The 60,948-nt window shown below is 33.0% G+C and overlaps 4 protein-coding genes, 1 long non-coding RNA gene and 1 other non-coding gene across 6 annotated transcripts; 3 read left to right on the top strand and 3 right to left on the bottom strand.

Moving 5' to 3' along the window:
* The first annotated feature begins 1,122 nt into the window (after window positions 1–1,122).
* On the top strand, window positions 1,123–1,937 carry LOC135151306 (uncharacterized). Its single transcript, XR_010290012.1, has 2 exons — window positions 1,123–1,408; window positions 1,646–1,937. It is a non-coding gene; the product is annotated as an uncharacterized LOC135151306 (long non-coding RNA).
* Window positions 1,938–6,813: 4,876 nt separating this feature from the next.
* Window positions 6,814–8,516, bottom strand: LOC108213348 (uncharacterized). Its single transcript, XM_017385135.2, has one exon. It carries the CDS (start codon window positions 8,182–8,184, stop codon window positions 7,120–7,122), a length of 1,065 nt encoding a protein of 354 aa, XP_017240624.2. The 5' UTR covers window positions 8,185–8,516; the 3' UTR covers window positions 6,814–7,119.
* Window positions 8,517–11,609: 3,093 nt separating this feature from the next.
* TRNAE-CUC (transfer RNA glutamic acid (anticodon CUC)) lies at window positions 11,610–11,682 on the top strand. Its single transcript has one exon. It is a non-coding gene; the product is annotated as a tRNA-Glu (tRNA).
* A 12,627-nt stretch (window positions 11,683–24,309) lies between these two features.
* Window positions 24,310–27,180, bottom strand: LOC108214639 (tubulin alpha chain). Its single transcript, XM_017386762.2, has 4 exons — window positions 26,909–27,180; window positions 25,677–25,911; window positions 25,216–25,586; window positions 24,310–25,135 (listed from the first exon to the last, which is right to left on the bottom strand). The coding sequence occupies exons 1-4, from the start codon at window positions 26,999–27,001 to the stop codon at window positions 24,479–24,481; spliced, it is 1,356 nt and encodes a 451-aa protein (XP_017242251.1). The 5' UTR covers window positions 27,002–27,180; the 3' UTR covers window positions 24,310–24,478.
* A 14,304-nt stretch (window positions 27,181–41,484) lies between these two features.
* LOC108210669 (malate dehydrogenase 1, peroxisomal) lies at window positions 41,485–46,569 on the top strand. The gene is made up of 9 exons (XM_017382051.2): window positions 41,485–41,706; window positions 41,810–42,028; window positions 43,422–43,736; window positions 44,200–44,289; window positions 44,399–44,482; window positions 45,657–45,692; window positions 45,782–45,871; window positions 45,972–46,066; window positions 46,152–46,569. The coding sequence occupies exons 1-9, from the start codon at window positions 41,644–41,646 to the stop codon at window positions 46,222–46,224; spliced, it is 1,065 nt and encodes a 354-aa protein (XP_017237540.1). The 5' UTR covers window positions 41,485–41,643; the 3' UTR covers window positions 46,225–46,569.
* Window positions 46,570–47,979: 1,410 nt separating this feature from the next.
* On the bottom strand, window positions 47,980–51,894 carry LOC108214902 (leucine-rich repeat receptor-like serine/threonine-protein kinase BAM1). The gene is made up of 2 exons (XM_064088910.1): window positions 49,173–51,894; window positions 47,980–48,625 (listed from the first exon to the last, which is right to left on the bottom strand). Exons 1-2 carry the CDS (start codon window positions 51,751–51,753, stop codon window positions 48,189–48,191), a joined length of 3,018 nt encoding a protein of 1,005 aa, XP_063944980.1. The 5' UTR covers window positions 51,754–51,894; the 3' UTR covers window positions 47,980–48,188.
* Between the last annotated feature and the right edge of the window lie 9,054 nt (window positions 51,895–60,948).

Raw genomic sequence — 60,948 nt, 5'->3', positions numbered from 1 at the left:
CATGTAAATCGACTGTAAATCTATATACTATATAAAATCATATGATATTAAGATTTTGATAAATCTCATGTCTCGTAAAAAAAATTAATCAAATTAAAATATAATAATTTGGGACCGATTTTGAATTTTTCAATCCAATGAAGATCCGTATATTTATTAACTTGACTATGGAACAAAAATTTTGATGTGAATTACTTTTTCGAAATGGTTATATCGACTTTTAATATATTTTTATTTCTTCATTAATCTTTAATTACAATTTATATGTTTGATGAATATTTGCAGCAAACAATGAAGAAAATGCTCTAAGAAATCTGAAGACTCCGATCCAGGTACCGAATATGTGTGTGTGTGTGTCTGTGTGTGTGTTTATATGTATGTATATGTGTGTGTGTCTGTGTTTGTGTGTTTGTGTGTGTATTGTGTTTTTTTTTATTTTTATGTAATTAACATTATTTTTATATTATTGTGGAATACATAGACTTAATAATGATTAAAATTAACTTGTTAGCATTACAAATGATTATTTCGGAAGTGAGACACATATGTATCTCATCAATAGATATATTCATAACTGTTTGATGAATAACTTTATTTTCGCAAGACCTCCACTAGTTAAGTCGTAAATATAGTTATATATTATTTTAGTAATTTAATTATTTAAGAAAAACATTATTTTTAAATATTTCTAGATAATAAAAGATATTCATTGAATCAATATTAGTTTTAATACCTTCTTTCTTCTATCCAATATTATTATATTATTTATGCAACGCTATTGTATATATATTACATTTAATTATAATTATTACTTTTAAAGAACAACTTTATTTTGAAATAAAGGATTTTACAATAGTTACTAAATGAAAGGATTAAAGTAGTTACATGAAAATGAATAAAGGCCTTTACATGAAAACTATAGAGATAATAACTGAATTAGTTCATCGTTTCACGAATCTAATATTCTAACAATAACGCTATGCAGCTGGAACTACAGAGGCAAGATCTCTTTCAGTGATGAGAGCAAGAGTGCATACAGCTCTGAAGCCTTTAGGAATTTACCAGGATGGGCTACCGGAGGTTTGAATGTCATTTTTAGATAATTTGATTAAAGATATATTGGTTGTGAGCGCAAACTGCCAGTCAAGTGTTAAATATTATCAAGTATATTTATTTATAAATTTGCAATTAATAAATCTTTCATAATAATATGATCACATAGTTACGAATTTCGATTAATAAACTGGAATTTTATCATGTAGATGGGGCTTCAGCATCAACAGGGATGCATTGAACATATATCTCCAGGAATGGTTCTGGCATTGATGAGTTGGGAATGGTTCTGGCATTGATGAGTTGGGCACTTTAGGCTGTTATAACATGTGTCTGCATTAGATTCATTATTTGTGTAAGTGTTATACATACATACATACATACATACATACATACATACATACATACATACATACATACATACATACATACATACATATATATATATATATATATATATATATATGTATACGCACATACATATTTTCATTTTATAACGGTTTATATAAGAAGTTAAGATTTTATGTTGTATTATTAAACTATAAAAAAAAATTTAAGAATAAATAATCTAATTATTTTTTCTTTGGATTAGGGGTTGCTGATCATGCATGACGTTATAATTGAGGTGAAGTAGATCATTGCATATTGCAGTAGATGAATCTTGACAGCCAACGATGGAGTATCATTGGCCTTTTCCGCAATAATGTATTTTCTCTTATTCCTAACAAGTAATAATTCTTACTAAACAATATAACACATTGTAAAATATAGAAGTATTAGCTTCTGAACACTTTGTAAGTTGACATATAAGGAAGAAGATGATTTTCGAATATATCTTTGTACTGTAAATCTTATTCTAGTAATGAAAAAAATTGTTTTATTTAGATTTAATGTTTAATTTAATGTTTCAGTAGCCTTTTTTGTGTACCAATATTATATATTTAATTTAACGAGTTTTATGTTATCATATTGTTCTAGACTTTGGTGGTCGATGGACAAAAGTGTATGTTGGTTAAAATTACAACGAGAGTAGAAAGGTGGAAAAATTAAATATATACTATATGTTTTTTAAAATAATAATAATGCGCTTATAAATTTTCAATTGTTGTCATTTTCAATTTGATTATTTATAAAGTGGAAGGAAGGAAAAAAAAAAAGACAACAAGTACTCGAGTAAACCGTGCTGAAGAAAAGAGCGGTAAATTTCAAAAATAAAAAATAAACACTTCTTTCTCTCTATGTACTCTATTAGAATTGAGAACTAAGGCTAAATTTTAATATATTTTTTCGTAATATTTACATGAGATTGGAATAGTGGATGAGTTATTTTGATAAATAAAAGTAAGCAGTTTATGGATCCCGTGTTCTTATTATTTTATAGTTTCTAACTATTATAAGTCTAAAATTATTAAATCAACTGTTAAAATATCTTTAGAGGATTTCATTGATTTCCTTTCTCACTTACACTCCTGCAGTGGAAGTGTTACAATGTTAATTTTCTGAGATTTTTTAATAAATAATTATTTATAAACGATCGCTTAAATTCAAGTAGTAAATTGTTGATAATGATAATTAGAGTTACAAAATGACCTGAATTCGAAGTGAGATGACCTCCTTAAAGAAAATTGAAAGAACATACATTAATAGTAGTGATGTAATGCTTCAATCAAAACTTAACACATATTTTTTTGAAAGATTTTATACTCAATTTTATGCCTATAGCATTTTCCTATATGAATCATATTTCCTCTTCCCTTTTATCTATCTTATTAAATTTGTTTTACCCTTTAGTTGACAAGTTAACACTAATCTATGATCCCATTAATTCCTTGCATATAAGTTTTTAGTTTGTGTTCACTTGGATCGAATAGAATGGAGGGAGGATGGAATAAAATTTGTACTCTAAATAAATGTCTATAATTTTCAATACTTCAATCATTTCATTCCAACTATTTGAACTAGAAATCTAACCCAAGTGTTTTAGAAGGGTTGTTTATTCCACTCCTTCATCAGGTTTTCCTATCATCTTGGTCATAAGAAATTTAAACTCATTCATATTTGGTTTTTATTGTCTTATACTTTCTTTTTTCTAATTTTTCATTTCATTCCATCCAAGGCAACGCAACCTAGAGTCTCTAACCATGCCCATGAATAAGACAGTTCTTAAAGGAAACTAACTTGCCATTGCCATATGTAGCCATTGTTATCGCACTGCAACTATCTAAGCTGCATCAGAGCTCATCGCTCACTGTAATTAGTCGAAAACCATTTTATCATATTATCATTATGGAGGCGAAGAAATAATTATAATCCACGCGGAATGTTGGGCTCTGGAGTGATTCTTCTTAAATTAGTGATTAATATATTTTGGTGTATTTATATGGTGTCCGGTATATATTGCCAATGCCTCTAGTATAACTACGGATGAGAAGTAAAATGCAATCAGTTTCTAATATTTATTTAAATTGCCAAGATGTACCATCACATAAAATTCAAGATGGACTCCTATTAGTTGCTTTTGGGGACACTCAGTTGTCCAAAGGGTTTGATAAAATGATTAAGGATGAGATAAGGGAAGAGAAATCGGAGTTATAAGTGTGACAGTCAAAGCTAGAGGTTGGGAATGTCATTTCTCAGCTGCGGTGTTGGCGCCTAAGGATTATAACGTGTCACAGGAAGTTGTTACTTCTGCGATTGAGGAATAAGATAATATATCTGAATTACTTGAGAACATCCTGGTTAATGTGTAGTTAACCTATGGTATTAGAGTTATTCTGTGTGTATTCTCTGCCTTCGGGTCTGTGTAGGACTCTTAAGCATCAATATGATCTTGTTTGTTTGGTTGCGAAAAGAGATTACTATTTTGTATGTGACTAAGAGATACGGATGTCAGATAGTATCTTTTATCTCTCTTATAATTTCAGATATTTAGGAAATGATGAAAAAGTGGAATCGAACAGCCCTTCTAAAACACGCACCACGTGAGTTAGAATTCTAGTCAGAATTTCTAAGAGATGCATTCAATAAACTACCCATTAATTGCAGCTTTTCGCCAATCCACCATAATAAGCAAGCAGCAATTTCTTATGGCATATACCTCTCATCATGCTTAGCCAGCATCTCAAGTGAGGTATGATAAGATTTATCCCGTCTTCCATCGTCCAACATATAGCCCTTAGGGCCGTCACTCTTTTCTTTCTTTTTTGTTTTCCTTTTTTTTTAGGAAATGCGGATTTCATTAAAACACCAAACTGTCGGACAAGAGTGTCTCCAACAAATAACTCGGAGGAGACGGTATTACAATCAAGCTATTAAGCTCACACGGAATTCTAGCAAGTTTATGCGCTACCCTGTTCGCTTGCTTTCTAACAAATTTAAGTGAGAGACGATCATTACTACTCAAAATACTTCTGCAATGATTCATCAGGTGACCAGACTCCATCAGATTCTCCTGGCCTTCCTGTACTGCATGAATGCTCAGCTTCGAGTCACTCTCAACCACCACTCCATCAGCTGCAACTTCTTGAGCCCATAACAATGCTTCTAGGATGCCTGTCAATTCTGCTTCCATAACCGAGACAGAACCTGCAAATCTCATCGTTCTACCTGTAATATAGCACCCTTGATGATTTCTGAGGACTATTCCTATGGCAAATGTGTTTTGTCCATCTATCACAGATGCATCTACATTAATTTTCAAACAGCCTACCTCTGGCACTTGCCAATGAAGATCATTTTCCAGACCTGCACTCCTCACATTAGACACAGTCGAGTTTTTCTTATTTGCCAGTTGCCATTCTTCTTATGGCCGACTGCTCGAAGTTGAGGACCTATATCAACATAAACAAAATGGTGTCTCAGTATACTAAGATTAAATATATACGAGTATCATTTAAACTCGAGTGTAGATGAATGCACTTGAATATTCTATAAACAATCAACAACATGATTCGAGTATAAATATAAAATTTAAACCTCAAAAGTTCCAGCATATGTAACTACATATCCAGTGATTGCATAAACAACAGATAGTATAATCCATATCATAAGTAATATGTCTGTAAGACCGAAATTCAAAAACTAGCTTTGAAACTATTTCCTTGTTACCCGAAAATTTTAAAACTGGTCATAAAATCTTTTCTTTTAGTTCTGTATAGAGAAAATAGAACAAACAATGAAAAAGACTTTAAACATGAAATGCAGAGAGTACCGATCAAGGGTGCTGATGTCATAGGAAGGTCCAAATGGATCTGATGCTATATTTCAACACCCTCCGTCACTTGAAATCCCATTTCCCCCTCTCTCATCAGGTCAAACGATACCATGTTTAGAACCAGACATTTAAAATTTTAAGGTATTAAATGAAGGTTCAAATGATTCTTATGCTATATTGAACAACATTATCATACTCACCCTCATCTTCTCTTGGTCTACTAACAAGCTCAACAACCATGGAGTGTCCCTTGCGAAACATGTCCGGGAATGATCCTTCAAATCTATGTTCATTTTCTTCATTGAAACTTCCTTTAAAGCCTCCAACTCAGGTTTTTTCTGGCACTCTGTAAAAGACTGTCAACCCTGTTGCTGCTATGCAACCATATGTCAGGGCGTAAGGCCAAATGCGTGGCCTATCTACAAAGTTACTAGTAATAAATAGATTTACGATTATATTATTTTAGTTTCTTTTTTATAATTATATGATATTTTTTAATTGTACGACTCATCATTTGAGTTTTTGATGAAAAAATGTAAGTACTTAACAACTTAAGATTTTATGTTATAAACTTATTTGAAGATACATCTAATATATTATCAAAAAAAAAAAGAAGATACATCTAATATTAAGAAATAAATAATTAGTTTTTATACATGGGAGGCATGACATTACATGGAGTTTAAACTGTTTGGTAAGAACTAAAGCATTACCGGCCTATGTGAAGAAATTCTGTGTTCAAAAGACTGGGTAAATGGCAACTAGACAAGAAAACACTCTTGGAAAACTGGGGTAAATTTGATAGATTTAAATTATATTGGATGTCACAAACTTTGCATCTCCATGTCTGGACAATGATGCCATTTCTTGTGTCTTCGGTTAAAGACTAATAAGAAAACATGTACTGAGGTTTTCTGGATTGGCTGAGGAACTAGAATGTTGTAGCTATGTCTTGCACAAAAGTTTATTGAGCTTTTTAGTTGTATTATGTGACTTTGTTTTCAAAGTCGAATTGTTAAATTATTGAGTCAATTTGTTATGAGGGATCCCATTGCGATCTTTGCACCCCTGTTCTGGAGTAGTCAATTTGTTGTTACAGATTACTGAGTTATACTGGGACTACTTACTAATGTTGGAGTCTATCTGAAAGTTGGTCACAAAAAAGATAACATCTTTGTGTGATTTAAAGAGCGAGTCGGTAGTCAAGAATCTCTCGTACATTATTGCCACAGGTCTTGCTCATTACACATTTTAATTGGGGCCATTCATTTTTTCCACTTCCAACTAGAATTTTGAAATTTAATAATGAGTTTTCCGACTGAAATAATTTTTGTAACAGAAAAAGTATTTTCTAGCTCTAAATTGTTTTAAAAATTTTCCAAAATATTATAAGTCCACTTCCCTTTCCATAAAGAGTTTGTTAAATATAAATAATTTATAAATAGAAAACAATTTTAAAAGATAGAGAATGAAAAGTAATACCAAAGGTCCAAAACACACAAGACTTTAAACATCATATATTCCATAACCTCATTACTAAAATGAACTAAGTGCGAAAAGCGTGTTATTATAGCAGATACCCGCAACCACAACAATGAAAATGTTGATGATATTAGACTTTTTATACACATAATCAACCACAAAGTTTAGCAGGGACCCCAGAAACATATGGGCTAATTATTGAATATTACATTTTCGAATTTTGCCTACCAAAAACTCACATCAACAAATAATCACTAACTTTAATATGTCACCTAATTCAACTCAAACCAATGTCTTTTGAAACAAAGAATTTTACCAACCAATGAGTATGCAATATGTTATATGATCAAAACTGCCAGTAGAAATATGTACTACACTTTCGTCAAACAAGTGTTATTTACACTAAAGTCTTCTTTTTTGTTAAAGTCTAACCAGTTTGTGTTATCATCTTGGAACCCAAGCAACTCCATCACATCTTCGCTGCTCCATCCCGCACGCAACAAAGTCCCCGAAAGCACTCTCACATGCAACTCCACCTCATCCTTCATGCACGTGCTGTTACTACTACTATCATCTTGATCAAGTGGTGACGATGATGAAGATGACCATGATAACTTTTCATCGGAGCCGTCCATTATCATCATCTCTCGGACATCATCTTCTTTCCATCCTCCCTCCTTTAATTTTTCATACACTTGTTCCAAACACCCTCCCAGCTCCCCACTCCACCACCCGCGCGTGTCCTCACGCGCTCCCCCAATCTCCCCACGCGCCTCCCCCTTCCCCTCCGATAAATCCGTCCAGAACGCTATCCTCCTCGCCTCCGTGGCAGCCCACGCCGGCGCGTCAAACAAGTTCGACAACGACGTCGGCCGCCTCGAAACCTCCCCATTGCCACCAAACTCAACCTGTTGAAAAAACCCTGACACGTCAAAACTCCAAACCCTAATCTCACCGCCATGCACATAAAAAACCGGGTTTCCCGCCAAACCCGGACTCGCCGGAATGTAACAGTGCCGGTATATAGGCACAAGAACCGGCGCATTTCTCAACAACCCTTTAGCCAAATCAACAGCCTCATCATCATCCCGAGGCCTAATCCCCCAAGAATCCAACCAAAACTCTCTCCTCGAAACCTGCCTGCACAAATTCAAAACCGGCAAGTCCACAAGAATCTGAAGCTGCTGAGTCGAAGATGATCGCCAGTTCGGAAACCCCGCATCCACCGGAAGCCCTTCCCGGAGAATCGATCTCAGATCAGGCGGAAATGTGAACCCAAACGTGGATTCAATACACGAAAACTCAGAATCCGTGAGGCCATGTGTCACCTGAACATTGGAGTTGATTAACGTGTCAATGAGATTCTTGGCGTAGGCTGCGAATGAGAAGCAGACACGTCCTGGTTTTAGGGTTTCTCTGTTTCTTGTTGTCGCCATTAATGATCAAGAAAAGGGCTGCGTTGCATGCAAATAATAGAATGTTGGGGAGAAATATATGAGATGAGGAGGGGGAGATAAGGATAGATGATGATGTTTTGATGGGGAGGAGATTTTGTGTATGTAATGTATGTATAGATTAGAGATGGTGATGATGATGATTCTATATATAAATTGCGGAGAGTGAACAAGTCGTTAGTACGAGAGATACAAGGACTCCTTTGACCGTTTTGTGTGAGAGATTTATCTATATCCTCTACACGTTTTAAGCTTTGGAATTTTTAGTGTTTAATTTCTAATATATTGTACCGTTAACTATTATTGATTATTTGTGCATTTTATGATCGGGTTCATAATATCTTATCTTTTCTCCTGCTCGAATTTTATGGGATTGTTTTTTAATATTTCGAAATGGAATATCATGGCATCTTTAGTGTTCTATATAAGTACTTTAATTGAATCTTTAGTTTGTTCTCTATTGTTTATGATAAACTGATGACAAGATGATTCATCACCATTAGTGTAACTTTTAAGGAATAAATCATTTTGTTAATGAAATTCTCGTGTATTTTATTGAAATTAAAAAGATATAAGGGAATATTGGATATTTTAATAAGATTTTAAATCATCCTTAAAACTATAATGATATCGTAGTATTCGAAAATCTGATTATATTTATTTGAGATTATTTAGAAGATACGAGAATTTGAGGTATTATAAGTCAGTGACTTTTTAGACGTTATAAAATGATATTTTTCTTAAATGTTAGTTATTTTATTTTTTTAGAAATCTCTTCGCAATAGATGAGATTTTGAGTGATTGTGAATCATAAGTACTTATATCAATTCTTAAATTATTTTTTACTTTGCTGGATTCCGCGCAAAATTAAATATATTATAATTTATTAAAATTTAATAATTATTATTTATTCGATTAAATCTGAATTGAATATATCCCATAAAAATGAATATATAGATGTTTAAATTATCTTTTAAGAATCTATTGTCTAGAGAACAGAAATATCTTCCAACATAATTATCTATACGGTTCATGCATGTAATTTACAAATATCAATCATTTATTTTGTACGATCTTCTTCAATTAAAATGTTCTTGTGATTTAAATAAATAATAAAAGTAAGAAGAAAATGACTTCTATTTGGTTGGAAAGGGTAATTGTACAATGAATCGAAGCTATATACAAAATTGAAAAGACGAATAGACCGTGCCCCTTTCTTATTCACTAAACGATAAATATAATCACATTAATTCAAGTTAACAAAAAACGAAAATGAAAGTCACATCTAACCCGAAAACAAGAAATTAAAAAATAAAAAAAGAGAAACAAAGAGTAGAGAGTGACGGGCCTCTTGTCATGAGTGTCTTGTTTGCTTTACAAACAAAACCTGTCGTAAGAAAGTTCTAAACTGGAATTGTATAAGCTTCCTAAATTCTTTGTTGAGTAATATTATTACGAGAATAATGAGATGAGGACAAGTCCTACCAGGAAATCCTGGCATGGGGTGGCGGTTATATTATAGAAAATTTTATAAACTATGGGGCTGATCCTGATTACATGCATTTAACATTGGTTTTATGGTAGTTTAATTGCATGGCCTTCACCTATGGTCTTCTTTAATCCCAATAATTAATGTGTTGGAGGACCTTGTCCAAATTGTTGTTATCATTTCTTTTCTTGTTTATGAATGCTAATCAATGCCGGCGATTACAATTGGCACGCGTATTATTTACCAGTAGAGTATTTATTTAAGCTATTATAGTCTCATCTGAAGAAAACATATATAATTAGTCATGAAAATGGTCAAATTACGCGTTCACTGATAGGTGCATTGTAGTCCAAATAGTCTAGGCCCCAAAGTCAGTAGAGAGACCAGATACATTTTGGTTCTTGGACTCTTTCAACGAACAAATATACTATATAGTATGCGCAAAAGAAAACCAGAGAAGCTAATTCAATGCTAACTAGAAAAGCTAAATCAATGCAAACCAACTATTACAACCATTAATACAAACTAACTGATGTGCCAACGTTACAAAAGCCACTACCTTACAGAATTACTGCTGAGTTTAGGAGGAAGAGAAGTTATTGCAACATTTGTTGGCAGTTTTAGCTTGTAGATAACTGTGAGGATTCATTGTCATTGCAGAAGTGTGAACCATGGGTTTAAGTAGTTAAAATTTAGATGGAATCAGGAACACATTTTGACCCTGAATAGTCTTATTACCTACACACCTTTTCACAGAGTTGCAGAAATTTTATCTATTGAGGTTACACAAACTTTCCGAATATTTCATCACCGTGTAAGGCATGCAGTACTGTCCTTAGTTTCCTTTCCTTATTGTTTGCCTTGAGTGATCAATCTCCAGGCTCTCCTCAGGTGCTTTGAGGATAATAGCAGCAGACACTTTCACAATAGCCTAAAGGAATTAACCATTAAAATTTAAAACAAAGGTTTCTCTTAGGAATTTGGCTTTGGTGGGACTTTCACAATATTTCAGGGTGAAATGATGGCTTTAACATATAAAATGTGTAGCATATGAAGGCACAATACATCACCTTGTTTGTCATGATATCCTCCTATATATGAAATATAAAACTAACTTTTTGAATAGAACAAAAAACCAGTGACAAAAATTACAGAGTTTAAGAGATAGGAGGCAGTCCACATCAATTAGACAATATCATGATCTTATCATTTCATTGCAAGTGAATGGACCATTTCAAGATCTTAAGCATTAAACTGACTGGTTAGTGGTTTAGCACATCACACAGGGAAATCTGATATGGACAACATGTCGAATAAGCACATGGAAGCAGCTGTTGATACCCAAGCCAAGTTTTAGTCGTTCCAGGCGGATTTAACACATAATAAGAAGCTGCTCCAGGTAAATACCAAGGCTGTAAGCTGGCCAGAATGGCATGCAAGAACGTGTTAAATGAGAAAATAGATGGCTATTCTGGACCTACGAGTTTTGCCATCGTCCTGGAACGACAACATGGCCGTTTAGAGATAATTTCAAATTCCTGATACCTTGTTCTGTTCAGGATTAATGACATTACAGACAATACTACGAATTTTGGTATCATTAACTTTTTTCCTTGGAAAAGAATTCGAATATGAGCTTAAAAATCCAAGAGCACATTCTTATCTTTTTTGCCCTACTAGAATTGTATGCAGAAGAATGGTTTAGTGAAAATCAAATGAATACTGTGCTGGATTAGTATAAATCAAATGCCTCCAAAGTAAGTTGAGATCAAATGGATGTACAGAGAAATTTTACATTAAAAAGTTGGATATCTCTGTCATAGGCTCATAGCCATGCTCCTTTACAGAGGAGAAAGAGCACTGCAAAAACATTGATTTTACGATAACTAAGATTACATTGATAGACACAGACAGGAAATCCGTTGTAGTCTAGTTGGTCAGGATATTCGGCTCTCACCCGAAAGACCCGGGTTCAAGTCCCGGCAACGGAATTATATTTTTTTTAGCCGACGACGTTTAAGCATAATGTTTTTCTTTTCTTTTTCTTTTTCAAACCAAGTAAAATGGTTACCCGGTAGTTATGTGTAATATTATATTTTAAATATCTGAATGATTTATATATTTCAGGATAGAATTTTATTCCCGCATGCTCTACTTTTTTTTTCTTTTTTTTTTTGAGGAATGCTCTACTTTTTCTGAAATGCAAAAATAAAATAATCTTTCTTTTTTGAAAGAAAAAATAAAATAATCTTAAATGCCCTTTTTTTTTAAATTATGCATCTTAACAAAATATTAGTTTAGTTTTCTGATTTTTTTTTCTTTTCCTAATTATTAAAAAATTAAATTAGGTTATATGTATATGTATATTAGTTAAATATTGAAAACTATATTTTACGATATTATTGCATTTACAAAATTATTTTATAAAATTAAGTAGAGAGTAGGTATCTTGGATAAATTTCTTTTTCGAAAAATCATGTAAAATGAGATGGAAAGAGTATTTGAATATATCATGTCACGTAAAATCAACTTACATGCAGGAGACGTAGCTAAAAAGACCATTCAATATCAAAAATTATCATTATTAATATATTTCCTAAGAGAAATATGCATCAAAATAATTATTTTTTTTTAATTTAATTTCTAACAAGTTAGAACATTATATTTCATCATCTATCCTCTTTATTTCTTCGATTATTATTATAATATTAAATTTAAAATATATTATTAACAAAAAAATGTGAAATGTAGTGTTTAGAAAGATGGAAAATAATACTTAACTATTAAAATAAAATGATAAATAGTTAGCCATTATTTATGAATGAGGAAGAAAATGAGAATTTTATTTATTGGAAATGAGACTCCTGTCTTTTCATGAAATAATCTTGTTGGTAAAAAAAAAAAAAAAATTGATCAAAGTTTTACGATTGTCGAAATCGGGAATCGGTCGATCAATCGAATTTATTAAAAATTTGTCAGAACTTTCTTTTTATAGGAAAAAATAAAAAAAAATTGTCACCAAACTTATTATGTATCATTCAACATTTTTTTTTTACTCACTAATTTTAGGTTTGGATTTTTTTTTTTTTTGAACAAGGAAAAATAATTCAATAATAAAAAGTCATACGGCATCTACATACATGATCGAAATTGAACAAACGCATAATAATATCGTTGTTGAATCCTTCCATCTTGGATAGGCAACCAAACGATTTTTTAAAGAGATATATACATATTGTAATCCTCCAACTGTTGTTTTGAGCAATCGACCATAGATGTATCACCATTATAACCTTCATCACCGAATCAACACCATGGACATCAACACCATCAAAATCCTGCAGATCTAGAATCCCGGACATGACGAACAGTAAAGAAAATCAAAATCAAACTCTCACACAAGGAGAGACCAAACAAAACCCAAATAAATTGGGAACTTATTGAACAAAAGCAAAAGATGAACAAAGACTGTTAAAAAGAAGAAAAGGGAATTTATTAATGTTAGGTTTGGATTTGTTTTTAATCACTAACTTAGATTCAGAAATGATTATTAGCATTATGACAACTTTTTGTAGGATCATTAATACGTAGTGCTACATGTAGTATTTTGATGATGTGACGTATATTTATATCTTTATATATAACAATAATAATATAAAATGAGCCGATAAAATATTAAAATTAGAAAAAATCGTAGCTAGAATTCTAGAAATTCATTAAATCATCAATATGGAATTAATGATTTCAAATAATTCACCTGATAAGAGAAAGTCTAATTGAGCGATACGATGTATCATTTTTCACTATTAAAGTTTCAATCGACTAGTTCAGCTAAAGATCTATCTTAAATTTATCTTCATAAATTTTAATAACTTTATCTTTATTACAATTTTCAAGATAAAGATAAATATATAGAGAGGAAAACTTAATCTTCGATGATTGACATTATAATGCGTCATTTTATGTTAGTTATTACTCCCTTCGTCCCTCACATTTGTTTATGGTTTTTCTACTACTTAGCATATACTTTAAGAGTCTTATAAAATATAATTTCATAATTTATTTTTGATATTTCTTTTGTATATAAAAATTTCAAACATTATATTTTTATTTGGAAGAAAAAAACAAAATAATTAATGAAAATACATCTTTTAGAAGCCGGAAAATGCGTGTCAAACTCTTATCACCCAAGTAGGGATGGCAGAAAAAACCGATCCGAATGGATACCCGACCGTTTCGACCCGAATGGATCTTACCGAACCCGATATTTTGGATTTGGATTTGATTTTTAGACCCGAACGAGTTTGGATTTGGATTTGGATACTAGGCATTCCGTATCGAAACCCGACCCGAAATCCGAATCCGATCCAAATCCGATCCAAACCTGAAACCCGAAAAAAAATCCAAATATATATATACATGTATATGTATATGTATATGTATTACTAATATACTTTTTTTTCAATTTTGAATCTACTAAATTTTGTTTTTATATATATATATATATATATATATATATATATATATATATATATATATGGGTAGGGTGTGAATGTGTATATTCTTGGGTTATAGTGACTTTTTTTGTTTAACTAATGAGTTACTTTAAAATTTCATACTCCATACAGTGAAGATTTGTGTTTAAAAATTATTAAATACGGTTCAAGATTTTATTTATGTGTAATACTTTATTATTAAAGTAGTTTAGTTTTAAATATAATGTAATTTAAGGGCGAAAAAATTAAAAATAATATTTTTATAATACTATATAAATTTCGGAATTCAGGTTTTGGATAAACCCGAATAAACCCGAACCCGATCCGAAACCCGTGGATTTGGATTTGGATTTGATATGTGAAACCCGATTGGATTTGGATTTGGATTTGGATTTTAAAAAATAATTTGGATTTGGATTTGGATATCTCAAATATCCGAACCGATCCAACCCGTTGTCATCCCTACACCCAAGGTAATTTGATCTGGGGTACATAAAAATTACTATATATAAAGATATATACATATATCAAATCATCAACATATTACCACTACTAACTTTTTTGGCCCGTGCTACGCACACGGGTATTGATTCTTTGATTTTTATCGACTTAATCTATACTTTGCTTTAAAAAAAAAAACTTAATCTATACTTTATGTCGTGATTAACCCCAAATCTGGCGGGTAATCAGCGCAGTCAAATTATTTATTATGAGTTTTAAATTATAGAATTTTAAATGTTTATTAGCATTTTGTCTCGTGCTACGCACACGTGTATGTTTTTTGTTTTTTTTATCGAGTTAACCTATACATTTTTATTAACAAACAGTATGATATGAGATATAAGTTATGAAAGCAACGTACGTAAGAGTCAAAAAACTCGAGTTTTGTTATTAGCGAACAGTACGTTGTAGATGTTAAAAATAATATATACAAATGTCGATTGAATAAATAAAATCACGCAACAGAAATTATAAAGACGCGGACTATATAAATTTTTGTATTTAGAAATATATATAATTATTAATTTAACCTGATTATGCAGATCACAGAGCTTCCATCCATTCCTCAATTATAAAATTAAGGTGAATATGCTGATGATAGAGTTTCCTCCCGTCCTTAATAAAAATTGATAAATATGTTAAGAAATAATTAACCTCAAAGTAATACATCAATTAGGGAATACATATGTATTCATAATATAGTTACATTACTAAAATTATATAATGCTATAATTATTGCCTATATTGAAAATTGATACTAAGAGAATATACGTGATAAATATCTATAATGGAATAGATTCTGTATTGATTTTATAACGGAATAGATTTTTCATTAATATCATTACAATAACCAAATATTTAATATAATAATAATATTTCATGTTTGGAATAAAAATTTATATGTTCATGAATCTATGATCAAATCATTATTTGTATAGTTAATATAATAAAAAAATATTCGATAATTGTTTCTAAAACATTTATAAAAGATATGAAAAATAGTAATGACTATATAATTAAAATTTCTCGGCGACGCCTCGAATCTTAAATAAAACAACAAAAACTATAATAAATTATATGTAAAAATTTTATTGTTTAGTTATTTAAATGAAAATTTTCTCATTTATGAAAAATTTATTTAAAAAAAAATATACATGTAGCATTTTCGCCCGTGCTACGCACACGGGTATGATTTTTTTTTATCTAGTTAAACTATAAATTTTTTATTAACAAACAGTATGATATGAGATATAAGTTATGAAAACTAACGTATGTAACATTCAAAATACTCGAGTTATGTTATTGACGATCAATACGTTGCAAATGTTAAAAATAATATATACGAATGTCAATTTTAAAAAAAAATCACACAACGGAAATTATGACGACGCGGACTATATAAATCTTTGAATTTAGAAACAGAAATAATTATAAACTTAACCTGATTATACGTATTATAAAACTTCCATCCATTCCTTAATTATAGAATTAAGGTGAATATGTTGAGAAATAATTAGCCTTAAAGTAATACATCAATAAAGGAATACATATGTAGTCATAATTCAGTTACATTACTAAAACTATACATATGCTATAATTATTGCCCATTGAAAATTGATAATAAGAGGATATACATCATAAATATCTACAATGGAATAGATTCTGCATTGATTTTATAACGGAATAGATTTTTCGTTAGTATCATTAATATAACCAAATATTTAATATAATAATATTTCGTGTTTGGAATAAAAATTTATATCTTCATGGATCTATGATCAAATCATTATTTGTATAGTTAAAATAATAAAAAAATATTCGTTAGTTGTTTCTAAAATATTTATAAAAGACATAAAAATAGTAATGACTATAAAATTAAAATTTCTTGGCGATGCCTCGAATCTTAAATAAAATAACAAAAAATATAATAAATTATATGTAAAAATTTTATTGTTAAGTTATTTAAATGAAAATTTGCTCATTTATGAAAAATTTATTTAAATAAAAATATACTCGTAGCATTTTGGCCCTTGCTACGCGCACGAGTATGATTTTTTGTTTTTTTTATCTAGTTGAACTATACATCTTTTATTAACAAACAGTATAATATGAGATATAAGTTATGAAAGGCAACGTATGTAAGAGTCAAAATACTCGAGTTATGTTATTGACGATCAGTACGTTGTAGATGTTAAAGATAATATATACAAATATCGATTGAAAAAAAATAAACTCATGCAACAGAAATTATGAGAACGCGGACTATATAAATCTTTGTATTTAGAACATAAATAATTATAAACACTTAACCTGATTATGCGTATTATAATTCTTCCATCCATACTTCATTATAAAATTAAGGTGAATATGCAAATGATAGAGTATTCTCCCTTCCTTAATAAAAATTGATAAATAAGTTAAGAAATAATTAACCTTAAGGTAATACATCAATAAAAGAATACATATGTAGTCATAATTCAGTTACATTACTAAAATTATATGCTACGATTATTGCCTGTAATGAAAATTGATAATAAGAAGAGATATACGCGATAAACATCTATAATGGAATAGATTCTGTATTGATTTTATACCGGAATAGATTTTTAATTAGTGTCATTAATATAAATAAATATTTAATATAATAATAATAATTCATGTTTGGAATAAAAATTTATAACTTTATGGATCTATTATCGAATCATTATTTGTATAGTTAAATAATCAAAAATATTAGGTAATATGTTCCAAAATATTTATAAAAGATATGAAAATAGTAATGATTGTATAATTAAAATTTCTTGGCGTCGTCTAAAGGCGACGCCTCGAATGTTAAATAAAATAACAAAAAATATAATAAACTATATGTAAAATTTTTATTGTGAAATTATTTAAATGAAAATATGCTCATTTATGAAATTTTTATTTAAATAAAAATATACTCGTAGCATTTTGGCCCGTGCTACGCACACGGATATAATTTTTTGTTTTTTAATCTAGTTAAACTATACATTTTTTATTAATAAACAGTATGATATAAGATATAAGTTATGAAAGACAACGTATGTAAGAGTCAAAATACTCGAGTTATGTTATTGACGATCAGTGCGTTGTAGATGTTAAGCATAATATATACGAATGTCGATTGAAAAAAAATAAAATCACGCAACAAAAATTATAATGACGCGGACGATATAAATCTTTGTGTTTAGAAACATAAATGATTATAAACTTAACCTGATTATGCGTATCATAAAGCTTCAATCCATACCTTAATTATAAAATTAAGGTGAATATGCAAATGATAGAGTTTCCTCTCTTCCTTAAAAAAATTGATAAATAGGTTAAGAAATAAATAACTTTAAGGTAATACATCAATAAAGAAATACATATGTAGTCATCATTCAGCTAGATTACTACAATTATATGCTACGATTATTGCTTATATTGAAAATTGATAATAAAAAGATATACGTGATAAATATTTATAATGGAATAGATTCTGTATTGATTTTATAACGGAATAGATTTTTAATTAGTATCATTAATATAATCAAATATTTAATAAAATAATAATATTTCATGTTTGGAATAAAAATTTATAACTTTATGGATCTATTATCAAATCATTATCTGTATTGTTAAATAATCAAAAATATCAGGTATTATTTTCTAAAATATTTATAAAAGACACCAAAATAATAACGACTATAGAATTAAAATTTCTCGGCGTCGCCTAACGGCGACTCCTCGAATCTTAAATAAAATAACAAAAAATTATAGTACACTGTATGTAAAAAATTTTATTGTCAAGTTATTTAAATAAAAATATGCTCCTTTATCAAATTTTTATTTCAATAAAAATATGCTCATAGCATTTTGGCCCGTGCTATGCACACGGGTATGATTTTTTGATTTTTTTATGTAGTTAAACTATACATTTTTTTATTGACAAACGGTATGATATGAGATATAAGTTCAGAAAGGCAGCGTAGGTAACGGTCAAAATACCCGAGTTATGTTATTGGCCATCAATACGCTGTAGATGTTAAAGGTAATATATACGAATGTCGAATGAAAAAAATAAAGTCACACAACAGAAATTATAACGACGTGTACTATATAAATTTTTGTATTTTGAAACATAAATAACAATAAACTTAACCCAGTTATGCAAGTTATAAAGCTTCCTTCCATTCCTTAATTATAAAATTATAGTGAATATGCTGCTGATAGAGTTTCCTCCCGTCCTTAATAAAAATTGATAAATATTTATAACGGGATATATTTTTCATTAATATCATTAATATAATCAAATATTTGATATAATAATAGTATTTCATGTTTGGAATAAAAATCTATAAGTTTATGGATATATTATTAAATCATTATTTGTATAGTTAAAATAATAATAAAATATTAAGTAATTTTTATCTAAAATATTTATAAAAAACATGAAAATAGTAATGATTATATAATTAAAGTTTCTCGGTGTCATCTAGCGGCGATGCCTCATACCTTAAATAAAATAGCAAAAAATAATAATAAACTGTATGCAAAGAATTTTATTGTTAAGTTATTTGAATAAAACGATGCTCACCTATCAAATTTTAATTCAAATAAAAAAATGCTCATAGCATTTTAGCCCGTGCTACGTACACAGATAGGATTTTTTTGTTTTTTTTTCCAGTTAAGCTATACATTTTTTTATTAACAAACAGTATGATATGAGATATAAGTTATGAAAGACAACGTAATAGATTTTTCATTAGTATCATTAATTAAAGTGAATATGCTGATGATAGAGTTTCCTCCCGTCCTTAGTAAAAATTGATAAACATGTTAAAAAATAATTAACCTTGAAGGAATAATCAATAAAGAAATACATGTGTGATTTAAAAAGAAAAAAGAAATACATATGTAGTCATAATTGAGTTACATTACCAAAATTATATGCTACAATTATTGTCTATATTAGAAATTGACAATAAGAATATATACGTCATAAATATCAATAATGGAATAGATTCTGTATCGATTTTATAATGGAACAGATTTTTCATTAGTATCATTAATATAACCAAATTTACAAATAAGGAAAACCAAAGGTAATACATCTGACCTTTATCATCTAACATCAGTGGCCTCCCTCCTCTCCTCCTCTCATCCAGGGTTTGTGCATTTTCAAGTAAATCAAGGGGCTTCCACTGGTTTTCTCCGGTGGAAAGCCCCAACCCCTTCATTTTTTCTTTATTCTCGTTAATTTCTTTCAATAAAACCCAATCTTTTGGGTGTTTGTGTGTCTCTCCTCTTGGAGTGTGTGTCTTGTCTCTCCTTTTGGAGTGTTTTGTTATGTTTTTGTCTGGTTGTGATTGGGTTCATTTGGTGTTGGATCTATTGAAAACGAGTTTATTGATATTTTTGGTGATCTGCAAAGACTGTATTGATTCTGAGACGGTGGTGATTATTGCAAGAGCTCACCTTTCACAATCAAATATTGTTCATTCTTCACGGGGTTACACTTTCGGCATGTCTATAGCTGGTATCCGGCATGTAGATAGCTGGGGTGCCTTCGGCATGTCTATAGCTGGTGTCCGGCATGTAGATAGCTGTGGTGCCGTTTCTCCAATCTCAATTCATACGATTGTTGTTTTTGAACATTGGGCTAACAATGGGTTTTACTTGATACGATCAATTGCGATGGTACTATTTCCAGAGATGTTGGTGCAGTTTGGATCATTTGGGATGTCTTTGATTTCGTTTTTAGTTTCAAGAATTTTTAAATTCTATGTGTTAAACGATCAGGAAACATATCATCTAATTGTTTTTAGTATGTTATTTGTTTTACCACCTGGTTGTATCGGCAGTTGGGGATTTGTCCCGGCTGTATTATATTCAAGTTAATGAAATCTTCTTGCATTTGTCAAAAAAAAAATATAACCAAATTTTAATATAATAATAATAATTTATGTTTGGAATAAAAATTTATAAGTTTATGGATCTATTATTAAATCATTAATTGTATAGTTAAAATAATTAAAAAATAAATTTTTTTCAAAAATATTTATAAAAGACATGGAAATAGTAATGACTATATAATTAAAATTTCTCGTTGTCGCCTAATGGTAACACCTCGTATCTTGAATAGAATAACAAAAAATTATAATAAACCGCATGTAAAAAATTTTATTGTTAATTTATTTAAATAAATATATGCTCATTTATTACCACATGAAAATTATTTAAGCATTTTGGCCCGTGCTACACACACAGGTATGAAAAGAAAATGCTCTATTAATAATGAAATTATAACAAAAATTCTTGATCTGGAAATTGAATGTAATGAACATGAAAACTGTATAAATTAAACGAAAAAGTATTGTTGTAGTAATAAATGTCAAAATCTGTGGAAATCAAATGAAGTTTGACTTCCTATTCGCATATAAGCTATTACAGTCCAGATTCATGTATCGAAAATTTGTAAAACCGAGTGTATGAATACTTCCTTATATATCAAGAGCTGAAATTATGGAATGAGAAAAGACTCCATTAATTTGAATTTATAACAAAAAGTTTTGATTTGAAAATTAAATATAGTGTATATGTAAACCACCACATTTTATACAAAAATGGATTGTAATAATAAATGCCAAAATTATTGAAAATCAAATAAAATTTGACTATTTTTCCTTATTTACATATAAGTTATAGCAGGCTAGATTCATGTATCTGAAAATTTTAAAAGTCTAATATATAGAAACTTCTTTATCAAGAGTTAAAATTGTGAAGTGAAAAAAATACTCCATTAATCGGAAATTAAAACAAAAAGTCCATCTGAAAATTGAATATAGTAAATATGAAAACTGCACAAATTATACGAAAAAGTTTTGTAATATTAAATGCTAAAAAAAGTGGAAATCAAATTATGTTTGACTACGTTTCCTTTTTTGTTATGAATTATAGCAGTCTATATCCATGTATCAGAAAATATTCAAAAATAATAATTAATATATAAAAATATCAAAAGTCTTGATTTGAAAATTAAATGTATTGAATATGGAAACCAATATATATTATACAAAAAAGGATTGTAATAATAACGGCCAAAATCAGTTAAATAAAATAAAATTCGACTATTTTTCCTTATTTACATATGGGTTATAGCATGATAGACTCATATATCCAAAAATTTAAAAGGTCAAATATATAAAAACTTTCTTATCAAGATCTAAAATTATGGAGTGAAAAAAAACTCTATTAATTTGAAATTATAACAAAAAGTCTTGATTTGAAAATTTAAATATAATGAACGTGGAAACCACAAACATTAAATGTAAATGGTATTTTAGTAATTAATGTCAACATCAATGAAAATCAAATAAAGTTTGACTTCCCTATTTGCATATGAGCGAGCTATAACAGTCTAGATCTATGTATCCGAATATTTAAAAATCTAATATATAAAAACTTTCTTATCGAGAGCTAAAATTGTGAAGTGAAAAAGTACTCCATTAATTTGAAATTATAACAAAAGGTCTAGATTTGAAAATTGAATATAGTGAATATGGAAACCACTATATATTATACAAAAAAGAATTAATGCCAAAATCATCGAAAATCAAATATATTTTGACAACATTTCCTTATACACATATGAGTTATGGTAGGCTAGATTCATGTATCTGGACGGAAATTGGGTTGTATTCATTCTCGGTGTCTCTTGTCAAAATACAATGACACGCCATAAGAAGTAAACAAAAAGCCTTGATCAGATGTTGAGAAAAAGTGAATATAAATCTTCACACGGTGAGCATCCGATAGTGGCCTGGACGAATCATCTCTTTTCAGCAGCTGCAAAGAAAACTCAATCATAAAAAAAGGATCAATAAATGCATTAGTGGACATATATGCATCATAATCACTATCAATACGAAAGGAAATTATGCAAAAATAATGTCAAAAAAATTAATTACAAAATATCATGTCATCTATACAATATAAAAAACTTAAAAACTGGAACAAAAATACAAAAAAATAGAACATACACCAATGCTAAGCTACAATCCCATATGTGGAGGTCGTATACTTTCAAAAAAGGCCTTTCCAGCTTTCCAAACTTTCACCCAATAACTACCTTAATCCAATATTAGGTGAATCATATGAGCTCCACACATGAGAATACCTATTAATTAATAACAGACACAAACTTATTACAAATTGTTGTATATCACACTAATGATTCTACATGAAGACGTTAACGACAATACGATCGCGTCCAAGACTTTTGAGGAACCAAGACCAAGAGTACTGTATCTTGAAAATGAATGCGTATGAAAACTTTACTCTAGTGCGGAAATCAATTACCTGATGCATGTGCTTTCTTTTGATTCTTGGAAATTGTCTCAACACTTTTACCACGATCCACGTCCATTTCTTTTCACACCTGCAGAAACAAAATTTTACGATTATAATCGAGGATTTCGATACTGCAACATTATCATCGAAAGGATTGCAAAACCTGTTGACGACGTTGAATCCGTCTTCATGCTAAAAAAACACGACCACCGTTATCACTGCAATATAAAATAAATGTTACTACCATACACTCTACAAATCGAGAGAGAAAAAAATGATCAAATGATTACAGATGCAAGTAGATAATAAGAATTTCGAATTTTAAATAAAAAATAGCAGAGAGAGCATAATGGAGGAGGAAGAGATTGATTTAGATAAATAAGCACGGATTTGTTATGATTAATTATCATGTTTGAATTTGAAATCAATTAGACGTAGTAATGAGTGTCATGATTGGAGGAACCGAATTCAATACCTTTTTCAAACTCTCATATGGTTGGAAGATGCTATGAGATCCAAAAAGCTCAATGAGTGGCTTGATCAATGGAACAGCAATAAATGCCACGCTCCTGATATGGCAGGAACTTGCTGCATGCCCAGTGGAAATCGGGTGGGTCGCATAAAAACCCGGAATATTCTTTCATAGTGTTAAGTTGAATGAGAAAGCTGCCGGGTCGATCCGAAGCTTAATGGGTTGATCCAAGAGAAAGTGAAATTACCAAAGCAGCCTTAAAAAATGACTCATGCTTTAAGAATTATATAGATATATTAATAATGCTACAAAGAATTGATATAATGCTAATAATCAAAACCGAACTTAACTTTAGTGGTAAAAAAATATCCAAACCTAACATCAATGAGTAAAATAAAAAAAATTATAGTTAAGAGGTAAATTTCTAAACACACAATAAGTTGAATGACAAAAAAAATCTATTTTCCCTATTTTTATAAACATCAAAAATTTAAAATTAATCAGAAATTTTAAAATAAATCCGACGTGTTCCTTGATAATTATAGTTGGGATGTCGTATAGTTTATCTCTAAAAGATGGATTATAAGCGAAACCGCATCATTGTCTTCTCAAACAAATTCTAAGCCTGTTCCGAATATACATGCACAGTTCACAGTTGTGCCGACTTATGTTGTCCATATTCTAAAGTCTAAACACATTCAGAGTCACAGACGGCCGAAGTATCAGATTAATTGATGCATTAATTTCAATACACCAAGCAATTCTTTCAATATATAAAGAAACAAATTCCAATCTGGTGTAACAGAAACATCAACCATTAAAAGAAGTCTTCACGCCACATAAATTTGGTGAACAGAAACAGCAAACATAGAGAACAGCATAAAGAGTTGTTGCAAATAAAACAAGGCCATGCGTAATGCAAAAGCAAAATAGAAATCAACTGTCCACGCAACTCCTTATCTTCTAGTAATCTTCTCCTTCATCTTCATCATCCCCCTCAGCAGACTCTGCACCAACCTCCTCATAGTCCTTCTCAAGGGCAGCAAGATCCTCACGGGCTTCAGAGAACTCACCTTCTTCCATTCCCTCACCAACATACCAGTGAACGAAAGCCCTCTTTGAGTACATGAGGTCAAATTTGGTGTCTATACGTGAGAAAACCTCTGCAACACTGGTCGAATTTGAGATCATGCACACAGCTCTCTGTACTTTGGCAAGATCACCACCTGGGACAACAGTTGGGGCCTGATAGTTGATACCACACTTGAAACCAGTTGGGCACCAGTCAACAAACTGAATGGTGCGCTTGGTCTTGATGGTACCAACAGCGGCATTCACATCCTTAGGCACCACATCACCTCGGTACATCAGACAGCAAGCCATGTATTTCCCATGGCGAGGATCACACTTCGCCATCATAGAAGAGGGCTCAAATGCACTGTTAGTGATCTCTGCAACTGATAGCTGTTCATGATAGGCCTTCTCAGCGGAGATAACAGGGGCATAAGAAGAAAGCATGAAGTGGATCCTTGGGTATGGCACCAGATTGGTCTGGAACTCAGTCACATCAACATTCAAGGCTCCATCAAACCTTAAAGAAGCGGTCAAGGAGGAAATGACCTGGAACATGTAAATATATAGTCAGGAATATAATCTCACTGGGTTAACAAATGATTTGCTAAATAAGCGCTCATCAGTACCTGAGAAACCAAACGATTGAGGTTGGTATAAGTGGGGCGTTCAATGTCAAGGGACCGCTTGCAAATATCATATATGGCCTCATTATCCAACAGCACAGAAACATCAGTGTGCTCCAAGAGTGAATGGGTCGAGAGCACACTGTTGTAAGGCTCCACAACAGAGGTTGAGATCTGTGGTGAGGGATAAACAGTGAATCCAAGTTTTGATTTCTTGCCATAGTCCACAGACAGACGCTCCAAAAGAAGGGAACCCAGACCAGAACCAGTGCCTCCACCAACAGCATTAAATACAAGGAAACCCTGGAGACCAGTGCAGTTGTCAGCAAGCTTCCGGATACGATCCAGGCAAAGATCAACTATCTCCTTTCCAACTGAATGAATAGAATTGAATTAGCAAAATGGGGAAAAAAAACAGATATTCCTATATTCTAGATAAGCGAAACCAGCTGCAGTTCACATACTGGTATAGTGTCCACGAGCAAAGTTGTTAGCTGCATCTTCTTTGCCACTAATCAGCTGTTCAGGATGAAAGAGTTGACGATATGTTCCAGTCCTCACTTCATCGATGACAGTGGGCTCAAGATCCACAAAGATTGCACGAGGTACATGCTTTCCAGCACCAGTTTCGCTAAAGAAAGTGTTGAAAGCATCATCCCCTCCACCGACAGTTTTGTCACTTGGCATTTGGCCATCAGGCTGTCAAAGACAATCATATTGAACAAATATGAGAAAAAAAAATCTCAACATTATCCATTGAATTAAACAAAGCTATACGGATAGGCTTGAAGTATATTCAGGGCCATTTAATAACATTAACACTCATAAAATTCAGTTACATTAACTACAACACCACACACACACACACCAGTCATGTGATGTACACAATAGATTAAATTAACAAATGGAATGAATTCAGCAATAAAAACAATAGATCCACTTGTATGATACTAAAATTATTCATTGATACTATAGGGTTGCTCATAATAACGAAATCAAGCTGAGCATAATAGGTACCTAGAGCATCACATATTAAAATTGATTATCATTTACGAAACCTAGATCATAGCTTCTACCTTCATGTTAACATCAAACTGCACATAACGACACTATAAAAACATAAAGTAATTAAGTAAACATATAGCTGCAGTATCTTTGATGATAATCAATTAACAAGATTCATTAACCTCATATAGAGTAGCACATTAAAAGTAAATCTCTACGACACTGAAGCAATAGCTATATACAACACAAGTCAAATAAGTATACACACATCAATCAAGTTACAGAAACAATAAATTCAATTATAACTCAACTAAATTAAACGACTAAAACTTTTGTCAAAAAAAAAATTAAACGACTAAAACTACAGATCTATGAATCTATCTAATATGACACTTAATCAGCGATCAAAAGACAATCGTGAATACAAAATAAATTCGAAAATTATAAGACTGCAGATATACAAATCGTACACGCAAAATGAACTACAAAACCTAGTCGATATATCAATTTGATCAACACAATAAGCTAATAACAAATTTATAACATATAGAAAGGAGTTAAAAATACAGATCTAGCAGAAATGACAATTCGCTTATATCGATATCTATAGATGCAAACTAGAATCGGTTAAATTATAACAGAATTGATGGAATATATAAATGAATAAAGATAAATTAAGGAAGAATCGGACCTGAATGCCGTGCTCGAGGCAGTAAAGTTCCCAGCAAGCGTTACCGATCTGGATACCGGCCTGACCGATGTGAACTGAAATGCACTCTCTCATTCTCGACGAGATCTAAAACAAACAGACGAGAGAGATTGGAGAAAAGAGAGAGAGAAAGAAGAGAGAGTTGTTATTGAGAACGTTTATTAAGACGCCTCAATTTTTGAAAGCCTGTTTCTCAACTCTGCCTCGCTTCGCCTTATATAGGAGCCTGCATTTTTTAGGTCTTTTTTACAGATCTGAAAATATACTCACCAGCTGTTTTAACCCTGGTTAAGTTAATTAATTAATTTTATATGTTTTGGCCAGCTATTTTTCCTAAATTTAACCAGGGTAAGAGCCAAGAGGTTAGCTCGTATAGTCGTATATCATTTTAAATTTCAAATTACGTACATGACGTTTTCGTTTTCATCGTTTTCCAAATAGTATCTGCTGTTCGAAATCCGTCTGTCCCTTCCATTTCTTTATACTTTTCTTTCTTTTTAGTGTCTCATCCAATTCTTTACTTTTCAAAAATTACCCAAAATAGTCAATAAGTCTCACCACTTCTTCATTTTTCTTTCCTTTTCACACTACTTTTACTCCACTATCTTCTTTTAATACATTAAAAATCAATAGGTCTCACCCCTTCATCCACTTTTCTTTCTCTTTTCCACTACTTTATACATATTAACTTCGTAAAAATATGTGTGAATAGTTCTGTGTTCCGTAAATACATTATTTAATAATAAAATGAATAGAAATTATTGTATTATTACGAGATTCTTGTTCTTGTTAATTTATGATTAATATATAAAGATAAGTGTAAACTCTCATTAAAAAATTAACAATAAATATGTTAATAAATATGTTTTTCAGTTTTTCTGTGGTGTGCCCATAGACACAGAATAAGCACCAACTCTTATGAGTTTGATGCATTTTTATTGGTCATGTATGATGACTCCTTGCATCAAGTCTATCAATTAAAATTCACTAAGCTCAGCAAATTAGTGTATATTATGTGCTCATGAGCACACACTAAAAAGACCATACGTTTTTAATAATATTTCAATAACCTTAGTTGTGTAGCATGGATAAGAATTATTGTATTATTACGGAGTACTAATTATTTTGTCACAGCTGGTTTTAAGTGATACTCCCTCTGTTTTGAAATATAAATCGTTTGACTTTTTGGCACATACTTTAACGTCTTTTGACCGTGTAGTTAAATTGATTATTTTTGAAATTTTCTTTTTTTGAATAAAAAATATATGATTAATATTTTAATTTAAAAAAGAAAATTTTAAAAATAATAATTTTAACTAAGCGGTCAAAAGACTTAAAAATATGTGCCAAAAAATTAAGCGACTGATATTTTAAAACGGAGAGAGTACAAGCCCAGCATCTACTACACTATTCCGTCAAATGGCATTATAAGAATTATAAATGTTATATAGTACAAACACATAAAAATTATTTATAGATAATTGTATTTAAATATGTATTCCAATATATAATATTTTTAGTGTCGTAGTCGTAATAAATGCTGTATTTTTGACATTCATAATTTTTTTCTGAATTTTAATGAAATACATTATTTTCAATTTGAGCTATTAAACAAAAAACCCAACTAACTTGTCATTTTTTTGCCAAAAAACCTATAAACCTTTTTTTCACCAATAACCCCAATAAACTTTACTAAATTTTTGAAAAACATTTAACTAGAGTTACTTATAACTGATGTAGACTAACCATGATCATCACATATCCAATGTGGCAAATTGATTACAATTAATCAAAAAAAATAACTGAAAAATATATGAGCACCACTAAAAGTCTAAAAACAGCATTAAGATGGTTGATCAGCAGCTCATTAAGACAGGAAAGTACTAGGCTCTCATTCAAACAATGAACAGGTTGAGAATTGCTCTGCCGCTATAATTATTCCGACTAAAGGCTCGGGTCAGGCATTTCATCCTCCTCGTTTCTACTTGGTTGTCTTTCAATGTAGAAATATGTATCTTGTGGTGTATAATAATGTGTGAAATCCTTACTTAACTACTCGAGCATAAACAATTAACCAAGCTTAAAGTGCAGCCGTGCAACACATCAAGCAGCAGAATGGGAACTCTGAATTGAGTAAGACATATTTTAACCACTTAGCACAAACAATCCACCAAAATACAAACAAATTACCCAACCATATCCTCTCTCCAATCAACAGTCCTGAGCAACGTTAAACAAACATGCTTAAAACTCTATAAAAATTAGTCGTGTGAGACACCCCAACCAAACCTGTAAACTCGGGAAAACATAAAATGTTGTTCAATCTCCTTAATTTTGTATTGAATGGAGTCAGAAATAACACCCCAATCTGCTAATCTTTTCACACACCCTCCGATTACGTCGAAATGATAACCCCATTAATTTATTTCGAACATCAACCTCAGCCTTTACAATAATATGCCAATATCACACATCTTAACTTGTTGTCATTTTGTTTTTTAAATCTAAACTAACAAATATCATATTATAAATTATTCCTATTAATGACTAGGCGCTATGTGTGGCACACACGTGTATAAAAAGATACAAATCATGGAAAGATACATGACAAGTCACATTGGTAGATTTAACCATGATTTATTTTGTATTTATTTTTATACTTTTAATAAAGTTTACGGGGGTTGTTAAAGAAAAAAGAAGTTTAAAGATTTTTTGGCAAAAATTTGACAAGTTAATTGAGTTTTTTTAATTAATAACTCTTTGAATTTTGAATTAGGGAACACAAGTTCTTAGAAAATCGGTGTTTTGTTCTTTCTTAATTTAAAACATCATAGTATAGCTATATTTAAATTCATACTATCTGAATAGAACTCAAATAAATCTTGAACTCTGAAACACAAGTACAACAACAATAAATAAGAGTTTAATTTATTTCCCAGGGACAATATAATTAAATTCGTTTCACTTGCTGTCCGGCTGATTGGGCTGCACATGATAACGAATAGGACTGCTGAGCGGAAGACTTGATCCATGTGATAATGGGCCAGGATATGGCTATTTATGCAAGATTATTATATTCCTGACAGTGCATATGTGCTGGATGTGTTTTATTCCGGATGTGTTGATATTTTTAACACCCTTATCTATCTGCTCCCTCCGTCCCCCTCAATTGTTTACATTGGAGGGGGACACGGAGACCAAGACAATGTATGAAAAATGAGTAAAGTTAGATGAAAAGTGGGTAAAGTGGTGGGACCTATCAATATTTAATTATAGATTTGAGATAGTGGAGGAAAGTAGTGGGTGTAATAGTAGTTTTTATTGTTAAATATGAGATAGTGGGGGAAGATAGTGGGTGTAATGATTGAAAAAATTTACTATTTATGGTAATGTAAAGAAATGAGAGGGACATCCCAAAATAGTAACTGTAAAGAAATGAGAGGGACAGAGGGAGTATAATTTAATACTCACAATACTCAATGATTTAGATTTGAATAATATAAATAATTGCCATTGTTTAAGATAATTTAAGAGAAGAGAAAAATTACTGTGTAGGAACAATTTAGTTTAATTTAAAAAAGATACTTTTATTTAAACTAATTAAGTGAATTATTAACGATATATTAAATTTGTTAGATATTTAATATATGAACACACAAATCAAAATGCAAATAATTTGTCATAAAAATAAAAGTTAAAAAATATTATTATTTATTCAATATAAGTGAGGGAAGTGACAAATAAGTTTGCAATTTAAGATATATAAAACGATATGAGATAAATAAGATTAAGTTTTTGTGGGAGAAATTATTGATTTTATGTGTGTATGTGTTTTATTTGTTAATAAATCTTGAAATTTTGAAATATGAGAATTTTTAATAATATAAGTAATTTAAGTAATTGAGCGTGAGAGTCCAATGATAAAAGAATAGATGTTGCATGATAGTTTTTAATTCTTTTTTTTTTTCAATTTTTAACGGATATTATAATAAGTGAAATAAATGAAGTTTTTGAGTTTGATTACCCGATTGCAATTTTGTAGTCAAGTGAGTTTCTGTTAAATTTTTAACAGAAGTAACGATTAGTGACTTGAATAAAATTTTTTAAGAATACAATGATATGACTGAAAATATTTTGAATTAGATGACCCAACTACAATTTTCTGATATAGTGAGTGACTAAATCGGCATTTAACCCAAATAAAATACATGTTCCGCTAAATTATAATCAACCCACTTGAGATGCTCTCGATAGAGCACTAAGAGCAAATCCAACAATGTCCTAAATTGATGTCCTAAGTTAAAATATAAGGCAATTGGATGAAATATGTGCTCCAACAATGTCCTAGTGGTGCCTTAAACCACTAGGACATCCAACAAGTGCCTCATTTTTGAGGCACTTCTAAGCATGTCCTAAACTAATTTTCTCATTAAAATATTAACTTCCCACCATTTCAATGCATCTCTCTCCTCTTACTTTTTCACTTCCCTCCAATTCTAATTCAAATAAATTATAAGTTTAATAATAAGGCACACATATAAGGCATGTTGTTGGAGTTCATGTATCAAAAAGATGTCTTAAATTGCTAGGACACTATTTTTTATTATATTTATAGGGCACTTGCTAGGACACTGTTGGACTTGCTCTAAGGAGTAAGAGCAACTCCAAGAGTTGCTCGACCGTCTCCCTATAAAAACTATTATAATAAACACTCTTAAGCCATATATGCATAGAATGAGGGTGATGACTCCAACAGCTCTCCTCAACATCTACTTTCTTCATTTATAAAAGCGATGGAAATATCAAAGGAGGAGTGAAAAGATGGATAAGTTTTGGAGGGAACTAACACATATTAATATAAAACTAGTTTAGGAGTCTATATGTACTCTCTCTATTGAGGAGAGTCTTGCAGCTCCTAATTATTTAGGAGGGAGTAGAGAGGCTATTGGAGTCAAATTTTACATCACATTCATTATAATATGACTTAGGAGACAAGGTGGGGAGCCTCTTGCGGTTGCTGGAGTGCAAATTTACCACGCTCCTAGTTTTTTTTCATATGATGTTTTTCTTTTAAAAGAACACTTTTAACTATTTTGATGGGGTAATTAAATATTTTTTAAATATTTTTTTTCAGAATGAAAATATGTTTTAAATTCATAAAGAAAATAAAAATAATAATTTTTAATATCCGATCAATCTCTAAAAATGTGTCGTAGGTCAAAGTATCATATAAAAAAAACGAGCCAGTATAATCTTCACACTTTGAGATGCCAAATTTATCTGATTCATCTTATATTCATATGTTTTGAAATATAGGTCTCCTATTTTTAACACATACTCGAACTCATTTGTTGTTTTAAAATATATATATGCGATTGATATTATAATTTAGAACAAAAAATTATAAAAATAATAATTTTAACTATGCAATGAAAAAAATTAAAAATACATGTTATAAAGCTAAGTCACATTTATTTTAAAACAGAGCAAGTTATGTCCACAAAACCAAGTTGGTACACTATTTAATACTCCCTCCCCCTAAATTGTTTAGACCGGGAGACGCGAACTCGACACACATTCTAATACACTCGTAAAATATAGTATGATAAGTTATTTTGAATTTTGTTTTTTGAATAAATATTTATATCTAAATTTTTTAAGAAAAGAAAATTTTCATAAAAAGTATAAAATTATATTTTATATGTCAAGTTGCTTTGTCCATCTAATCTAACGAGAGATGGTGTTAATAACCCTCCTGACACTCGTTGTTTGAGACGGTCTTACTTAAAAAAATAAAATGATACAAGTGGGATAACGAGTGTCCTCTACTTCTTTTACACCATGATATAAAGAAGTTCATTTTATACCATTATCAGTAACATGATTACCACCCAATTCATGAGTGTGTTTATAAACTTTGCCAGAGTTTTAAATGTTATGATCGGGTCCATCCCATAGCCATTTCTGGCAAATATAACACAAATTACAGAGAGCGTAGGGACAAACAATATAGTACTATATTTATGCCTGCTTGCTGATGAAACTGAAAAGAAGACATTTTTTCTTTTTGATAAATTAAAGATCTCTTTTTCTTATTCATGTACAGAGAATACATGGCCCAGATTATAATATAATAACAATAGTTATATTCCTGTAAATGTACTATGCTAGATTTACCAATACTGGTACAGACAACTCAAGCAGCAACAATAGGAGCGCAGGAAGTGTACCATAACCATCAAAAGCTGCAGGAAGTGGAAGTGAAGTGAGGTTCTATCTGCATATATATAATGAAATACAAATGTAGCTAAAAAATGAAGTTGAGATAATAATATGCCATGGAATTTCAGGGCGATGGTGGAAAGAAGAAGAAAAGATCTGAAATGAGGGAGAAGAGTCTGTTAAGATAGCCGTCGGATGACCTGCCTGCAGCAAATTCAAGTATTCATGGTCCTGAAGTTATTAATTCAGAACCATCTCATATAATTTGCTGATGCCAAAGGCAAGTCATCCTTGGCTACTAAACAAGACTCTTCTCTTCATTCCAGATCTCTCTTCTCAACGAAAGGAACCGCAAGCAATGCTGCACTCAGGTGCGCTGCTGCAACAACATATTGCATGAGAATATATCTCTGTTGATATGGATTACTGGACATCAGATATAGTAGGACTTGTGTGGATAAGGTGACTCTTTCTTGACCACAATTCAAAACTAGGAAGATCACTCATCTCTTCCTAATATCAGGAGATGTTGCCTCTATTGATTTGCTGTGACTGCATTGAATTCATACCTGTATATATATGTTTGAAGAGGACACACTTGCATTATCCAACTGCTCATGCTAGCTGGAATATATTCTGAACGATAGCAGTTGTGTGGACCTAGACAAATATGCCCTTTCATGAACTTGGCAAATTGGATAAGATCAGTGTTGCCAGCCCCTTTGACTTTATATGCACATATATTAAAACGTATGGCTCTTTTGTTATCAATCGACTCAACTTGTCCACGCCCGCATGCTTTACTCTGGCTTTAGTATGTTATTATACCACCTTAGTTTTCAGTTTTCACCACTCACCAGCTTGCATGCTCATTTCTGCTCAGTTTGAAGTGAGTGACAGTCACTATTAAATACAAGTCCAGGCTTGGTTATTAAGGGAAGTTGAGTTTTCGGTTATCTTTTAGCTATTAATTACTATTCATTTGTTGTTGTTCAAAAAATCTTGCCAAGAAATATTTTTGAGACATGAAGTGATGATTATAATTTAAAAGGTTCGTGATTATTAGTGTTAATCAAGATGACTGGTAAAGACCTGGCTACATGCCATCAGAACACCAAAGATGCAATGTTCTGTTTGACTTGGTGTTTTATTCTCTCTTGTTGTCAATGATGTAGAACATTTTCGTTCTACAAATTATAGATCTGACTTCAGTCGAGTCTGAAAATACGTCTCGATTGATTCCAAGACTACAAGCATTTCAATGAAGTATCGGATAATGCCATTTCAACTCGTATTCCAAATAAAAACTTCCCACCAAACATGAGCTAGCTATTTCAAGTGGGACATCAGGTACCAAGTCATAAGCATCCGGATCTGTACTGTTTTTATCAAGTTATAGTGGCAGTATCTATATATCAGACTCAGTTGCCAACTAACACACAAGATACGTATTTTCCTTCTGGTCAAATGGCAAAGATTTTTCAACCTTCTGCAACCTCTTCTGCTCTTTATACTTGGTTTTACAACAACTTGTAAACTTTATGAGCTCGAGTAATCGTTACATAGATTTGAAGCAACTCCAGAGGAAATACATTTCCGTAAACATACAATTTGGATGGATAAAAATGAGCATTCATATTTGCATATCTTAAAGCAAATAGAAAATCTTAAGTCTATCTCACTGGCATCCTAATACTTTATTGTTGAGAAGTGTGGGTTTTAGCCTGCATTGTCAAGTCATAATATCACAGAAATGAATATTAGAGCAACTCAGGTATACTATATTACTACACGCATAAAATTGTATACAAATTTTGGACAGAATGACTTGACAACTGAGATGAGATGTTTTAGTTGATGTTATTTATGTAAACACGGGAGTCCATTCCAATCAAAACTTAAACATATCCTTTCATGCATGAAAGATTTCGTACCCAATTTTGTGCATAAAATATTTTTCTAATTACCTCCAAAACACCAACTCGAACCATATATCCCCTCCTTAAAATTTTTAGGTGAAAGAAAAATGAATTAAAAGCATATCTCTTAATCATTTTTCTTCATTTTTCATCTCTCCACCAAAATAAAGGTACTAATAAAATTTATTTATCAAATTTAGGGATGATCGAGGGTTACCTTGGAGTAAAACAACTTCTTGATCATTATCAATATTTTAGATAATCAATATTTAGTGGAAACCAAAACAAGATTTACCTATAATCACATATAGCGGCAGTTTGATTTAACTTCAAAAAAGTTACTTATTATTTTCAAGTGATAAGTGGATTGTACATGATAAGCTGATTTAAGTTATGTGAGTGTTTGGATAAAAGTCACAAGTGGGGTATAAGTGAGAAGCTGATTTAAGTTATATGAGTATTTGGATAAATTTATGAGTAATTTACACTTCGCACCTCAGAAGTTTAAGTATTTTTTTGATTTGGTCTTAAATAATATTGCACCTGAATGTTTAAAAACCGCTTCGATATGCACTGCTTTGATCATCTTCCGTCAAGTTGACCCGTTAAAGTTAACAGCTGTGGTGTTTACACTTTGCATTCCAGAAATTTAAGCGATTTTTCATAAATATTTTCCAAACTCTGCTAGTCTTATGAGGTGATAGGCGATGCGAAATTATGAGGTGATAGGCGATGCGAAATCATCTATGCCAGCAGAGTTAAATCAGAACTTTGAGGTTTTTATTTACAAGTCTTTGTGGTCTTTCACTCTTTGAGGTATCCAAATTTTATTATCAAAGAGGGGAAGACCACCAAGACTTGTAAATTAAATCCTCAAGTCTGATTTAACCCCGTTGGTGATGATTTCGCATCGTCTATCACCTAACAAGACTAAGTAGAGTTTGAAAAATATTTATGAAAAAGCGCTTAAACTTCTGAGGTGCAAGTGTAAACCCCGCGGTTATTAACTTTAATGATCAATTTGATGGAAGATGGTCAACTTGAGGGAAAATAGAATGAAAACTATATTCTAAATTGAGGGTGTATTGAAAAAGTCTATAATTCTCATTTCTTCGATCATCCCATTTCAAATAATTTGAACCAGAAATCTAACCCACAATATATTGAAAAGAATGTTTATTTTATTTCTCTGTCATATTTTCCTGCAAATCATAAAAAAATTCAAATCAATCATATTTAATCACTAATATTGTCTCATACCTTTTTTCATCTTCATAAAAAATTTGTTTCAGTCTCTTTTCGTTTCATTCAATCTAAGTGAATAGAACCTGAGACCGTTAGATATATGGAATGGAATGGAGTTTCTTCGGTCCTCATAAAACTTTCTTATAATTTTTAATTACATTCTCTATTCATTTTATTCTATCTAAATGAACATACCTGAGATTATGAGTTCACTTAAATGAGATTGTGTTCACTTGAATAGAATGAAGGTGGAGCGGAGACAATAAAATTTGTACACTAATGCAAGGATGATTAGAAAAAATCATTTTTCCTTACTATTTGAAAAAGATTTTAACCCAAGTATTTTGTGGAAGAAATTTTCATTTCTCGTCTTCATCCATTTGGTCTACAATCTTCATCACCAAAATCTAAAATCATTCATATTTATATACTATATTTCATATATTATTCATTTTATATAAAATTATTTAATAATTTTTCATTTCATTCTTTTTTCTTCGTCTCATTTCATCAACTGAATGGACCTACGTCTTTTGAAATGAACCAGCCCAATTTATTTTGGGAATTTCTAAATCCAGAGCTGTTTTTTATTTTCAGAGCAAAGAAAGATTGAAAAGGCAAAACTGAGCCGGATGCACGTTACTTTTTGAAAGCCGACATCTTACATGCCGCACTGAATTCCCTGTGAGATCAGATTTGTCGAATCCAAGCATCCCCACCTGCACTATGCACACTCACACTATGCACGCAATCACATACCGACAACCGTATCCTTGTTTCTCATCTCGGGAGTCTTACAAATACAACTCCGAATTACAGATGCGTGAGCTTAATTTTTATAAAAAGTTGGACCATATTCTATTTATTAAGCCGAAATTAACCTGTATTATCAAGTAAACGGACCACACACATAGATCATACACGTCGGAATAAAAACCCATGAACCTACTATACAACTTGTCCGGAAGAAATGAAAACTGAAAACACGTATATTAATCGTATAAAAATCTGAAAAAGAGCAATATATAAAATGCCTGGCTCCAATCTGTCTGCCTCATCCGATTCTAGCTACACTGCGAGAATCGCGGCGAGCTGATCGATGTTCGTGATCACTAAAAGGAGCGCTTGCTCGATGGCTCTCCGCCACCAGAATCAAGATTTATGCTGATATCGGAATTAATGTTCCCATGTCTATATGAGAACACAACCGATTCATTAATATATAAGCTGGACAGCTGGGCTGGCCATTTTACATATGTCAAGAAGAAGAAAAACTAGAGCTAGAAAGATTGTTTGAGCTAGCCAGATCGATCCACAACTACAACGCTCAACTCACATCATCTAGTATACGATATGTTTCACCAACACCTCTCACACGCAGACATACATATCTCAAAGACAATATATATATGAAGCGGCTTCCCTCTCTCTCTGATTTCTAAAGCTATGTACATAGATAGAGAGAAAGGGGAGATGAGACGGGGAAGAGAGGAGATGAAGTGGTGTTATATAAAGAAGAAATTTGGCTGATGAAGTAGGCCCCCGCAACTTATTAATTTCTCAAATATAGTTGTGAATAGTGAATACACACATACTCATTTTTTACCTGTCAAATTTATTATATGTTGATTGAAATTTATATATTCTATATGATAAAATAATAAATGACTAGAATACATTTTCAATATATCTTAAATATAACCTTCGATTTTTCAAAATAACAAACAAATATTTTTAATATTTAAACAATTATATATTTGATCAATTTAACTTCTTCGAAATCGAAAGAGTTATATATAATTTGAGATGGATAGAATATAATTGTATTTTGTCACTTTTATGATTTATAATTTCCCCCTTCTTTGAAAGTTATTTGAAGAGAAAAATGAATACAAAATGGAAGGATGTTTTGAGTCGATATATGTTAATTAGGAAAATGTTATATATCTCAAAAGGAATTTTTAAATATTTTTCAAAATCTAGTTCTAAACATATATATGATTGGTTTAACTCACAGACTCTTTTTATTTATATCAGGTACTCAATTAAAATTAGTCATCTACCGCGTTATCTGAATTAAGGAACATCTTGCTACTCAATTAATTAAGATGCGGTACTCAAGTAATTAAGATGTACGTCCGTATTTTTTATTTTATTAAAGAAAACGTCAATATCAGGTGTTTCCATAGAGTCCCATAGCTCGTTGGCTTGCCAAATAAAAAAGTTTTGATTTTGTTAGAGCAACCCCAATGGTGTTACTTATCTTTGACCCCTAAAATATAATAAAATAATGATTACCTAAAATATAAGTAAGCAAAAACTTGTTTTACTCCAATGGTATTCCCTATAATCATCCCTATATTTGAAAAAAATATTTTATTAAAACTTTTACTATGGTGGGGTAGATAAAAAAAGGAGGGAAAATAAAAAATGAAAGAAAATGAGAGAGAAAGAGATGAGTTGGAAGAAATAGAGGCTCACTTTTCTATCCCCAAAAGAAAGGGTTTTGTTTTCTCTCACCTAAAAATTTTAGGTAAGGAGAGGATAGTTGGAGTGAAGAATTTTTACTTCAACCCCTATTTTTGTCCACGTAGGCTCATTATAGGTAAGGGAGGTGTTCCCTTGGAGTTGCTCTTAGGTGTCAAGAGGCGAGTAAAAAAATGTGGTAGGTGTTTGGTGGTTTAGGGCTAGGGGCTAGTTGAAAGAAATGAAACATAGGAAGAGTGCGCGTAGCGGACATTGAAGAGGTGAAAGGTGCCTTTCGACGCACGCACTATATTCTTTACTTTCTTCTGTTGGTCCGGCATTAACGATACAGTGTCCTTTCAAGCTCCCATTTTCAGAAGTTCCATATTTATATGGTGTCCTCGTTCAATCACAAAATCATTACTCAGATATACAGCCACTATATTCATAGATCTATATGAACCATCCATCCATCGCCATTCAACTTTGTTATAGGCTTATGCCTTATAGCACAGCTGATTCATAACAGTGCAACATGTATTTAACCAAAAAAAAGTGTTGGACTAGATTTTTTTTTAAAATAAGATGATTAGTTGAATAATAATGAAACATCCCATGTATAGTTATCAAAATTTTTTAGTTAGACTGTTGATGAATTTTTATGTACTAATGTTTGTATACTTGAGATCCGGGACTCGCCATTAAAATGAGCTAAAGTCCTGCTAAACTTCAAATTTTAGTGAACTTTCTTTTTCTTGATTCTTGAATTTCCCCATTTTTAACATTTGAAAGTTTTGAAAAATGATATCTACAAATTAGTTTTTTGGTTATGCTATTTTGAAATTTTGGTTCTGTATAAAGATAATCGACTAAACCTATGCATCGGCTATGATATGCCGGTCAAGGTATCACTTGCTTTACTTGTAAAACAATTTAGTGCAGATCGAACGGACGAGGACGACTGAGGTAATCTAATACTCCTATTGAGTTGTACTTCTTGACCTTAGAGGTTGTCTGTAGTGTTCAAAACTACATGCATGCAGCGTCTGCAACCCGGTTTACAAACACATACAGGTGGTTTAGCAGGAAAAAGAAACAAGAATATCGATGTAAATGTATTTGTAGTAGATTCCAATAGATGAAACATAAGATGGAATAGATTTTTAAATACTAATTCACGTCAATTTAAGGTTTACAATGTATTTGTCTTGAACACAATATTTTACTAATAAATCTTCGTTGATTAACGATATGATTCACCACTGCTACTAAATTCAAATCTTTTAAAACTATCAGCATTATCCAATCAATAGTCTTGCGTGTTTAAGCCTAATCAGTCCTCTAATCTGATGGTTACTCATGATTAATTATTGTTACCAATACGTACCCCGCGACAGGAGGACAAAGATATGGATTCTTATCTAATCACGTATTAACACAATAAATTACAAACGCATACAAACAAACATACTCGCATGTATATAAAGATTTACATGTAGATTGGTAGGAGATCGATATTGTGCGACAGCCACCTTATTTGACAAAGAAAGAAAAGGTAATGTGGCTTAAGCGTTAATGCATCCCAACATCTGAATAAAGCTATCGAATGCTTGCTTGAATGTCTCCACTTAAAACGTACACCTTCTTCTTTCTAGAAACGCATCACTATCCTTCGGAAAATTGTATAAAGTTCAACTTTTTGTACCTGGTGGTTGATCATTGGTGTAGGAATGTCGACATATTCTTATTCAAGCAATTGTTAACATAGGTTGAAAAAATTGATAATCGATTCATAAGTCCGAGCTATATCGAATTTTAATATTCCCTCCGTCCCTATTTACGTTTCTCATTTGATATGTCAATACTGTTGATGACATTAGACAAATTATTAATTTATCTCTAATTTATAAGACTAAATATAATTATGAGTGATTTTGTTGGATTCGTATATATGAGTATTTTAATACAGTGTAGTTTTATATTTAATCCTAGCTAATACGAAATTAACGATCAAAAAAATGTGTTTTGGTAAGGTTGATAAAAACAAACACGAAAAATATTAAGAGACGAAAGGAGTAATATTTTGGAGAAAAGTTTGATTAAATTAAATATTATTTAAACCATTGTTATTCGTCTCCGTTTTAAATTATAAAACCTAAATTAGAGGTATGTCAGATTGTCAGGTTTACTCAAACTTAGACCGATCACCGTAGTACTGTAAACAGCTACGATCAGAAAGTATTGGAAATCATTTACGATCGTGAGTTTCCAGCCATTATTCCCAACTCATATATTCATTTTTCGAGCCAGTTATTTTTAATCGTAGCTAGATGCGGCCGAAATGGGATTTTAATCGCTCCCTCGTGATACCGAAAATGACAAAATCATTGCAATGCATCTATTCAATACAGTAACGATAATGCGACAAAAATAATAACACAGTAACCATAACATTCTATTTTATAATCATTGTGTTTATTTACTAGTCACACGTACTTGGAAAAAAAAACTAGTCACACGTGTAAAAATCACTAAAGAAAGTCTTTACTACAAAATATCAATGGATCAGACTCAAACTCAATCCGCTGCATTGGTTCATTAGGAAAAAAAAGTGGGTTATTTTAGAATTCAGGCCCCAACTTGAGCAAGCCCAGGCCCATGGGCCACAGTTGTGACATCAAGGCACGGATAAGCCCGTTTATTCAAAATTCACGCTTCCCAATACAAATTCCCAGACGGATCATCGTCACCAACCTTATTCTTGTACCAGTACATAAATGAAACGCAACAACTTGCAAACAAATAAACAGTCCTCCAATACATAGATACTTCTGTGACCAAACATTCAATTGAAGAAGGGTCGGTATGGATGCAAATCAACGCATTTCGGTAATCTCAGCCCATCTCAACCCTCCAGTTCATCTTCAGGTATGTTTGTACTACATATGTAATAACCAGTCAAACGTTTGACCATGCTTTATTACAACTTCTTGTGATGATACTAATCTTTTAATGTATAATTATGGTGTAGGAGATGGAGGGTAATTTGGGGTTGGAGCAAATGAAGTGTAGAGCCAAAGGTGGATCAGCTGGATTCAAAGTGGCAATTTTGGGGGCATCAGGTGGCATAGGACAGCCTCTGTCAATGTTGATGAAGATGAACCCACTTGTGTCTCTTCTTCATCTCTATGATGTTGCTAATACGCCTGGTGTTACTGCTGATATTAGTCATATGGATACTAATGCTGTGGTAATTCTTGCATGATCCCCTTATTGTTTTTTCTAGTATGTGGTCTGTTTGCTATGTTTATGTGGTTGTTCTTGTTTAGCTTATGTATGCTGATATTGACGTAGTTGCTATCGGAATCAGTTTTTGATGTTAGGATTTGAGGAGAACGGGTGATCTAAGTGGTAAAAGAGCTTATTTAGCTTGAATTTTTATTCAAGATGTTGTGTTAACGTTATGTTCCACGATTAAGGGAAGTGAAAGGGGGTAGAAAGGAAAGAGGAGTATCGAATTAATTTTATATTTGTACTTTAGTTTAACTAGGGGCTCAAGTCTCAACTCTCAACCAGTGCTCCCAATGTCTCGTGTCATGCCTTTTTGAGATAAGAACATGAAGATTTTTATCTTGTGATGAAATGGAAATCCCCCTGCCCGTCTTCTCTAAAGATCATGTTTCAAATACTGTTTTGCCCTGATAATTCACAATGTTTAGTTAGAATGTTATTTAGGTCTAGACTGCATTTCAATACTTCTTAGCATTGTTTTAGAAATGGCCAAGGCATTGGGTACAAACTATTGTGACATCAATACTACCTAATATGTTTACCCCTAGAGCTGGAATCTAAGGTTGTGTTCACTTCACGGAATGGAATGAGGGGAGAATGGAATGAAATTTATATTATAAATTGTGAGTGATTAGTGAAATTGTTTATAATTTTCATTCCTTCACTCATTCCATTCTAACTATTTTAACTAAAAATCTAACCCACATGTTTTGAAAGGAATGTTGATTCCATTTGTTCATCATCTTTTCCTATCATCTTCTTCATGAAAAATTTTAACTCACTCACATTTAATCATTATTGCCTCATACTTTCTCCAATCTCCATAAAACTTGTTCATATAGTTTCATTCCATTCTCCCCTCATTCCATTCCATGAAGTGAACACAACCTTAGTGATAACAGCTAGGAGCATGATTTTCCCAAATCAGGGCTTTTACACCTTATAGCACCTAGGCATTGCTTAGGCTACTTTTTTGTTCATTTAAGAGGATTATCTAATCCCACTCTCTTCACAGTATTAATCCCAATAGAATTAAAAAAAAATGATCGGTACAATCATTTTAAGGACTAAGTAGACAAAAGTGAGACTGATAGGAAATAGGCTGTGGCTTATACTTGAAACGTACAGAGCTGAAGCGATGATTCAACATGCTCCCTGTGTTTTTTTGTGTCCTTGAGTTACGTACGTTGTGTTGTCATGCTTTAAGAAGATCGAATAATTCACCTTTTGAACCTGAAATATTGCATACAAATATGCAAGCCTCTTTATTTGCATGATTTGAGTGAGAACATATTATTTCAAAGTTAAGATGAATTCTTTCCTCTTATTGTCACAATATTTTGAAATTTCAGGTGCGTGGATTTTTGGGGCAACAACAATTAGAGGATGCTCTTGTGGGCATGGATCTTGTGATCATTCCAGCAGGTGTTCCCAGGAAACCAGGAATGACAAGAGATGATCTATTCAACATTAATGCTGGAATTGTCAAGACATTATGTGAAGGAATTGCCAAGTGCTGCCCAAAGGCGATTGTTAATGTAATCAGCAATCCTGTAAATTCAACAGTTCCTATTGCAGCAGAGGTCTTTAAAAAAGCAGGAATCTTTGATCCAAGGAAACTTTTGGGAGTCACAATGCTGGACGTTGTTAGAACTAATACTTTTGTGGTATGCAACTACTTACTAGTAATAAAATCTATTACATCAATTGTTTTACTGCGAGACATTTTGCATTTATCTGCCTTGTTAGCATGTAACTGGTTGACTACTTTCTTGCCGGTTTTATGTTGCACAATTAAACTATGTAAACAATCAAATGCTTGCGTTCTTGGAACAAAGAGAGGCAATGTTGCATGTATACTAATATTATTAGAATCTGAATTCATATTGTTTAGTTTGGAAGCATCTAAAAATTTGGCTACAACCCCTTTATCAAATAATATATAATTTCTCTGCAAACTTGATTAGTTTCAATTGATTGTATACAGCCACTAGAAAACCTTCTTCAGTGCTAGTTCCATCACTACAGTTGTCTGATTGTAATATCTAATGATTTAAATTTTCGATCTTCTCCTATTGCATGGAATTAGCATGTTATGTAGCATTGATTCAATTTATTTCAACTTTAAAGGCTGAAGTATTGGGGCTTGATCCAAGAGAAGTTGATGTACCAGTCGTTGGGGGTCATGCTGGTGTTACAATATTACCTCTTCTATCCCAGGTACAAAACTCATTTCTTGATCTTAGAAACCATATCTTTGTGTATATTAACAACCTTCACATGGTTTGCATATTGCGATACTAACATGTATATTACTATTTTTTTACAGGTGAAACCTCCGTGTTCTTTTACCGCTGATGAGACTAACTATCTCACATCTCGGATTCAGAATGGTGGAACAGAAGTTGTCGAGGTAAAGGAATTTTTTTAATGATTTCAGGCTTGCTTTTGTCAGTTACATGTTTGCAATGCCATTAGTCTATGTTCAATATATCACCACAAATTTTGTGAGTATGTAGGGAGTAAGTTCCTGAAAATGCCTTTGAATATGTTTTTGTGTAGCTGAGGGATACTCTGGATATCAGACTCTGGGTATATAATGGAGAACTCATGATTGTAGTTGAATTATATAACAAGAACTTACATAATTTAGTTTTCTGAACTGCTCTAACGAACTTTGTTGAAGGGCCTATTATCTAATTTGATCACTGCAATATAGTCTGATTCAGGGCATATGGTCTAAACCTTTTGTCAAGTGTTGGGTCTAAACCTTTGACTAATTTATCGTTGGGTATTTTGAGGTTTGTTTTAAGCAAACTCTGAATCAAAACATCACTAGTGGAAATGAAGTTAAAACTGGCAAACTTTATTAATTCCATTACAGTCGTACTGATATATCACATCTGATCTACACTAAAAAGAGTAAATATAGGCGGTACTAGTTTCCATGTGCTTCGAAAGCTTCATGCAAAATCATCTCTCGCCTTTTGCTTCCTACCTAGCTTTGACTATGTTTATGAGAAGGTACTTGAAATAGACAAAAAAGTGAAGTTTCTTTTGAAGTGATGTGGAGAGCTCTTTAGCTTTGTATATAGACGTGTACAGTCGCTGCATGTCAGCTATTCTGGAGCTCTTAGATTATAAAACTCATGTATCTTAAGATTGAGTGTTTTTGATATTGTGTTTTTTAGTGTTTATGATATATTTTTTAACTAACTCTTTACTCAGGAATAAAATAACAACTGAACTATTGTTCCACTAATTAAAAAACATGCACTAGTTTGAATCTCAGCCATCAACCACCAGATAGATTGGCAATTTAAACTTACTGCATCTCCTTTCTTTGGAAATTTTTTCTACTAGTTCTGGTGATAAACTGCCTTGCAAAGTCTTTGATTAGAACACACATTTAATTTGCTCTGCTTTACCTGGAAGTATATATTTTTTTACAAATGCATAATCTATGTGCTTCAAAGCCCTAAAAGGCTAAAATAGAGCTTCCGAAGGTTAGGAGTAACTATGTACATTATGTGTAATATCTTCCATTGCCTTCCCTAGATAAATTAAGATATATTGTCATTATGCAGGCAAAAGCAGGAACAGGATCTGCTACTCTTTCAATGGTTTGTCCTTTATTGTTATATTTATTTTGACAGCTATGGTACCACAATTTTCTTTTCAGTAAAATGATATGTTAAAATTCAATTTGAAGGCATATGCTGCTGTAAAATTTGCGGAGTCCTGCTTGCGGGGCTTGAGGGGAGATGCTAGTGTCGTGCAGTGTTCTTTTGTAGCTTCTCAGGTAATTCACATATAATCTGCCTTTAAAAGATCATTGATTTCTCCTTAATTTATAATTTTAAGAGAATATTCACATTTATTGCCATATTGATCTTGAGCAGGTGACTGAACTTCCTTTCTTCGCATCAAAGGTGCGACTTGGCCATCATGGAGTTGAAGAGATATACCCTCTCGGTCCCTTGAGTGAATATGAGAGGTCTTAATTTGTTGTGATGGTTTTTTATAACTTTTTACCTGCTTTAATTTGGCACCATCTCATCTATTTCCCTGCCTATTCACAGGGCTGGTTTGGATAAGGCAAAAGAGGAGTTGGCTGCAAGCATCAATAAGGGTGTTGCCTTTGCTAAAAAGTGAGGTGTGGCAGTGCAAGATTTTCTAGTTCTTTTACTAATCTTGTAGTTCCTTGAATAAGCTTTGGCCACTAAAAAGTTGACGGAAATACCGAACCCCTGATTGAAGTAGTGCAGCAAGAAGTTGAAAATAATAAAAACAAAAAGATAGAGTTGTGTGTGTGGGGTATATTGGATTGGGGGATGGGGGGAAAATAAGTACCAGGCCCTATAGATTGAAAGCCATAAAATACATTGCAGATTGTGTTGTAACTTGTAACCTGTAGGCTGTAACTTGTAAGCATATGGAAATGATTTTTATATGCACATTAGACTTTATTCAATAATAGAAATTTGGTTTTGAGTTGAATGTTTTGGAGTTGTGCTACTTGCTGAATGGGACTATTAAATTTTTATTTGGGCAGTGCATGTTTATTTTGTTCTTAATTTATATTTGTCTATCTTTTACTGTAGCCAAATTGTGATGGAAAATTATAGGCAATATGTTGTACACAAGAGAAACTTGTATGTTTTTTCACATTCGTTTAGGCCCAACTGTAAACTAAAAAAGAGGTAACGAAAAGAGATTGTCTTTTCTGTATTGCAGTTGATAACCAGAATTTGACGAATGCTGCATATTTAGGCTACATTAATTAGTAAAATAAACAAAAAAGTAACGTTTTTCTGAATATTGGAAGTAAAAAAGAAAAAGAAAATTCTATGAGTCATGGAGCATTCTGGGCCTACTAACGAGAATCACATTAAAAACAGAAGTTTGTGAAGTTATTTGCTTCATCTGAGAGATGGCATATCCTGACAAACATTGTACATATGAATTAGTATGATTGAGGCGGAATCGGTGGCATGCAAAATGAACATCACACTATGAAATTAGTCATGAGTGTGTAATGTGTTGTGATCTGATAGCAAGCAGAGATTATGAAATTAGTCAAGTGAGTAGATCAAAAGGAGCTCTCTTTTCGCATGTACACACTACTTTCTTCTCTCTACTCAAATTCCTAAAGTTGTGAAGGTGAAAGCCACAATTTTGAATCCTCCTCCCTCACCTTTTTGCCCTCCAATTTCAACACCAAGCCTCAAATATCTCCTTCCCACCCCCACCTTCGATTAAGATTGCAGTTAAGTCAAAGATTCTGGCTTCTGTGTTAATTAAGTCAATCATTTATCAGTGCTGTCCTATAGTAGTTTGATAATTCACTCATCTCTGCTTATATTCTTTGGTCAGAAAAGCTAATTTATTGAATTATTGTTATTGCCATCTGCAACTTTTTTCACGTACACCACATTTTTGTAAATTAACCAACTGTCCACGTCTATTACTCCCTTTCATCTGACATGTACACATGAAGATATTATTATTATTTAATCTCTTCCCGGCTCTACAGGGAATATATCTGGCGTTTACTCTGGTTGGTGAGACCTAACATAAAACAAAAAACAGATGGATACATAATTAATAATGGCACTGCAACTTATGGATGCACGGGGCTACCAAACTCTCGAGTCCACAAAAATTTTACCCCCGTGTAAAAATACAGCGATAGAATTTTTGAATAAGCCACCGAGGAAAGTGCAACATTTATCGGGAGTATCGATCAACAAATTGTATTGGCATCGGTAATTGAAAGCCAGTGCACCATTTTATGCTCCACGGAGCAGCAACATTTATGTAGTCAACAGATTCCATTGTTTAGTACTACACCATAGTTTATTCATCTTTTTGCAGCCCAAGAACCATGAGAAGCAGCAGCACATGGCATTTTCACAAAGATCAATTTTTCATTTTCATAATAAAATGTTGCAACAACTTTGCTGTACACCTAAAAAATACGGTAAAAGGCTAACACCAACTAGTTTACTGTAAGAATCCCTTTCCTTTTCTCCATTTTAAACATAAAAATAAATACAGAAGAAAATGCAGAGCTTAAGAATGCCGCTATTCCCGCCCATTTTAAAGAGATTATTCTATCATATGCTGAGAAGGTCGGCGGTTGGTGACCGAGGAGATTGCTGATGTTGTTCTTTGGTGGCGGAGCTGGAGGACTCCGAGGCAGTATCGGTGTCCACTGAATCTCCCGGTTTTGAGTTGGGTGGCCTTGGGAGCTCTGTAAGGATTTGCACAACTTCTCGCATTGTTGGGCGTTCCATAGCCTGTTCTTGGACACACAGCAGGGCGACATAGAATACATGCATGACCTCGTGTAGGGCAAATGTTGAAAGCCTCGAGTCTAGGATTTTTAGCACTTCTTCCTTGTTGCCATCCGTCAGCATTCTCACCCATTGAACTATGTCAACTCCGTCACCAAACTCCCCAACTGGTTTTTTCCCACTTACAAGTTCCAAGAGAACTACACCGAAGCTGTAGACATCACTCTTCTCATCAACCTTGAGCGTGTATGCATATTCTGCAAAATTTAAAATTTTGAACATGATTAAAATTAAACCATTACCACAACAACTGTGTAGTATATAAGTATGTTATCACCAACTACTTTCAAATTTGCTTTGAGTTTTAAGAAAACAAATAGAGAAGTACGACTCAAAGCACGCCTTAACCGGTAAACAAGTTGTTAGACATCATTTTCAGTGGAAGGCCACACTAATCAATAAGAATCATATGAACATTAATTATCACCATGTTAGCCTTAATTTCTTTTTAAGTTACTATAAACCCAATGATTGATGCAGATACTACTAAAGATAAAAATAAAAACATAGACATTTAAGATTAGCACATTGACATAAAGAATCTGAAGTTTTAGGTCTATAAGCAAACCTGAGTAATAAGTATTTGATACCTTGACCCAATTCTAGTGCAAGAGTAAAAATAGCGCAAGTATATTAATATCAGCTTCACATGATCTCCAAAATAAAGACTAAGATGATCCACAATTCTAACAGAAAAAGATTGAACTATACTTGCATATTGATGCTGAAGACATGCCAACATACCTGGTGCAATATATCCATAAGAACCAGCAATAGCAGACATGCACTCTGAGGTATCAGAGTCTTGCAAAAATTTAGCAAGGCCAAAATCAGCGACATGAGCTTCAAAGTTGGAATCTAGAAGAATGTTATTTGATTTTACATCCCGATGTAAAATTAGGGGTGAGCAATCATGGTGAAGGTAGCAAAGGCCTTTTGCAGCATCCAAAGCAATCTTATACCTGGTGCCCCAAAGTAAGTGACCCCCTTTCTTGCCATGAAGCGTCTCACCCAAGCTCCCATTTGGCATAAATTCATAAACTAACAGATTAGTCTCATGATTTGAACAGAATCCCAATAACCTAACAATGTGCCTGTGTCTAATTCTCCCAAGAGTTTGGATCTCAGCATTGAAACCATGATCATGAGAAGACCCACGACTCATTGTTGGCAACCTTTTCACTGCAACATCTACATTATTAGGCATAACCCCCTTGTAAACAATCCCAGCACCCCCTTTTCCAATAATATTATCCTCCTTCAAGCAATCAAGTACATCATCACATGTAAAGTCCAAGCGCTGAAATGCTGTAAGTTTCCAAGCACGAGCACCACTTGTCTTCTTGAGTGAGCGTGCCTTGAAGACAGCTGCAACAGCGAATGCGATTGAGCAAACAAGCAACCCAATAACAAGTAAAAGCTTCATAGAAGCTGAGAGTCCATGTGAATGATGACCATTGGAAGCATCTTTGCAGGGTCCCAAATATGGTCCACATAGCTCAGGATTGCCAAGGAACGAAGTGTAATTGAAATAACTGAACTGACCAGTGCCAGGAACCAACCCAGAAAGATTATTATAAGAAAAATCAACTGATGTCAAGCTCTGCATTGTAGCAATTGGTGCTGGAATACTACCTACTAGATGATTGCGTGACAAGTTCAAATAGTTCAGTATTCGCATATCTGTAATCTCAGTTGGAATGTCTCCTGTGAGCTGATTCTGACTGAGATCAACAAACGTCAACAACTGGCATTTACTGATTTCCTTAGGTATCTCCCCTGAAAATGTGTTCTGGCTCAAATCAATCTGAGACAACTGCCGCAACCTCCCGATTTCCGAAGGAATTCGACCTGAAAAATTGTTGTCAACAAGCAGAAGCTTCTGAACCCCAACAAATTTACCAATAGTAGACGGTAAAGATCCAGTAAGATGATTACTAGACAAATTAACCTCTCCAAGCTTAACAGACACATAGTCGGTCTCTGGAAATTCACCAGAGAGAAGATTATCTTGAAGCTCCAGCTGCGTAAGTTGTGGCAAACTCATCACTCCCTTTGGAATAGATCCGTTGAAATTATTCTCCCCCATTCGAATCCGACTCAACGATGTGCATTCACCAAGTGAGTCAGGAATCGGTCCCGACAAAAAGTTCTCCAAAGTAATCAGAGTTTCGAGTTTATTTCCAGAACACAACCCCGGTGGAAGTGGTCCAGTCAACTTATTTGACGATATATCCACAAGACTAAGCTTCGAGTTTTTCCCTAATCCTTGAGGCACATTTCCAGTAAAATTATTTTCCCAAAGCTGCAATACTTCCAACTCCGGTAACTCAGCAATTAAGTCAGGAATGTAACCATGAAGTTGATTCCGAAAAAGATTCAACAGCGTCAAGTTTTTCAAATTCGCAAAACTTGGAGGAACTTCCCCAACAAGCAAATTATTTGACAGATCTATCGATCTCAAGTTCTTTAAATTACCCAATTCAGCCGTAATAGCGCCTGAAAACTCATTAACTTGTAAAAACAATGTGTCTAGATTCTGAAGCTTCTCAAGCTCACGAGGAATCTCACCCGACAGTCCACAATTCGCAGCATCTAATCTAACAAGTTTCGATAAATTCCCAATCTCCGGAGGCAAATTACCCGAATAATTATTAAAATAACCCAAATAAAGATGCTGAAGCGACGAAATATTACCTAGCTCCGGCGGAATCACACCGGTCAGCTCATTCCCCGAGACAGCAAGATACTCAAGCGCCGCAAAACGGCCGTACTCCGCCGGAATCCCGCCGGAGAAGAAGTTCCCACCAAGATGAAGATGCCGGAGACTAGTGAGATTATAAATATCCCCCGGAAGCTCCCCGTCAAAGTTGTTATTATACAAATCAAGCACTTCCAAGCTCTTTAAATTATTAAAACTCGGTAACGTTCCGTTGAAAACATTGTTGGAGAGATTGAGTGATCGGAGAGACGAGAGTGAGTTGATAGTCTCGGGTAATGAGCCAGACAACTGATTAACAGCGAGAGAGAGATTCTCGAGAAACCCGAGCATAGAGACATCGGGAGAGAGAGAGCCGGTTAAATTCAACGACGAGATATCGACAGAGATGACGTGGCGGCGAGAGTCACAGGTGATGCCGGACCAAGTGCAGTGGTTGGGGTTGGTGGAGAAGTTCCAGGAAGAGAGAGAGGAGTGTGGGTCGGAGGAAATGGCGGTTTTTAGAGAGAGAAGGGCCTGGTATTCCGGGAGTGGTTTTCCGGCGACGGAGAGAGGGGAGGTTAGGTGGAGAAAGAGGAGGAGGAGGAGGAGGAGCATGAAACGCATTTTTGAGAGGTTTGTCTTGTTTTGGTGGGAAGAGAAAAGAGTGAGTGAGAAGTGTTTGAGTTTGGAAAGTAAAGTAGAGTTGATAAGTTTGAGTGATGAAAAATGAGTGTGTATGTTGGACTTGTTTGAGTCGGTTAGTCGGACAGCGAGGTTTTCATGTGGCAAAATTACTCCTTTTAGTGTAGTACTACCTCCATCCCCCAAATTAGATGTTCCCGTTGACTTTGGGCACGTAACTTTAGGTGCATTGACCGTCTATTTCCGAAATTTATTTTTTTATTTTTTTTTTATAAATGAAAATTTCATATTTTAATTTTTATTTGCAAAAATAAAATTTTAAAAATAAGTCACGTATCTATGCGGTCAATGAACCTTAAATTGTGTGCTCAAAGTCAACGGGGCCATCTAATTTGGGATGGAAGGAGTAACGTATACAAATTTACATATATAAAAAATATATTAAAACTAACTACAGTATATCGAACATAAAATCGACTGTTTAGGTGAGTTTAAAATAAAACTTCTTTATTCAAATAAAAAAAGTGAAGCAAACGTGAGATCCAAGTTAAGTGGGTGTCTGGCAAATGCACTTCTCAACTTAAAAGTGCTAAAATCCCACTTCACTTATTTCAGGTCTGTTTGGCAAATTTTATAAAGTACCTAATTAAAGTAAAAGAAACTAACGAAAAAAGCTACCAAAGTTAGCTTTTTTTTGGGCTCAACTTCTCTTCTTGTTGCTGCTCTTCTGCTAAGTTTGATCCGGGATAAAGATGATAAGGTAGTACAGTTGTTGTCTTGTTCGTCTAGTTATCTTGACTACAGTTGTTGGTCTTTAGTTACTTGTAATAACTTTTTTGTATTTATTAAATTTTTTCTTTTAATGGAAAATTTAAAATTTTGTATCTGTAAAATATTTCATGCATTAATAATAAAAAATCTTATATTATTATAATTTATTTTTTAAAAGAAAACAAATTGTTATATTACAAAAACTATACCAATTTATAAGTTAAATTATCTAAACACTTAAATAACTTATAAGTCATGGTATCGAAACACGGACGTTTGGGAACTGGACTTCTGGGCTTAAAAGCCTGGAAGTTCACTTCCTCTTTTCTACTGTGTGTTTGGCAAATGATACGAAGCACTTAAAACAAGCAAAAGAAGTTAAGAAAAAAGAGCTACGAAATGAAGCTTTTTCCGGGGCTCTAGCTTTTTTCAGCTTCCTTGCGCACTGCTGTTCTAAACCCGTGACATTCTGCTACCTATTATTTTTGTTTATTTTTTATTCATGCTGTCTGCTTTATGTTATCTCATTCAAATATGAGGTGATTGAATATAATTTTGTTATTTAAATTTTTATCTTCAATTTTATGAAATACTCAAATATATTAATATTATATATTAAGGTTATATAAATTTTTAAATACACTTATAAATCACTTTTTTGAAATCACTTATAAATCATTTAAATAGTTAAATGCGAGACATTTTTTATATAATATAAATATTAATCTAATCTAATCTAATATTTTCATCAACTTTTCTCAATTTATTTCGTAAATATCATATAATTATATTACAACATTACGAAACTAAACCAGCTTATAAGTAAAGTTATCCAAACACTTAAAAAACTTATAAGTCGCGGTATCCAAACACTTATAATAGCTTATAAGTCCAAACCAACTTCTCACTTCTAATCCACTTTTTTACTTTAAGCAACAAGTCACTTCTTTAAGTTCAGCCAAACGGAATAACTTATAATTCCAAACCAACTTCTCACTTCTAATACACTTTTTTATTTTAAACAATAAGTCACTTCTTTTAAGTCCAGCCGAACATAAACTTATAAGTGATTAAAATGTTTGGGAAAGAAATAGAAGTCGTGAGAGAAAAACTAGCATTCCTAACATTTTATAAATGCTTCTCGACTTTTTACACAAACGGGTCAAGAAAAGTAAAAGCTGGCTTATTACGGAAAGAACCACTTCCTTCCGATTGGCTTATTACGGAAAGAACCACTTCCTTCCGATTGCCAAACAGGCACTTAATCGCCCTGCTAGAAGCAGTATTCTAAATCCAAATTTTTATTAGCTTAGTTAGTTGATTGTATGTTAAATCTAATTTTGTGACCCGTTTATAAATTCTTTTAAGTTCAATAATCGAACTGCAAGTTAGTCATGTGTTTAATAACCAACTTATCACTTGTGTTACTTACGAATTTAAATAATTTTTATAGAATTTAAAATCTATAACTATAATACATTTATTTAAATATATTATCATCTTTTTAATATATTTTTATACACTAGCATTATTTAGGTATAAATTATTTTATATGTTGACATTTGATCCTATTTAAAATTTTGTTTTTCTCTTAATCATTCTCAAATATCTCATACGTTTTGAAATATAGGTCGTTTGATTATTTAACACATATTTTTAAGTTTTTTGACCGAATAGCTAAAATCATTAATTTTTTAAAAATTTGATTTTCGAATTATAATAATAATCATATATTTTGTTATTTTACACCAACTATGAGAAAGATTGTAGAAGGGGGGGGTTGAATACAATCTTTTACAAACTTAAAAGATTCAAGAATGGTACACTAAGAACACAGTAAACAGAAAAACACCAAGTATTAAAAATACGGGTGGATTGAATGATCCACCCGTGAGATTTTATATAGAAGAATCTGTGGATTGTTTACAATTCGCACAGCTGCTGGTTCATCACTCAACAAGTTCTAACTCTCAGATTTTTCTCTCAAGTAATTTGAACAAGTTCAACTGATGCTACTAACTTGGTTATATACTCCAAGTTTTACAAAGCTTTTAGCTAGATTACAAAATGCACTCTAATCTAAAAACAATGCTGCACAACTTTGTCTTATGCATGCTTTCTGAGATGTCTTCATCTTTGACCATCATCTTGATTTGATCCAGATTGCACTGCATGAGATAAGTATGTTTCTGCTTCTTCTTTATTTTCCTAATTAGGCTTCCATGTCTATTTTAGTGTAATTCGATCCATGTGATTTGTCAGACTTAAGCTCTAGTCACTTTCAACTGCTCTTTGCTTCATCAGTTGAAGGTTCTGGTTGCTTTCAACTGCTATTGACTTTATCAGTTGAATGCCTGGCTCATCAGTTGAATGAATTACAAACTCCATCCGTTGAATGCTGTTCCAGTCTTATCAGTTGAATTCCTCAGCATTATCCGTTGAACGCTTTGTCTTCAGTTGAATGCTTGATTTTCATCAGTTGAAACATCATCCAGTCTTTATCAGTTGAACAGTTACATCTCATCAGTTGAATATCCTTCACTTAGATAAAATTACATGGCATTGGATATTTACAATTAGCCATCCTATTCTACCCATCCGTTGATAATTCCCAAAGACAAGAAATGTAACAATTACAACTGAAATTTGATAAAGATTCTAAGTAAGACATGTTACAAAAATGTTTATGTTATCATCAAAAATTATTGATTCCTAACAATCTCCCCCAATTTATGACTGGAGAAGATGCAGACATAAATTCTACACTTGATGATAACAAAACATTAATAAAATAAAATGCAGAATTTAAATACTAGAGTTAGAAAAGATTACAGATGATTATGCTCCTCTAGACTGAGCAGTTACTTGTTCCTAGAAGATCTTCTTCTTCTGGACTTAAGTTTTTCTTCAAGAATATTGATCTGTTTCTGAAAGATCCTGTAGAACCATTCTTCATCACTGTCTTGTCTGTTGAGCTTGGATTGGAGAGTCTTCAGAGTATTCAAGCTAGCAACCTTGAGTTGATCTTTAGGTCTGAAAAATCTCCTAACACCTTGATTGTCCCTAAATTCCATGACTGGAGTAGGTTCATGATGAATTTTCTTTCCAGTGTAGGGAATTTTCAGCCTTCTTTGTAGACTAGCATCTGAGTTCCATTCCTTCCTGATCTCAAGGATTCTCTTTAGTACCATTTGCTTTGCAGGTGGTGTAAATCCTCCAGTCCTCTTCATAGATCCATATATTTTTGTTAGAGAACTGAATCCCTCAGAATTCAGAACTCTGTGAAGAGGCCAGATGACATCACCCTTGTTTTTGTAAGAGAACGCCAATCTTTCAGGTAACTTTGAAGTTGCTTCTATTCCTCTTACTTCTTGAAGATCATCCAGCTCCAGATCCAACTCAGAAATTTCTTCAATGTTAGCAATGATGAGATAGTCATCAGGGTTCTCAGGTTCTTTTGGAGGTTTAGGAGGGTTAGCTATCCTCTTAGCCACAGACTTGACTTTCTTCTTTGGCTTGGAAGATTCTTGGACAAGAAAAGCTGGAATTGGAATATCTTCCAAGTCAATTGGCTCCTCCTTTGGCATTATTGGCTCATCATGGAAGTTGACATCTGGATGTACTACTGTGGTATCCTTGATTGGAGAAGAAGGCTTTGAGATAGGCTTTTCTGGCACTTCTTCTCTTCTCTTGGCTGCCTCAGGCATCTTAGTTTTAGATTTGACTCTCTTTTTCTTGGGAGAAGATTCAAGAGGCAATCCTTTCTCATTTAAAAACTCAGCTGCCAACTCCTCTTCCAGCTCAATAGCATACCTTTCATCCACCTCTATTTGGTTCAAAGAGAGTTGGGATTCAAACTCCTCTTTTTCACATTCTCTGGCCACCTCTTCAGCTTTTGCAAATGAGTAGTGAGGATGGCCAGTTCCAATAAACAGCTTCTGGCCTTCTCTGTGGATGATGGCAAAATGAGCCTTTAAGGCCACATCTGCACAATCTTTATAACTTTTGATTTCTTGGCCCAAAAGCTTGTATTCATTTTTGTCAGGCCTGGCTAGTGGAAAGTAGATTGAGCTTGAGTCTTTTCCAGGCCTGGAGTAACCACAATTGTTTGGAAACAGAATTGGCTTGAACTCATTCAAAAATGATGGCTCACCCTTTTCTGTCTTGGAGGGAATAACAATCTCAGGTGTAATTACCCTGAGAATTGTGGTTGTGGTTGGAAAAGAGATTTGAGCTGTGGTGGCTGTAGAAGATGTAGATGATTTCTTGCCCAGTTGAGCCACTCTCTTTGCAATGGAGTCCAATTCTTTCATCCTTTCAATCTTTTGCTTTTCCCTTTCAGTGTGGAAAGGAGGAGGAATTTGACTGATTAATTCTGCAGGAGTTGGTAATTCTTTCTCCCCCTTTTTGTTAGCAGCAAGTGTAAGGGATGGACTGGGAAGAGAAGCACCAGAGGCAAGAAGAAGATGTTGAAGGAGTCCAGTCTGAATTCTTTGATGCTGCAACATCTCATCCATTCTAGAGTTTAAGATATAGACATTGCCTTCCAGAGCTTCTACTTGCTTTTCCAATTGCAGTTGTTTTTGCTCAGAACCAGAAAGAGCTGATTTGACCTGAGCTGGAAGCTTGTCATCAATTTGTTTGGTCAGATCAGTCTTAACAGAGGCAATGAGAGAATTGAGATGCTCTATCTCTTTCTGAAAGTGGAGAGATTGATATTTGTGAAGCTTGAGGTTTTCCAGAGCTTGACTGGCAATGGTGGCAGAGATGGCTTGAGAGGAGGATGAGCTTCCAGGTTGTGATTGAAGAAGAGTGGAGACTTGCCTTTCCAGCTCCATGCTAACAACAATTGCATTGGCAGACTGCATGGAGAGCCATGAAGGTAGAGAAGTTGTAGGTTGTTCACCAAGGGATTCCTCAAGAGCATCATTGAGGTCTTCATCACTATCATCATAATGAAAATCATCTCCAGCATTGGCAGGCAGAGCTGTAAATGCCTCCTTTGCTCTAAGCATAGAAGATGTAGTGTGAATCAGATTAAGGTGCCTCTCAGCTGCTTGATTATCCAATCTGGCAAAATCTTGAATGGAAGACATTCCATGAGTAAAAGTCTCAGGGTCTAGTGAAACACTATCCAATATGGATCTATATTCAGCTTGAATCTCTTGTTCACTAAACCCTTCATTGACACCTGCATTTCTCTCATTATCTCTCTTTTCTTGCATCAAGGGCTCCCCTTGGCTCACCACACAACTCACCTCTCCCTCACTTACCCTTACTAAAGGGTCACTCTTATCCTCTCCTTTTTCCTGGCTAGAAGAAAATGCCAGACTCTCCACACCCTCTCCTTTTGCCAGCTCACTAGGCTGCCTCTCCACTCCATAGCTCACTCCACTCAATCCTAGAAGTGTTTGTGCTACCATGTGATCAACTGCTGTAGAAAGAGGTAAAGTAATTGAAGTAGCAGCAGCTGTCAACTGATGAGAGACATCAGTTGAGACATTAGTAGATGAGGCATTCAACTGATGAGAGCTGTTAAGCAGATCAGTTGAAGGACAAACACTTGTCAACTGATGAGGGAGATCAGTTGAAGAAAATGAAGAAATAGGTTTAGAGGCTGTAATAGTTGAGTCTGTGGTGATTGATTTTAAAGGAAAATCCACAGAACACACTGTCACAGAAGAAGGAAATGTAAGAGAAAGATCCAACAAATCATCAAAATGATGATGATCAATCTCAGAAGGGGGCTTCTCCATGAAATCCAAAGATGGAGAATTTACAAGTGTGGTGTGAATTAATTCCACATCCACAGAAGAGGTTGGGGATTGTGTTTGAGTAGTAGAAATGGTAAGATCATAAATATGGGTGATTGGTTGAGATGAAGAGGGGGGCTGTGACTCCACATTTATTGGAGTCACATCAATCTGACTTTGAGAAGTTAAAGGCATAAAGTCCAGAATGGATGCCTGTGTGTGTGCAGAGTGCTTCAGTTTTTCACTTCTTAGCTTCTTTCTCCCATAAGCTTTTATTGGTGAAGAAGTGGTGTCCCTCCCCCTTTTTGACTGTGTCCCTGGTTGAGGACTATTTTCAATAGCAACATCCTTTTGGGAGGATGCTGCTAGGGATGAGTTTAATTCCATATTAACATCTACAGTCTTTTGGGAGACTGCAGAGTGGCCAGGCTGGTCAGCACACACCTTTCCATCCTTATTCTTAGGGTTTCTTTTATGTTCACCCTTTCCCTCCCCCTCACATCCTCCAATCACACTCCCCTCAGGTTTGTGTTTCTTGGATTTTACAACAGATGTCTTTTGGGAGGCATCTGAGGTTGGTTTAGAAGACTTGTCTTTAGAAGGTTTTGCCACTTGTGTGGACTGTTGATGGGCCTCTTCAACAGCCCTGATGGCAGAAAGCAAAGAAGGTGAGGGTTGAGAAAGAGTAGTAGGAAAGCCATGTACCTCTTTGTGCTTTCCAGCCTCCATTGTTGGCAGGTACACCACCTCCAAGGAGGGGTATAAATTCATCCTAAAGAGGTCTTTAAAGACTCTCTTTTCCTGCACAAAACTGGGAAGCTTGGCTTCCTTGTTAGTAATAACTAGCTTATCATTGAGATGATTAGCTAGCATCATAAGAAATCTGACATAATAAATATTCCTAGGTCTATCAGTTTTATCACCTAGTTTCTCCCCAATTTCTTGGATCATCAAACCACCAAAGTTGAAATATTCATTAGTCAGGTACATGTAAAGCATTTGTAAGATCTGGGAAGTAAGGGCATTAAAATTACTAATTTTACCAGAAAATGCTTTAATAAATGCATCACATAAGTAACTCCATTCTCTCCTAAGACCCCTTCTTTCTATTTTACCTAAGGCATCAGTTGGCAAAACATAATTCATGGCATAAAGTAAATTAACCAACTGATTATCACTAGGCAAAGATAAAACAGTATTTTCAGGAATCTTAAAGCATGCTTTCATAACATCAGCATTGACAGAGTGAGTTTTATTATTAACAGAGAAAGTTAGAGTTTCATGCTCACTATTAAACTCTGCAGAGGTCCACATTTCCTCAACTATTTCATGGTAGATGATGGGAGCTTCAGTCATAGCATAAGAGAGCTGGCTTGACTTGATGAACTCCATCATCCTGTGATACTCCTTCTCCTCCACAGCCTTGGTATCCACAAATGACGCAAAGTTGTTCTTCTCATAGATAAACCCACTTGGTGCAGTGTACTTCTTCATTGGTGCCATTGCAGTTACAGAGAAAGCTTGAAGAGAAATTAGAACTTGTTTTTTTGCACAGAGAGAGAAGAGAGAACTTGAAGAATTCGAAAGAGTGAGATGAAAAGAAGTGAAAATAAATTAAAATGCTTAAATACTTTCTCAGAAAATTGCTGTGATTGGCTGAGAAATTACCGTTGAGAAGAAATTACTCTTATTTATCTCTACAAAAATTACACACACGATCGTGTGTATAAAGTGGGAGAGAGACAAAAGAAATTTCAACGGCTCAGATCTGATAATACTTTCAACGGATGAAATAAGCGCCCCTTTAAACTTCCTATTCAACTGATGAAGATCAGTTGAAAGCGTCTTCAACTGGTGTCATCAGTTGAATGAAAAACAACGCAAGAGGATATTGTTTCAAACATCAGTTGAAACAATTTCACTAGTTCATCAGTTGAAATATTATAGACTTTATCCAGAAATATAATTAATTCAATTTTGATAAATCAAAATTAATCAAATTCTGGCTGCCAAATTACAGAAAAATTCACTCTAAATTAGGAGAAATTTAACATACCTAATTTACTTACCAACCTTGTGAATGTGGATTCATCAAGAGGCTTTGTGAAAATATCTGCAATCTGTTCTTCACTTGGAACAAAATGCATTTCAACAGTACCAGCCATCACATGTTCTCTTATGAAGTGATATTTGATGTCAATGTGCTTGGTTCTTGAGTGTTGTACTGGATTTTCAGTTATAGCAATAGCACTGGTGTTGTCACAAAATATTGGGATTTTTGAGAGATTTAATCCATAATCAAGTAATTGATTTCTCATCCACAATAATTGTGCACAACAGCTTCCAGCTGCAATGTACTCAGCCTCAGCTGTAGAGGTTGATACAGAATTTTGCTTTTTGCTAAACCAAGAAATCAATCTGTCACCAAGAAATTGACAGGTGCCAGTTGTACTTTTTCTATCAATTTTGCATCCTGCAAAATCAGCATCTGAATATCCAATTAGATCAAATCCAGAGTCTTTAGGGTACCAAATACCAAGATTTGGTGTTCCCTTAAGATATCTGAATATTCTTTTTATAGCAATAAGATGTGATTCTTTAGGATTAGATTGAAATCTAGCACAGAGACATGTAGAAAACATAATATCTGGTC

Source organism: Daucus carota, chromosome 3 (genome assembly GCF_001625215.2).
Source record: "Daucus carota subsp. sativus chromosome 3, DH1 v3.0, whole genome shotgun sequence".
Taxonomy (NCBI): Eukaryota; Viridiplantae; Streptophyta; class Magnoliopsida; order Apiales; family Apiaceae; genus Daucus; species Daucus carota.
Note: the sequence above shows the minus strand (reverse complement) of the source record. Positions and strands in the feature narration are given on the sequence as shown.

What these genes read in the sequence shown, in the direction of transcription:
- LOC108210669 (XM_017382051.2), top strand. Translation starts at nt 41,644, where the DNA reads ATGGATGCAAATCAACGCATTTCGGTAATCTCAGCCCATCTCAACCCT. An exon ending in GATCTGCTACTCTTTCAATG is followed by an intron (nt 45,693 to 45,781) that starts GTTTGTCCTTTA and finishes TTCAATTTGAAG; the next exon opens with GCATATGCTGCTGTAAAATT. An exon ending in GTTCTTTTGTAGCTTCTCAG is followed by an intron (nt 45,872 to 45,971) that starts GTAATTCACATA and finishes GATCTTGAGCAG; the next exon opens with GTGACTGAACTTCCTTTCTT.
- LOC108214902 (XM_064088910.1), bottom strand. Translation starts at nt 51,753, where the DNA reads ATGCGTTTCATGCTCCTCCTCCTCCTCCTCCTCTTTCTCCACCTAACC. An exon ending in TTATGGATATATTGCACCAG is followed by an intron (nt 48,626 to 49,172) that starts GTATGTTGGCAT and finishes TAAATTTTGCAG; the next exon opens with AATATGCATACACGCTCAAG.
- LOC108213348 (XM_017385135.2), bottom strand. Translation starts at nt 8,184, where the DNA reads ATGGCGACAACAAGAAACAGAGAAACCCTAAAACCAGGACGTGTCTGC.
- LOC108214639 (XM_017386762.2), bottom strand. Translation starts at nt 27,001, where the DNA reads ATGAGAGAGTGCATTTCAGTTCACATCGGTCAGGCCGGTATCCAGATC. An exon ending in GCCTCGAGCACGGCATTCAG is followed by an intron (nt 25,912 to 26,908) that starts GTCCGATTCTTC and finishes TGTCTTTGACAG; the next exon opens with CCTGATGGCCAAATGCCAAG. An exon ending in TGCTCGTGGACACTATACCA is followed by an intron (nt 25,587 to 25,676) that starts GTATGTGAACTG and finishes CTATTCATTCAG; the next exon opens with TTGGAAAGGAGATAGTTGAT.